We start from the raw sequence: 72,089 nt of genomic DNA, 5'->3' as shown, positions 1-72,089 counted from the left end.
ATCCATATCTTTTAATGAATCCAACACTGCTGAATGGCGGTTGCATCAGGCTTGTTCTGCTGCTGTTACAACTTTTCACTTTCCCCTAGTTTCCTTAAATTGGTGGGCGCCCCAAACTCTTACGGAGATTACACTCACCTTCATTGGCAATCAACGTGATCTCTCGCTCCCGCCATGCCTGTTCCTCACCAATCTCACAGCCACGACTACATGCCTAGGAAGTATTTGCATTAAAATCAAACATCCTTCAGGATGGCAAGCTGGTTTCAGTAAGTGCCTTCACTCCATCCTCCTTACTTTGACTGTTTATCAGTCCACTGCGGATGGGAGCATACTTAACCTCAGGGTTCCCAACAAGACTGCTATCAATTCCTCTTTTACCACCTATTGGACTGAAACCCAACACAATAATTTGTTAGTTTTCAACGGCCAAAAGGCCTACCCCTGGCTGCCTATCTCCTGGACTGGCAGCTGCTATTTAGGATTTGTTGTCCCTTTCCTTTATCACTCCCACACTTCGCCTTTCAAGACTTCAATGCCTCGTGAAAAGAGGGCACTCACAACCTTTCAATGCCTTCTAAATATCTTCTCCCCTCCATATGCCACCCTCCAGCTTGAGGTTGAGGTTCAAAGGATTGCCACCACTATGGAAGAGATTGCCAATGCCACATCTTCAGCTTTTGATCTGCTCAATACAGAGATGGTTGCCATCCACACTGTGGCTCTCCAAAGTCGCATGGCCCTTGACTACTTATTGGCCGTGAAGGAGTCACTTGTGCTCTTAATCAATTCTGACTGTTCTACCTACATCCCTGTTTTCCTGTCTTCAGTAAGAACATTAATAACATTGCCGCCCATATTTGCAAGGCGGCTTCCTCCCTCCATGACACTACCCCCCCCCCATTGGAATCTCTGGACCTGGATGGGTGAGTTGCTTGGCTCTTGGTTTCTACACTCCTCCAAGGCCTTGTGGTTCTCATTGCTGTTTTTGTTTTGCTCTCTTTTATCATAATTTTCCTGAAATAATGCTGCGCCTGCTTCGGCTCCCTATTGATACCGAATAGCCGGGCTTCTTCCCAGCTGGTCCAGCTTCCTGTTTCTGACACTCCCCTACCAGTGGGTGATTTTGTTGACTCTTACTGTCTCAAGCCTGGTGACCCGGGATCTGACAGCTACCTGGACAACTCTAAAACCCACCGCCCGACAACCACCCCCCCCCCACCCCCTCACCCCTACCCTCCGGGTCTGGCTATGCTTTTGCCGATTCCTCTGAACTGCTCTCCTGATTTGGTGAAAAGAAAAAAGGAAGGAATTGTGGGAGATTTGTTAAAACCAAAGCAACCATTTTGTCACATACTAAAGGCCTAGAAACTATTTTGAATCTTATATTAGTGTCTTGTTGCTCATCTCATACTTTCCCAGGCTTAGTGAGGTGATTGAACTTGCAGCTGTACTGCTACCTGATCAGTGAACTCTTTTTCAGCAGGAGAATGTCCTTCTTTTACATGAATCTATTGTATACTAATGCTTTCTTATCAGCTAGAAACCTACCCTGTCCACACACTACATGACTAGGGCTAGTGACTCGGCGAAGTGCCACCTTACTCATTATACTGCAATTAACAGTTTGCTAATTGTTAAATGATTGTAACCTATATAATCACACAACTCTCTGTATCTCACTGGAGTGACTTGTGACCATTCGGTCGACTTGTCTCTTCCTGTGAGCTCATGAATAGACAGCGAATAATTCAAGGTTTGTGTGCAGCGATTCATTGTTCCTTTAAATTGGACCGCTACGAGTGAGTCACCCTCTGCATAACTTTTGCATCCACAACAAGGTTGAAATATTGCATGTTTTCGAGAAGGAGTTAGACATAATTTTTAAGACTAAAGGGATGAAAAGATATGAAGAGAAAGTCGGAACAAAATATTGAGTTGTTTGATCATCATATTGGATGGAGGAGCAGGGTTGAACAGGCAAACGGTCTACTCCAGCTCCTATTTTCTATGTTTCCATAGTTACCTCTCCAAGATTCCATGTTCACCTTTATTCACCAACATCTCAGGGCATGTTCAATAAGCAACAACCTCCTCCACATGCTTGCATGAAGGTCGACATTCATAAAACACAATATGACATCACCACGGCCAGTCTCAGTCTACCTCTAAGGATGCTTCAGAACTTCAATATAGCTTGTTGGAGCTCACTGACACTTCACATTGCAATGATTCTGTCAGGTTGGTCTGCATGCAAAAACACAGAGGACTCTCATGCAACTGAACAGGATGCACCTTGGAGCACTTAGCTTGCTTTCTCAGCACTCACCCACGTTCTGCTTCCTTGGATGCTCATAGCATCACTGGCTTGCTTTGCCTTTTTGGACATTGCCAATTCACTCAGAACTTACATGCTCGCAGTATTTCTGCCTTGTCCTTTAGTACATTGTCACTTCATTAAGAACTTACAGGCTCATGTCGTCTTTCTTCTTCTTAGGGAAACTGAAAGCCAGGAAGTTTGTCATGCTTACCAGCACAGTACAATCAAGTGGGTAGACATGTTGCTGTACAGCACTGTGTAATTTCAATGTCATACCTGTAGCATAGACTATCAGCTTCTGCTGTAAACATGCTGAATGAACATCAACCATAAGACCATGCTTGAAGGTCTAAGAGGACTAATCCTTAGTGTGGTGAAGGAAGACTATGATGAGTTACACAGTACAGCTAATCATTCAAGGGCATGGTCAAATCACAGTCCAGTGGCTTGCTATGGTCAGTCAGATGCTTGATGAGATTAGTGATCAGAGATTTGTATTCTTCTAGTATGAGGTTTTGTGTCACAGTCAGTTCTGGAAGTCAAGTCCAACCAAGCAAGGCAGCACAGGTAAGTCAGCTGGAAAGCTGCACGAAAATCAGCCAGAGGGCTGGTCAATACTTCATTGGGGCTGTCCTCACAAGTCATTCCAGGGTTGGGTGTTGGTGGGGGACACAGTCAGCTCAGGTGTTTGGATAACAAACATCTAGGTAGGATTAACAGGGGCGGTCCACGCTCTTTTGGAGAAAGTGGGAAACTCAAGATTGGAGATTAGAGGCATTAGGCTGAGATGAGGAGGGGATGATAACTGAAGTGGCCAACTGCAACAATGAGGGTAGGATCTGATATTGCATAGGAAGACATGGGGTATTGTGGGATGGGGCTAGTTTCACAACTCACCAGTAGCCTGGATTCAGTGAGGGTCGATGTATAGCAATAATGGACATGGATATGCAGAAGACCAGGGCTGAGGAGGAATATAGGGGATATTGATTGTCTAATAAAAGAGGTGGATGAGAACGTGGGGAGCCTCAAAGCTGAAAGATTTGACAGAGACAGTGACACAAGGAACAAGGGGTAATGCAGGGGCTGGAGGGGGGGGGGGGGGGCGGAGGGTGGAGTGGAGGCGGGGGGATGCTGTGTGATATTGACTTTACGATGGAGCCTGGATCTTACTTTCAAGGCCATGAACTGAGCAATCCAACTTTCACCAAATCTCAACAACAAAGCTGAGATATAGATGCCAGTACACTCACAGAGCACAAAAAGTATATTTTGCTCTGTCTGCAGAGATGAGGTGTGCTTGTGGGTAAAGTGAGGTCCTTCAAGTGGCAATTGCATTAATCAGTCATTTGGAGATTCAACAATGACACACAACTACCATTAAATTATCTTCATCCTTCTCTTCAGCACTGACCAACAGTCTATACCAAAACTCTCGCTCACAGGTAATCATGACCATGTCTTTGATCATGACAAGTTAATCCATATCTTCATTGTTACTTTAAAAGTGTCATCTGCGGTTGCCAACTCCCAAATGCATTCCAAAGGTCCCATAGCTGCACAAGAACTTTGACTTACTTTCCTTTCTTGAAAGTATGTAAGAACATGGCACAGTGGTTAGCACTGCTGCCTCACAACACCAGGGACCTGGGTTCAATTCCCGCCTCGGGCAACTGTCGGTGTGGAGTTTGCACATTCTCCCTGTGTCTGCGTGGGTTTCCTCCGGGTGCTCTGGTTTCCTCCCACAATCACAAAGATGTGCAGGTCAGGTGAATTGGCCATGTTAAATTGCCCGTAGTGTTAGGTGTGGGGGAATGGGTCTAGGTGGGTTGCTCTTCGGAGGGTCAGTGTGGACTTGTTGGGCCGAAGGGCCTACTTCCACACTGTAAGTAATCTAATCTAATCCTATAATCCATATTCTGTTCGGTAAGTGATTCAGAGGTGTGGAGAATGGGGGAGTTGTCAAGATGTGAATACTCCTACACAGTGATAATATTCTAATGTACTGCGTGACATGGCTTGTGATGCATATATCCGTATAAGATTGTACTCCCTCGGTGGTCCTAGCACAGGCATTTCATGGGCCTCTTTCTGGAAGGCTTCAATGTCCTTCTGTATTGCAGCCTACTTTAAAGTCACATTTCTATTTGATACAACTGTTCTGAAATCACATCATTGAGAAAACTACAGTCTTTCAAATGTTCCTGACAGAGATTCATTGCAACTACGCCAAAAGGCTTGAATGGATCCAGTTATGACACATGATATTGTTGCTGCCATAGTCTCCTACAGAGACAATGCAGAATAATTGAGCAGATACAAATGTATCAGCAAGCCCAAAAATAACAGCAACCTTCATTCACTGCCAAAAAGCCTCTTGATGAAGAAGTCCACAGCAGAAGTTCCCCTCAGGAACTAGAAAAAAATGAGGAGAAATAGAATTTTCTATCCTCACTGCCATGTCCTCCTGATGATCAAGGCACAGTGCACACCCACATTGAGAATGTCCCAGCACATCATAACAAAAGTGTCATAGAATCATAGAATCCCTACAGTGTGATTAGAAAAGATTACTTACAGTGTGGAAACAGGCCCTTCGGCCCAACAAGTCCACACCGACCCACGCAGACAAGGGGAGAATGTGCAAACTCCACACAGTCAGTCGCCTGACGCGGGAATTGAACCCAGATCTCTGGCGCTGTGAGGCAGCAGTGCTAACCACTGTGCCACCATGCTGCCCAGAAGCAGGCCATTCAGCCTGTTGAGTGCACACCCACCCAGACATACATCCCGCTACCCTATCCCTGTATTTTCAATATCTAATCCAGCCTAGACATACACCCGCTATTTTATCCCTGTATTTTCAATGTCTAATCCAGCCTAGCACATCCCTGGCCAATTTAACATGGCCAATCCACCTACCTGGAGCATCTTTGTATCATCTGATACAACACAAATTGCTCTTTGAAGGAGTGGGAGGCTACAATAATGTTGGTCTATCCAACCTTTCCTCATAAGACAATCCTCCCATTCCAGGTATCTGTCTGGTAAACCTTCTCTGAAATGTCTCCAATACATTTACATCCTGCTTTGCCTAGCTAGTAATGTCTATTCCTGATGTGATCTCACCTGTGTCCTGGATAACTGAAGCGTAATCTCCCTACCTTGGTATTCACTTCCCCTGGTAATAAATGATTACATTCTATCGGCTTTCCTAAATACTTTCTGCACCTGAATATAAATTTCTGTGATTCATGCACAAGCACATCCAGATCCAGAATTCTGCAATCTCACACAATTTAGATACTGCACGTCTGTTATTTCTCTGGCTAATATGGGCATTTTCATATTTCTCATATTTTATTTAATTTGCCGTATATTTTCCCACTTACTTAACCCATCTATAACTTTCTGTAACATTCTTATGTCCTCTTCATCTTCCTATCAGTCTTGTGCTGTCAGCAGATTTGGCAACTGTATCTTCCACTCTTTCACCTAAGTCATTTACATAAATTGTAAACAGTTGATGCTCCAGCCTGACTGCACTTGCTACATCTTGCCAAACTGAAAAAGGCCTATTACAACTAATTTTTGCCTGCTATCAACCAGTAGTATTCTAGTCATTTCAATATGTTACACCATGCATCATGAGCTTTTATTTTACATTATTCTGGAGTCATATAATCATATTGCATGGAGACAGACCCTTTGGTCTAACTCATCCATGCTGACCAAGTTTCCTAAACTTAAGTATTCACATTTGCCTACATTTTTCCATTATCTCTCTAAACCTTTCTTATCCATTTCCCTGTCCAAATGTCTTTGAAATGTTGTAATTGTACCCACCTCTACCACTGCGTCTGGCAGTTTGTTCCATATATGCAACACCCTCCATGAAAAAGTTGTGCATCAGATCTTTTTTAACTCTTTCCCCTTTCACCTTAAATCTCCCATGCCCTGGGGAAATGACTATGGCTATTCACCTTTAATTATGCCCCTCATAATTTCATAAACCATTCAGTAACCTCTCAGTCTCTTACAATCCAGGGAAAAAGGTCCCAGCCTATCCAGCCTCACCTTATAACTCAAACCTTCCAGTCTTGGTAACATCTTTGTAAACCTTTTTTGCATCCTTTCGATTTAAATGACATTCTTCCTGTAGCAGAGTGACCCAAATTGTATGCAGTACTCCAATTAAGATACAAATAATGATGATAAACGCATTCAGTTGTTTAAATTACTCCAAAATGCACAAATGACATTTTGTCTTCTTAGATTCTCTAATCACTGTTTTAAATGTTTTCAAGCTGGTTATCTGAAACATACAAACTTTCTTTTTAAGAGAATTTAAAACAATGAAAAATAAATTGCTGCATTCTAAAACAACATTGTATGATCATTGCACAACAATGAACAATCAACCTCCATTGAATGTGTAACATGTGATAGTTCGAAGGAGTGCCAGCCTTTTAGAAACTCCTAGTAAAAACCATGGGAATGAAAAGGAATCAGAAACAGAAAAGGCCCCATTTTCACTCGCTTCTCATGTGTAATAATACAACATTCGGAACATCCCATTGCAATTTGCTTTGCTAGCTGTCTATTAGTATTCAGCTTGCCTGGCAGCACGTAGTGTTCCTGGCCAGATCTATCTCTTCTAGACATCCATTCAAAAATAATTGGTGTAGTAAAGTTGTTATAGTCAGTACTGAAGATTGACTTTTTGATCTCACAATTTACGGTTGTCTGGACATTGTTATACAGATTGCCAACTATTCAGCTGGTAAATGTATGCTGTATGAAAATTTCTTTGAGATCATGTTGTTTGCTCCTTTAGCTCTCTCTATTATTTCTCCTGCTGCTCCAAGCATTTAATGGAAAATACAGTCCTTGAAAAATTTAATAGTGCTTTAACTCCCATAGAAAATGAATTGTTTATATATCTTGTTTGTTCCTCTTTCATCTCTTAGCATTCTGTTATTGCTCATGGGACAAGCTAGTTGTATTCTCTGAATAACATTGACAACTCTAAAGGGACAACACAGATTTTAATTGTTATGAGTCCAAAGCATAAAAATATTTAAAGCTTCTCATTAAATTAACAGTGTCACATTACAAGGCCAAAACAACAGCAGGCGTGGGAAATGAAGATGTATCATTTGTACAGTGAGAGGGTATCTTGTGGCCCAGAGGTAGGGCCTGTAGAATCTTAGGATTCCTACAGTGTGGAAGCAGGTCATTCAGCCCACTTAGTCCATGCTGACCCTCCAAAGAGCTTCCCACCCAAACCTACCCCCTTTCCTGTTCTTGTATTTTCTATTACTAATCCACATAGTCTGTATATTCCTGGGCACTATAGGCAGTTTAGCATGGCCAATCTACCCAACTTGCACATCTTTGGATTGTGGAGAAAATTGGAGCAACCAAAGGAAACTCATGCAGACATGGGGAGAACGTGCAAACTCCATACAGACAGTCACCCAATGGTGGAATCGAACCTGGGTCCCCAGTGCTCTGAGGTAGCAGGGCCAACCGCCAAGCCACCTAAGGCCAAAAAGTACCTGCACAGTAAGAGGCACTCACAGTGAGGGTCAGCACACCAGATAATCATAAAATCAACACGGCTAAAACCAACTTTGCTGACATCAGTATGAAAATGGGATGGAATAATTGTCTTTAACTGGTGCAGAGATGATGGACCAAAGGGCTTCTTTAGTGCTATGGATTCCTATGACTTGAAGACCCTATAACCTCTGCATCCATACCCACTTAAAGTCATGGAGATATAGAGCTGTACAGCATAGAAACAGACCCTTTGGTCCAATTCCAACCAGCTATCCTAAGTTAATCTGGTCCCATTTGCCAGCATTTGGCTTATATCCCTCTAAACCCTTCCTATTCACATACCCATCCAGATGGCTATTAAATGCTGCAATTTTACTAGCCTCCACCACATCCTCTGGCAGCTCATTCCATACACGTACCACACTCTGCGTGAAAAGGTTGCCCCTTAGGTCTCTTTTGTATCTTTCCCCTCTCACCCTAAACCTATGCCCTCAAATTCTGGACTCCCAAACTCCAGGGAAAAGACCTTGTCTATTTATGCCCTTCATGATTTTACAAACCTCTATAAGGTCACCCCTCAGCCTCTGATGTTCCAGAGAAAACAGCCCCAGCCTATTCAGCCCTCTCCCTATAGCTCAAATCCTCCACCCTGGAAACATTTTTGTGAATCTTTTTTGAACCCTTTCAGGTGTTGTGGTTCTGTTCGCCGAGCTGGGAATTTGTCTTGCAAACGTTTCGTCCCCTGTCTAGGTGACATCCTCAGTGCTTGGGAGCCTCCTGTGAAGCGCTTCTGTGCTGTTTCCTCCGGCATTTATAGTGGCCTGTCTCTGCCGCTTCCGGTTGTCAGTTCGAGTTTCAGGTTTCAAAACATCCTTCCTATAGCAGTGAGAATAGAATTGCATGCAATATTCCAAAAGTGGCCTCACTAATGTCCTGTTCAGCTGCAACATGACCTCCCAACACCTATACTCAATGGCCTGACCAATGAAGAAACGTATACCAAATCTCTTCATCACTATCCTGTCTACCTACAACTCCACTTTCAAGAAAAAATGAATCTGCACTCCAAGGTCTCTTCAGTAACGTTCTCCACGACCTTACCATTAAGTCTATAAGCCCTGCTCTGATTTGCCTTTCCAAGTTGCAACACATCACATTTATCTAAATTAAACCCCATCTGTCACTCCTCAGCCCTTCGGCTCATCTGACCCTTGCAGTGATCATTGGAAAATAGTTCAGGGCTAGAATCTTGGCTAATTCTGACTCTAAGGAGAGTGTGGGACGACATTTCAGGCATGATTTTGATCAATTTAAAACTACTTTAGGAAAGATGTGGAAGCTTTGGAGAGGGTGCAGAGGAGATTTACCAGGATGTTGCCTGGAATGGAGAATAGGTTGTACAAAGATAGGTTGAGAGTGCCAGGCCTTTTCTCATTGGAACGGCGAAGGATGAGGGGTGACTTGATAGAGGTTTATAAGATGATCAGGGGAATAGATAGAGTAGACAGTCAGTGACTTTTCCCCGGTACAACAGAGTGTTACAAGGGGAAATAAATTTAAGTGAAGGGTGGAAGGTATAGGGGGGATATCAGGGGTAGGTTCTTTACCCAGAGAGAGGTGGGGGCATAGAATGCGCTGCCTGTGGGAGTGGCAGAGTCAGAATCATTGGTGACCTTTAAGCGGCAATTGGATAGGTACATGGCTAGGTGCTTAAGCTAGGACAAATGTTCGGCACAACATCATGGGCCGAAGGGCCTGTTCTGTGCTGTATTGTTCTATGTTCTATGTTCTATAATCCAGTTTCATTGATTTAAAGTTCGGCCTAAATTGGTCTTGATAATGCTCGTCACTTAGTTGCCAAGAAAGAGAAATTTACTTACAATGTTGACAGACTTGGAATCTATTTTGATTTAAGTTAGCTGTGTTTTTCTTCTAAATCCCAGTGAAAAATAAATTCTGACTCATAGTCACTACGTTTGATCACCCTCTTTTACCAAACAGTGAAACAGGACCGGAAGTGGTTTTGCCTGTCAAAGTGCTGGAATTGCAGGATGATCTGCTACCACCAAGTGGACAAAAGAGTGATTATTTAGTAAATGAGTCTGGTGGATTTTCTCAGAAATGAAGCACTCCTGTCTCCTAAAATGCAATGAATCATGTCTTTATTTTAAATTATTTATGTTATTGATTGAGAAAGCTATCTAGATCCTTGCAGGTTTGCTAGTGCTGTTGGGTGGAATTTAAAATAGATGAGCAGATGGAGGGGAAAGAGTGTTAGTACAATAGGGACAAAACATACTTCAATAAAGGACCAAGTCAGAGTGAGTTCAAACATGCTCGGTGTCAAGGGAGTAAGGTGAGGTTGGATGGCCTCTAATTTAAGTATTAGAAGTAAAACAGATTAGTTAACAACATGGATTGACATGAAGATTTGCAATGTTGTTGTTATCACAGAGACATAGTTGATGTCGAGGTAGGACTAGCAACTCAGCATTCTGGGATATGGCATCTTCAAGCAAGAAAAGGGAGTGTGTTAAAGAGGAAGTGCTGTGGCCTTGTCAATTAAGGAATCAGTGACTGCAGTAAGGAGCAATGATATCCTGCAAGGGTCTTCAAATGAGGCTTTAATAGGAGAGCTTAGGTATAAAAAGAGGACAGACACATTGCTGGGAGTGTATTATCGATCCTAAATAGTCAATGGGCAAGAAAGGAGCAGATATGTATAAGAACAATAATAGGGTCATTTTATTCAGGGATTTCAAGTTCCCCAACATAAATTGGGATAGTTATAGTGTAAAAGGTTTAGAGGGGACAGATTTCTTTAAATGTAGAAGAACATGTAGAAGGTCCAACAAGAGATAATGCATTGCTGGACCAAATTCTGGGAAACATAGCTGAATAGATGCTCAAGGTAACAGTGGAAGAGCATTTTAGCGCAACACTGTATGTTTTAAGTTTATTATGGAAAAGGATAAGAGATGGTCTGCCAAAAAGGGTTTTGTGTTTGGGGAAGGCAAATTTAGTTAAATAAGACAGGATCTGGCCAATATACACTGACAACAGCTACATCTGGGTAAATATATAGCAGAATCAAGGTGGGAAGTGGGTGTTCAAAATGAAACTGGAGAGGTTGCAGGCCTAACTTGTTCCCTTTAGGGTCAAACATAGGAACAACAGGCCTGGAGAACCCTGGATGTCAGGAATATTCAGGATTAGATAGGAATAATCAGAGAGGTACAAAGGGAAGACATCTATGGAGGCTCTAGTGTAGAATGTGCAGAGGTCAACTTAAGAAAGCAATTAGGAGAGCAAAGAAGAAGCATATAAAAATATTTGCGGGTAAGATTAGGAAGAATCAGCTTTCTTCGTATTTGAAGACTCAAGATCAAGGGGGCACAGTTTTAAAATGAAAGGAAGGAGGTTTAGAGGGAATGTGAGGAAAATTGTTTTCATCCAGAGGGTAATGGGGTCTGGAATTCACTGGCTGAGGGGATGGTTGGCACGGGAAAACTCACAATCTTTAAAAAGTACTTGGATGAGCTTTGGAATATGGTGATGCCTAAAGGTATTATGGAGCAACCTACAGCCATGGATTGGAGTGGTTCAAGGAGGCACCTTCTGAAGGGCAACTAGAGACAGACAATAATTGCTGGCCATGAAAGGATAAAAATAATGCTTAAGGCTATGGGCTACATGCTAAGAAATTGGACTAGTGCAGATTTTGAATAATTTTATTTTTGTCAGTGCACAATGGTCTCTTTTGTATTGTATGGTTCTATGAGGAAACCTAACAAATTACTGGGCTCTAGTTCAATGAAGGTTTCAGAAAATTAGATATGCTACTTCAGCACAGCAATAGTGAATTAAAATCAGTCACCCTTGTAATGGGCAAACTAAACTTTTCAGTCTCCATAGTTTGTTCACAGATCTGTATTGTATGAAATTAAAAGTTTTGATCTGTGAAATTATAACTTAAACAAGGATTGTTTTGTTTGCAACTCCAACATTTTACATCAAGTTATTTCAGCTCTGATTTCTTCAATTGTTCTCAGAGCTGGGTGTGAACATAAGCATTTTAGAGTACTTGGTCATGCCTTGAAATCAATGTAAGGACTCAGTACAACTCCCAAGGTGTATTAGCCACAATCCCTGTTTAATTATTGATTTTAATGTCATGCCTCATGAGGATAGTGCACTAGAAATCAAGCCCCATTATTCCTGGCTTCATCACAAAAGTTACAGATTTTGGAAAAGTACACAATATGCCCCAATTTACCTGTCTTTTAGACCCAGGTTGACTGAAAAGAGATCATGCTTCTGTACTGATCAGAATTACAAATAAATAGACTTTAGCTATAGTTCAGACATATTGGTCTTGAAGGGAGTACAATGTAGGTTTACACAAATGAGACCTGGACTTCAGGGGTTAGGTTATGAGGAGATATTATACAAATGAGGTTTGTTTGCTCCAGAATTTAGAAGATCAAAGGGTAATCCGAACAAAATCTTCAAGATAATAATTGGAAAAGACATGGTAGATAAAGATAAACTATTTCCACTGTTTGGGAATTCTAGAACAAGGAACATAGTCTAAATGTTAGGATCAAATGGTTCAGGAGAAATGTTGGGAAGCACTTCTACACACAAAGAGCTGGTGTCATAGAGTCATACAGCATGAAAACACACTATAGTGACTGTAATGAGGTCTACAATGTCTCCTTATAGAATATGACTTCCCTGATTGGCCAGATTAACAGCCCCAATCAGGAGGCCTGGCTGACACACAAGAGTATCAGACATCCTTTTCATTCTGAGAGCTGGCTCTGAAGAAGTCAGGTCAGCAACAAGGACTCTCCACGTGTAAAGAAAAGGTGACTTGCTGGTGGGATACCAGCTTGTGTGGGTTTAGTTCACAGACTCTTCAGTTCAACCTGTCCTTATCAACTACATTTCCCAAACTAGTCCTATTTGCATGTATTTGGCCCATAACCCTCTAAACTTTTCTTATTCATATACCTGTCCAAATATCTTTTAAATGTTGTAACTGTAACTGCATCTATCACTTCCTCAGAATGTTCATTCCATAAATGTACTACTCTGTATGAAAAAGTTGCCCCACAGGTCCATTTAAATCTTTCTCCTCTCAGCTTAAACCTATGCCGCCTTCTTTCGAACTCCCCGAACCTAGGGAAAAACCATTTGTTATTCATCTTATCTATGCCTCTCATGTTTTTATAAACCTCCATAAATTACTCTTCAATCTCCTATGCTCCCATGAAAAAAGTCCCAGCCTATTCAGCCTCTTCTCATAACTCAACCTCTCTAGTCCCCGCAACATCCTGGCAAATCTTTTCTGAACCCTGACCAACTTAATAGTATACCTTTGATAGCAGGTTGACCAGAACTGCACTCCAAACGTGGCCTCATCAACACCCTGTAAACTTTAGCATGGTGTCCCAACTCCTATACTCAAAGGTCTGAGGAATGATGGCAAGCGTGCTAAACATCTTCTTAATCACCTTAGTTATCTGTGAAGCAACATTCAAAGAACTATGTACCCAAACCCTTAGGTCTCTCTGTTCAACAACACTAGGAGAAAGTGAGGACTGCACTACCCAGGGCCTTACCATCAATTGCATAAGTTCTGCCTTTGTTTGCTTTACCAAAATGCAATACCTCACAGTGAAGCTGTCTTCCACAAATGGCAGTGAATGCAGGATAAATTGTTAATTTTATATCTGAGATAGATTTATTTTGTTAAGCTAAGGTACTAAGGGATATGGGCCAAAGACTGGTATGTGGAGTTGGGCTACAGATCAGTCATAATCTAATTGATCTAATTGGAGCAGGCTTGATAGATTGAATTGCCTATTCCTGTTTTTTTGTCAATAGGCAAACAATTATGATGCATTAGCACATATTTACACTAGTTAAAACATTAATCCTTTTATAAACATCTTCTTACACAAAGACAGACAGAGAATTAAGAAGAACATGAATGTTCAGGACAAAAGAAAAACTGGGAAAGCAGCTCAGTGACTTCAGTTTGTAAGATAGTGTAAAGTTGGTTCTTGTGCTGATCAAAATGCTGCTTCTCCTTCTTCCTTCTCCAGAAATTTCCAATCACTTGCTGGAGGATCAGGGGCCTTGTAAAAGGTCTCTGACTTACTAATTAAATTTCATTAGGCTAAAAGCTTTTACTGCAAAGAACATTGAGAGCTCCTGAGCTGATGGAGGTCTGAAGGTTTCTCACTTTTCTTTTCACAATTCCAAGCTGTTCAGCTACATGAGAACAAATCACATGTTTGTTGGCAGGCAGAAAGTCATTGTGAACAATAATTAGTCACCAGTCAACAGACAAATCAGCCACCTGTTGCTGACTGAATTTCCATATGTACACAAATCTTCCACTCCAACTCACCTCCAAATTAAACTTCAGCTACTGCAAGACCAGTACCTTTGTAAACAATGCTTACAATGAGTGTCAGTTTACTTGCTGTCGAAACATACAGCAGTCCTTCCTTTTGAAACAATTTTTTTTCTTTTCAGTCTACTATCAAAAATATAGAAAAATAAAAAGATACAGTCTTTACATTAGTTACTGGAATATCTTCATATAAATGACCTCAGTCTATGAAATTATGGGAAAGAGTTCATTGAAAGTATAAAATGTGAAACATATAATAAAAAGGGCAACAGACAATCTAACAGTAACACAAAATTATGTGTTTTTTCTTATTCATTCACACAATGCCGATGTCACTGGTAAAATCAGCTTTTGCACATATCTCTATTTGCCTTCAAGAAGGTGGTACTGAACCACCTTCTTAGACCATTCCTGTCAACACAGAATCATAGAATCCCTACAATGCAGAAAATGGCCATTTGATCCTGAGGGTTTCCAGTATCTGGAAAATGGACTGTATGAGCCATATGTAAACACTGGTCACAAGAACAGGTCAGATGTTGGGAATTTTGTGGCAACTAACCAACCTCCTATCTCCCCAACGCCTATGCCTATCCACTATCTACAAGGACAAGTCAGGAGTGTGATTGAATACTCCCTACTTGCCTGGTTTTGTGCTGCTCTAATATTCAACATCCAGGTTAAAGCAGCAAACTTGGCAGACCTCCTTTGATCAGTTGTTCAATGATGAACAATTCTGTGACCTGTGGCCCTCTAACTGGCAGCTATTTAACCAGTTTTTACCTAGCTATTTAACCAGTTGTTGCCTCGTTGGTGTCTCTTTGAACAAACTTGGCAGAACTAATTGTCTTTTGACCTGCTAGTCTTCTTCTCCCAAGATTGCTATGTCTTTCTTCTGCTTCATGAACCATCTGAATGGCTTTCTTCCAAGCCTACAGGCTACTAGATTAGGTGGGATTGAGGTTCACAAGGAAGAGATATTAGAAATCCTGCAGAGTGTGAAAATAGATAAGTCCCCTTGGCCGGATGGGATTTATCCTAGGATCCTCTGGGAAGCCAGGGAGGAGATTGCCGAGCCTTTGGCATTGATCTTTAAATTGTCATTGTCTATAGGAAAAGTGCCAGGAGACTGGAGGATAGCAAATGTGGTTCCCCTGTTCAAGAAGGGGAGTAGAGTCAACCCTGGTAATTATAGAACAGTGAGCTTTACTTCAGTTGTTGGTAAAGTGTTGGAAAAGGTTATAAGAGATAGGATTTGTAATCATCTAGAAAATAATAATTTGATTAGGGATAGTAAGCACGGTTTTGTGAAGGGTAGGTCATGCCTCACAAACCTTATTGAGTTCTTTGAGAAGGTGACCAAACAGATAGATGAGAGTAAACTGGTTGATGTAGTGTATATGGATTTCAGAAAGGCGTTCGATAAGGTTCCCCACAGTAGGCTATTGTACAAAATGCAAAAGAATAGGATTGTGGGAGATTTAGCAGTTTGGATCAGTAATTGGCTTGTTGAAAGAAGACGGAGGGTGGTGGTTGATGGGAAATGTTCATCCTGGAATCCAGTTACTAGTGGTGCACCGCAAGGGTCGGTGTTGGGTCCACTGCTGTTCATCATTTTTATAAATGACCTGGATGAGGACGTAGAAGGGTGGGTTAGTAAAACTGCAGATGACACTAAGGTCAGTGGAGTTGTGGATAGTGACAATAGTTACAGAGAGACATAGATAAGCTGCAGAGTTGGGTTGAGAGGTGGCAAATGGAGTTTAATGCAGACAAGTGTGAGGTGATTCACTTTGATCGGAGTAACTGGAATGCAAAGTACTGGGCTAATGGTAAGATTCTTGGTAGTGCAGATGAGCAGAAAGATCTCGGTGTCCATGGACACAGATCCTTGAAAGTTGCCACCCAGGTTGACAGGGTTGTTCAGAGGCATACAGTGTTTTAGCTTTTATTAACAGAGGGATCAATTTCCGGAACCATGAGGGTATGCTACAGCTGTACAAAACTCTGATGCGGCCGCACTTGGGAGTATTGTGTACAGTTCTGGTCACCGCATTATAAGAAGGATGTGGAAGCTTTGGAAAGGGTGCAGAGGAGATTTACTAGGATGTTGCCTGGTATGGAGGGAAGGTCTTACGAGGAAAGGCTGGGGGACTTGAGGCTGTTTTTATTGGAGAGAAGAAGGTTGAGAGGTGACTTAATTGAGACATATAAGATAATCAGACGGTTAGATAGGATGGACAGAGAGAGCCTTTTTCCAAGTATGGTGACGGCGAGTACGAGGGACCATAGCTTTAAATTGAGGGGTAATAGATATAGGACAGATGTCAGAGGTAGTTTCTTTACTCAGAGAGTAGTAGGGGTGTGGAATGCACTGCCTCCAATAGTAGTAGATTCGACAACTTTAAGTGCATTTAAGTCGTCATTGGACAAGTATATAGACGTACATGGAATAGTGTAGGTTAGATGGGCTTCAGATTAGTATGACAGGTCGATGCAACATCGAGGGCTGAAGGGCCTGTACTGTGCTGTAATGTTCTATGTTCAAATCTTCTTTGCTTTATAATAAATCAGATAAAATCTCAACTGTAATTCTATCAGCAATTCTATCTCCTGTGAATTCTAATTTCAAAGCTCCATTGTCACACTTCTGCACCAATTTGGAGTGATTATTATCATAGAATCACGACTGTGTGGAAGCAGTCCATTCAGCTCTTCCAGAGAACAGCCACTCAGAACCACCTTGCTACCCTATCCCCTATATTTCTCCATGGTTAATCCATCTAGTCTGCACATTTTTGGATTGTGGGAGGAAACTGGAACACCCAGAGGGGCCCCACACTGACAGGGTAGAGTGTGAAAACTCCATGCAGACAGTCACCTGAGGGTGAAATTGAACCCAGGTCCTTGGCATTGTGAGGCATAATGCTAAGCACTGAACCACCATGCTGCCCATATTGCTTACCAGTGGATTCCCCTGGATGATGAACTCTTCAGTTAAAATTTGCTTTCAAAAATTGTATTTGTTCTAATATTAAATTAATTGTCCAGAGATTGTAGAATTTTATCAAAAGTATATGTGTCATATTTTATGACTTAGAAAGCTAAAATGCCACTAACAATAGTCCTAGTTGAATGTGAAATGTGTTTAATTGTTCAGCAGCAGATTTAGTGTCTTGTTTGGAAACAATTATGATACTAAGATCTATTCTTTCCAAAATTTGCAATCTGCATTTTATTTGGCCCACCAATTCCAAGATAACCAATTCTGTAGGAGCAAATTACTCCAGATGCTGGAATCTATACTGAAACAAAAAATGCTGGAAAACACAGAAGATCAGACAGCTTCAATGTACAGACAGCAAGCTAATGTTTTGCGTTGGATGACTCTTCATCAGATCATATCCAATTCTGTGTTCTATTTCACCCATCTCTGAAATTAAACCTTTGGACAATATTATCTCTGCTACCACACCTTCATAATTTGATTATTATTCTTATCTTAAAGCTTTTCAGTTCTGCACTATTTTAATATGCTTTATTTCTTTGCCCAAGAGACATTTAAATCTGTTGTATAGCAATTCTGCTTTATTCTCCGTTCTTTAACTGCTATTAATTTTGCAGTATAGTACGTTGCTTGTCTGTGCTGTTGTATTAGGTCTGCATTTTTATGGTCATAAATGAGGTTTCTTTCCACAGTCCAAAGCTATGCAAGTTAGGTGGACTGACCATGCTAAATTACCCAGTGTTCAGGGATGCATAGATTAGGTGTGTTAGCCAAGGGAAATGTAGGGATAGGGAGATTGGTCTGGGTAGGATACTCTTTGGAGGATTGCTGTGGACCTTTTGGGCTGAATGGCCTGCTTTCACACTGTAGGGATTCTATTCTATATATAAAAAAGGAAGATTCTGACCTTTTGCAGCTAAGACAGAGGGCTCTTCCCTTTGCATGAAAATGAATGGTCAATTTCGTAGCTTTTCTAGCCTAATAAATTATTCCCATCCTCTTTAATAGATTTATCAAATAAACACTGATCCTTGATGTTTTAAAGATGAATTCCATTTTCTTAAAAGATTTCCCTAGATGAGTCATGCTGCTGGCGCTGCTGCTAATAATGCCATTTCCCTTCCCCAGGCACACACACACTCCTACACTCACACATGCACCCTCTCACAGACTTAGGCCCCTTTACACTCACACATACACACTCTCTCTCACAGGCACTCACAACCCCCCACCCCAGACACACACACACATATACATTTGTGGGGTGAATTTGTACTTGCAGAGTTACACTGTACTTTGCTCAAAAACTGCATGAATCCATTTAAGACTCTGTTAACTCATTTTTTAGATTAGAATCAATCTAAACATTATGGCACAGACAACAGAACACAGGGGGCTAAAACCCTCAACATCTTATCTGGGCTGACACCAACTGATACAGTTAACCTGAGAATGTAACTTTTAAAAAAGGTTTTGTGATTTACATATGAAAGAAGTGAAGCTATCATAGTCATTCTAACAGATGAGAGACTCAACAATCAAGGTATTTTAAAATCTATAATTTCAGTTACATCACACTGTAAACCTTTGCTATAAATTCCGTCTCTTACAACTGTGTACTCCACAACCACCTGATGTAGGAGCAGCGCTTCGAAAGCTAGTGCTTCCAATTAAACCTGTTGGACTAAACCTGGTGTTGTGTGATTTTTAACTTTCCCTTCTAATTTTAGTAAAGTTTCCTATTCGCATTAATGGATCTTCCTACGAATCTTGGTTTCTGTGCCTTTAGTAAACGCTTCCTGCCCTAACCACAGCTTCAATTATTGGTCTTCCACCTGTAGTCCAAAGATGTGCAAGTTAGGTGGACTGGCCATGCTAAATTACCCATTAGTCTCAATAGTCTCCTTATTTCCTTCCTCTGTTGGAATCTGTCTGCTTAGACTCCTAAATCATCCTTTTATCATTTTAATTCTGGCTCTGTGATGTTCCCCATGCTACAACCTCTGTTTAAATTACTTCTATGTACCTGTTGCAACTCTGTAACATGATATCTGTTCATTACGGCAATGTTTGCTTTGATTTGTGAGCACGTTTTTCTTCTGGCCATTTTAGCCTGTAAATGCAACGTTTATTTGAAGATTTTGTATCCTCCACCAGAGATTTTAGGTTGGAGGTAAAGTTAAGCTCATGATGTTTCTGATCACATTTGTTAACTGACGTGGTTCAGACAGCAACACAGCCTAACGAACAAATCATTTTGGCTGATTCAAATTTGATATCATGGTGAGGCAATACAAGTCCAAGAGGAACATTTCATTCGTTTATTTTAGAAGAAACTGATTGAGTTCATAGCAAGCAAGCAAAATTCCTTACCTATAATGTCAGAGCGGGCTCAAATGGCCAAATTGCCTACTCCTAATACCAATAATGACTGTGTAAACAAACTAGCTTTGCCAGTAAAGCAATCACATGTGGTGACAAATGAAAATATCCAACTTAAGCAACAAGTGAAAGTGTGTAATTGACATACTTTAGCACAGATTGGTTAGCAGAATGAGAATAAAGAGTTGTTCATACAAATAAAAGATGGGGTGCTTACAACTGCATGAAAGCTGTTGAGGCTACATTGAGGCTACATGATCACCATCAACAGATTTATGACACAGTCAAGAACAAATTGCCTGCTGCAACAATCTACGATACAGCAAGGACAAGAATATCCTGCTTTAATAGAATAGCCATCTTCCATAAAGGACATTAATAAAATTAAAAGTCCCCTGATGATGTAATGGGGCAACCAACTTTTTCAACAGGAAATAGTTCCTCTGCTAAAACAAAATTCAGGCAATGAAGGAATCTTTAGTTGAGGTAATGGATCAATTGCATAGCTCAGCAGGAATGATTACCTCTGCAAAGGACATCCAAGAATTTTTTTAAAAGTTCACACAGGGAGCATGGAACATCACTGGCTGGACAGTATTTATTGCCCATGAGAAGGTGGCAGTGAGCCTTCTTGAACTGCTGCAGTCCACATGCTCTAGATCAATGCATGATGCCCTAGGGAGGGAATTCTGGGATTCTGACCAGTGACAAGAGAAATAACAGAGATATTTTTCCAAGTCAGAATGGTGAGTGGATTGGACAGGAACTTGCAGGTGGCAATGTTACCATTTACTTCCTGTCTTTATCCTTCTAAGTGGAAGTGGTCGTGGGGTTGTAAAGTGCTGTCTCTAGATCTTTGGTGAATTTCTGCATGTGTATTTTGTACATAATATACACTACTGAGCATTGGTATTGAAGGAAGTGGATGCTTGTGGATGTGGTGCCAGTCAAGCTGCTTTCTCCTGAATGGTGTCAAGCTTCTTCAGTGTTGTTGGAATTGCACTCATCCAGGCAAGTGGGGCATATTCCATCACACCCTTGACTTGTACCTTGTAGATAATGGACAGGCTTTGGGGAGTCAAAGTGAAATAGTCACTGCAGTATTCCTAGTCTCTGACTTGCTGGCCACCACTATCTTCATGTGGCCAGTCCAGTTGAGTTTGGGTCAATGTAACCCTAAGGATGTTTACAGTTAGGGATTCAGTAATGGTAACATTATTGAGTTCAAGGGCTGGTGGTTACATTGTCTCTTCTTAGGATTGGTCATTGCCTGGCATTTGTGTGGTATGAATGTTACTTGCCACTTGTCAGCCCAAGTCTGGATATTGTCCAGCTGTTGTACATTGGAACATGGACTGCTTCAATACCTGAAGAGTCAAAAGTGGTGCTGAACATTGTTCGCTAATGATTGCACATCCTCACTTCTGAGCTTATGGTGGAGGGAAGGTCATTAATGAAGATGGTTGGGCCTCAAACACTACCCGGAGGTCTTTTAGTTCAAAGAGATTTACAGATCTCAAATGATTAAGACCAGAATTAAGGTCAACAGTCCTCAAGCCAAAGATCTGCTATTTTTCCCCAGTGTTAAGAATACACCTCAGTACTGCTTCAATTTGAGAAATCAGAGTTGGTGAGGAACTTCAATCCATTGTCATAACCAAAGTTTTTCATTCCTGGATTATGCTTGTAATTTTTTCTTCACTCTCCAATGGATTCACATCCTTGTGTGGTGGCCAGAACTGTATATAATACTCCAGCTCAGGTCTTACAAGTGTTGTGGGTAACTTCAGAATAATCTTGCTGTGGTGCTCTGTGCCCCTATTATTAACCGTTCTCTCCATTTGCCCAGTCACTTTAATTGACCTATGCACATATGAAACCAAGTTCCTCATTTCCTTCACCCCCTTAAGTTTCGTACCCTTATTTTATGCTGCCTGTCTATGTCTCCATTTCTCACACTTCTTTACACTGAACTTCATTTGTTATCTATTTGTCCATTCCAGCAATTTGTCAGTCATTGTCTAGATTAGAGTGGTGCTGGAATAGCACACCAGTTCAGGCAGCATCCGAGGAGCAGTAAAATCGATGTTTCGGGCAAAAGCCCTTCATCTATTCCTGATGAAGGGCTTTTGCCTGAAATGTCGATTTTACTGCTCCTCGGATGCTGCCTGAACTGTTGTGCTTTACCAGCACCACTCTAATCTAGACCCTGGTTTCCAGCATCTGCAGTCATTGACAAATAGGTAAAAACAGTCATTCTAAAACAATGAAGACAATTTGCTGGAATGGACAAATAGATAACAGATGAAGTTCACAGTTCACAATATTCCAAGTTTCATATCATCTGCAAACTTTGAAACTGTCCCTGCACACTAAGATCCAGATTATTAATCTATCAGGAAAGGCAAGGTCCTAATTCTGACCCCTTGGAAACAAGACACACCTTCCCCAACCAAATATCCAGTAACAACTATTCTCTGTTCCCTACCACTCAGGTAGTTTTGTATCTATTTTGCTACCATCCTTATTATTGCAAAAGGTGTAACTTTGCTCACAAGTCTGTTATGCGTCACTGTATCAAATGTCTTTGAAAGTACAATACATTACATCAACAAAATTCCCCTCATCAATCCTTACTACTTCAAAACACTCCATTAAGTTATTCAAAGACGATATCACCTTTAGCAATCCAGGCACGCTTTTGCTAAGTTTAGTAGTCGTATAAAAATCTCTTTAGGGATTATACTAACTCTTGACTTGAATCCTGGGAGAGAAAAAACTTCTGCATATTTAAGTTTGAAAGTTGACTAACCGAATGTGGCAAAAAATTGTTGAGTAAAACAAACCACAACAATGTCTTCATTCAAAATTTAAACGGGCATAAGATCTGTTAAAACACAGTGACAATTACAATCAGTCTAAAAATTTGGGAAATTAGAGCTTCTCTTGACAGTAAAATAGCCCATTCTCCATAAGCATGTTATATCACGTTGTCTGACAGCCTTCTTTTCATTGAAACCAGGGACAAATCACAAACTCATATTGCAGCATTTACCCCTAAACCTGACAACGACTGGAATGGATTAGTGGGGCTGGAAAAGCACAGCAATTGTTTCCGTTGCTCCCAATGCGGTCTCCTCTGCATTGGGGAGACTGGACGCCTCCTAGCAGAGCGCTTTAGGGAACATCTCCGGGACACCCGCACCAATCAACCACACCACTCTGTGGCCCAACATTTCAACTCCCCCTCCCACTCTGCCGAGGACATGGAGGCCCTGGGCCTCCTTCACCTCCGCTCCCTCACCATCCGACACCTGGAGAAAGAACGCCTCATCTTCCGCCTCGGAACACTTCAACCCCAGGGCATCAATGTGGACTTCAACAGTTTCCTCATTTCCCCTTCCCCCACCTCACCCCAGTTCCAAACTTCCAGCTCAGCACTGTCCCCATGACTTGTCCTACCTGCCTATCTTCCTTTCCACCTATCCACTCCACCCTCCCCCCCCCCCAATCTATCACCTCCATTCCCTCCCTCACTCACCTATTCTACTCTATGTTACTTTCTCCCCACCCCCACCCTCCTCTCACTTATCTCTCCACCCTTCAGGCTCTCTGCCTGTCTTCCTGATGAAGGGCTTTTGCTTGAAACGTTGATTTTACTGCTCCTTGGATGCTGCCTGAATTGCTGTGCTTTTCCAGCCCCACTAATCCAGAATCTGGTTTCCAGCATCTGCAGTCATTGTTTTTAACCAACTACTGGAACGCGTCACCATAAAAACGCGCATGCGCTGTCTTGGCGCCCATTCTCTTGCTGAGCACAAATATTTTAATTTGTAATCTATTATACTATATGGTCGGTTTCAGTTAAGTGACGCTTAAACTCATCAGGTTGACTATATTCATCAACAAGCTCTGCGTAGAGCTTCACTTCACATTCTCCCTCTCCAAACCCTGAAAAAGGAAAGCCCAGCCGCTGCAACACAGTTTCTCAGCGAGCTGGATGTCACGCCTGCGCAATGCGGGCCACCGATGAAGATTCCACTTCCTCTTCCGGTTCATGAGTCCTCGAAGGGTTATAGCTGAAACACCGACTTCACCACCTCCTTGGTGCTGCTGGGCTCGCTGTGTTCCAGTTCCCAGCAGGCCCAGCGCCGGCTCCGTACGCACGCGCACTGCTACTTTCCTGTCGCTGCTGCGCTTGAGCGCCATGGCGAAGAAGCTGGCGGCGGATGATCCGAATCTGATCGCTATGATCGTCGACCACCTCAAGAGCCGCGGCCTTTTCGATGAGTTCCGCAGAGACTGTCTGGCTGATGTTGACACCAAGGTGAGAGAGGGCGACGGCTTCCAGCCCAGCCGTGTACATCGGACCCGGATAGTCTCCTGTCGCCCTGTGAGGACCCGAACAGACTGTGTCCGTCGGAGCAGCCGAGGCTTTTCAAAGGGAATCCAATTCCTAACTACCCCCAAAAATGGTCCCTTGTCCCGTCCTATAGCGATTGAGAAGTGCCGCGTCCCCGACTGTAGTTTTGAAAAGGGAGAGCGAGTGAAAGAGGTAACCCCTCTGGCCCAGGGAGGGCAAAGTGAGAGGGAATTCCTCTGGCCCAGGGAGGGCAAAGTGAGAGGGGATTCTTCTGGCCCAGGGAGGGCAAAGTGAGAGGGGATTCTTCTGGCCCAAGGAGGTACAATGCAGTAGGAGACCTCTCAGGGAAAGAGGCAGGAGGCGCCTGGTCTAGTGAGAGTAAGAGGGATGCACTTTCTCTCTGTGTCCTCCAGGTGCTCTAGTTTGTTTCCACAGTCCACAGATGTGCACATTAGGTGGATTAGCCATGGGAAGTGCAGGGTTTGGGTAGGAGAGGTGGGATGCTTTTTGCAGGGTCAATGTCATTCAATGGGTCAAATGGCCTGCTTCCACACTGTAGGGACTGTTTGGTCCACAGAGAGAGAGAGAGAGCAAGAGAGGCTGGAGGTGTCTTGTCCATCAAGGCACTGAGAGGCCTCTGGTCCAGGGAGTGAAAGGGGATGCACTGGTCCAGAAAAAGAGCGTGCGATGGGAAGCCTGTTGGCAACAGAGAATTGCTGTTGGGTGGATTGCTGTGCACCAGAGAAAGAGAGGAAACGAGGGGATGCTTCCAGTCCAGAGAAAGGGAGTGGGAGAAGCAGGAACTCTCTGGGCCAAGAAGCAAGAGAGACAAAATAAGACAGACAAGAAACTTCAGGTCCATGCAGAGAGGGAGGACGTCCCTGGTCCTGAGACACAGCAGGAAGAGATGTCTTTGGTTTATAGAGAGTACAGGAGGGGCTGCCTCTACTCTAAAGAGAGCGAGAGAGAATGTCTCTACTCCGGACAAGGAGAGAAAGCAAGAAGGGATGCCTCTGATCCAGGGAGAGCGAGAGGGAGTGTCTCTGGTCCAGAGACTGGGAGAGTGAGAGTGCGAGGCGGGATACCTCTGGTCTTGACAGAGAGAATGCAAGTAGGAGAGGGGTTGCCTTTGGTCCATAGACAGTGAGCTATGTAGCATGTTACTGATGCAGGGAGAGGGTGCAGGAATAAGAGGGGATGCAACAGGTTTCCTGCTAGTTTGTCAGATGTAGTGTTTTCTTTTATACAGTTCTTGCATGGTATCTTGTAAATGATGTTAGTTTTGCTGGTGGTATCTAATGGATCGTTTAGGTTCATTAGTTGCTGTTTAAGTGTGTTAGTGGGTTTGTGGCTACCATGATGCTAAGGGGTTGGAGTAGTCATAGAGATGTACAGCACAGAAACAGATCCTTTGGTCTAATTCGTCCTTGCCAACCAGATAACCCAATCTAGTCCCACCTGCTAGCACCCGGACCATATCTCTCCAAACCCTTCCTATTCATATACCCATCCAAATGCGTATTAAATGTTGCAATTGTACCAGCCTCCACCACATCCTCTGGCAGCTCATTCTATGACTCAATGACTCTAAGTCCATAACGACCCTCCGAACAGTAACCCACCCAGACCCATTCCCTTACCCTGTATTTACCCCGAGTAATGCACCTAACACTATATACGTTCAACTATCATGTCTAGAAATGGGAGTCTGTTGTCGTTCTCATCTTTGAATTTTATGCCTGTCAGGATATCGTTGATGGTATATGTTTCCTCTGGTTTGTTCCATTTTGTGATGACGAAGGTGTCGGCTACATAGTGGACCCATTCCTAGACATGACAGTTGAACATACATTTAACGGAGAGCTTCAAACCAGCATCTACAGAAAAATAACACGCACAGACCAAATACTTAACTTCAGAAACAATCACCCTAACACCCACAGATGGAGCTGCATTAAGACATTATTTCAAAGAGCTACGTCATCCAAGAACTCAAAAAGCAGAAGAAAAATATCTATACAATGTTTTCAAGAAAAACGGATACCAATAAGCACAATTCATCGACTCCTCAGAAACAAACTCACAGGCAGACACAACGCAACCAATACTCTAGCCACATTATCTTACATCAAAGGCATATCAGAAACGACTTCTAGACTACTCTGACCCCATGGCATTACTGTAGCCCACAAACCTACCAACACACTTAAGCAGCAAGTAATGAACCTAAAGGATCCATTGGATATCACCAGCAAAACTAACGTTATTTACAAGATACCATGCAAGAACTGTATAAAAGAAAACACTACATCGGACAAACTAGCAGGAAACTTGCCACCAGGATACATTAACACCAACTGGCCACCAAAGGACACAACCCACACTCGCTAGATTTCATACATACATACAGACAAAAAAGGACATCAGTTTGACTGGGACAACACGCACATTCTAAAGCAGACAAAACAAAGATATGCACAAGAATTCTTTGGGGTATTGCATTCTAACCAGAACTCCATCAGTAAACACAATGACTTAGAACCTTACCTTGAAAAATAGAATCGGAAATGACATCGCCCACCTTAAGAAACCAAGACCTAAAAAATAGAAAGGTGGGACATACCACCAGCGCTTCACCAGAGGCTCTCTCTGATTATGTTACCTAGTACGGTGATGAAACGTCTGAAAATAAACCTTCAAGCTCAGCGAGCTAACTTAGATTTATCCTCTATACATGTTAGACATGCTTTTTAAGTATTCAACCTATGTAGATATAGGAATGTAGATAGTGATTTTTCTTTAGCAAATACTACAAATTTTTTTGGTGAACCAAAGTGCTATATTTGGCATATTTTTAACACCAGTAGAAACTGAGAATTTTCAAAGAAAATTGACTTCCCAGACAGCTAACTAATTTTTTTTTGTTTATAACAATAGAATAACTTTAAGTGTAGATTTTAATAAAGAGTATCAAGAATTGTTATCAGGAATGGGGCTGCTGTGTTTACACATAGTCAGTTGTAACAAACAATAATTCAACAGTGTGAACCACTATATAAACTGTTCAAGGAAAGCTGAAGTGTTTTAAGAGTGTCAGCAGAGCCTAAAGATTAAAATATTACCTTTAAATTTAGTGCCAGCTATTCTTCTCAGTTCGTTTTCACATTGTTTACATCAAAGACTTTGTTAAACAATCCAGAAGAATTGATGAACATGGAGATGAAACAGAAGAAAACTAACTCTTAAACCGAAGTTCCCAGTTCCTTTGTTTTTTTTTAGTATTTGGATTGTTGGATATATGGAAGATAATAGTATTTCAGTTGGTAGTACTAAAAATACAACATAAAAACTATAGACCTACGTGTAAGCTTTAATGAGTTATTTGTTTTGCATCCTCTCCTTATAGTGTTTTATTTATCGTTGTTTGGGACAGCTTTTATGTGCGTATATAAAACTGTAAAGTCACTTTTGGACTCGTTGCACAATGATGATGATCTGTCAGATGCGGCCTAATTCTGTCTGTGTTTACCCGTAGTTGAGTTCATTGCCTGGGCTTTCTGTCAAACATTCATAAAAATTACTGGATGGTGACCAGTGCAGTCACCGAGGAGCAGAGCTCCTACCTGGGATCTGCTTTAATATTTGTAAAATAGAATTCTGTAATGCCTTCATTAATTCCAGGAAATGAGTCTGAACTCACCAAATGCATTTAAACCGTTAATTTGCACAAGGAGTGTTCCATAAATATTTTTGTGAAATCTATGCTGTACATCAAAACAACAGTCCATTGTTCTGTTCTTGGGTAGAAGAATTTCTTTAAATATATCAAGACCGTCTAGAACCAGAGTGCTTAATGTCAGAATAAAGGGGTGTTAATTTAAGACTGAGAACAGGAGAAATTTAATCTCTTAGATGACTGACTGTTTTTTTGGAACTCCTGACCACAAAGAGCTGTGAGTCCTTGTGTGTATTTAAGACTGAAATGGATTCTTAAATTGAGGAATCAAAGATTAAGGTAGAAAACACAGGAAAGTGGACATGAGTTTCAGATCAGCCATGATCCTATCGAATAACTGAGCAGGCTCGAGGCCAAACAGCTTAAAACTGTTCCTACTTCCGGTCTTTTAGATTGCAAACAGTCTCTCATGGACATTTTGAATCACTAGTTCAGGCAGTAGCTGAAGTGGATTCCTGGTGCCACCTTGACAGTTTTTGTCTTTTGAAGTATCTTATGGCTAAGGAGCAACCCAAGACAAACTAACCCCACTCTATCACTTACGATGAGGACTGCCTCTGCATCCAGCAAAAAGAGTTTCCCCACAGGCCTGCGTCATAAACTGATCACTGGAGAAGTTGTTATTGGGATGTGAACCCAGTTATTCTGATTCAGGTAAGAATACAACCACTGAAAATGGTAGGAATCTAACCACAGGTTAAGTGGACACTGAGTATATACACAGGAACCTTGATTATTCAAATACCAATTATCCGAAAATCAGATTATCCAAAGGAGATTTCGAGGTTCCGATAGAAACATTACATCAAAGATGTGTTTTCAACAGTCGTCATGTCTTTTGTTTACATTGATTGATTTAAACAGGCACAGTCTCCAAATGACTGACCTCCCACCCCTCTGTCTCTCCCCACACTTGCCCTGGAGTTCTACAGAGGGGTGTACCCTAAACCCCCCCTTCCCCAGATAATGTCTCTGACATTGTCCTGTACAGGGCAAACATGGAACCTGTCAAAAAGTTGCAATAAAAAGGTGTGTGTGTGTGTGTGTGTTAGTTAGTTAGTTATTTGGAGACTTACCCCACAAAGGCGGCAGCAGCAGTCTTGTTGTTAGTGTACAGTCCAGCTGCCCCGGAGAGGAGGCGGGGGAGGGGGGGGTCTCGCGCGCTGTGATGATGCCTTACCTCCAGAACAGGGAGCAGACTTTCAAAACTCCAGGCCTGAGAGGAAAGGCATGTATGAGTCTTCCAGAACTCATTATTCAAATTCATACATGTTTTTCACTGATTAACACCAAGTTCAATGCTATGAAAGGACAATCTTTGGCTGAATTATACAAATAAATAAAGCCCGACCTGCCGTATCTCTGCTCCCATTGATGCCTCCGCTGGAGAGAAAACTCTATCCTATGGGATGTGGGGCATGCAGACATCATAATATACAAGAACAATAGGCTTGCAATAACTCCTGTGATGTAACTCTCCTCTAATATTGGGAAGGCCTGGTTTAGATTCATGCCTGAAAGCACAATGTCGCTTCAAAGCCGGTAAATCACAATAGACTTGATCTTTCATGTCCGCTTCAAAAGAAGTACAGAGTGCAGGAAACAACAATCTGCCTTGTTTTGGTGGATCTCACTAAAGCATTTGTCACTGTGAGTAGGGTAGACTTCTATCAGCTGCTAGAGGGAGTCAGCTGGTCTGTCAAAGTTTTGAGTATTTTTATGTCCTTCTGTGATAACAAGCATGCCACCTCTGGCCGTTTTGAGATAAACAATGGAGTGAACGAGGACTATGCCAGAGTCTCTCTGTTTGGTACCATTTTTGTCTGCTGTCCTGATTTTGCCCATCCTTCTGTGGAGAAGGAAAGCGAGAATGGTAGATTCCTGAATCTTGTGAAGACGGAAAGACAAAAGTGTGGCTTGTCCTGTTCGGAGCATTTTCAAATACTAATAACACTATACTACGTGCCCAGGCAGAAGATCAGCTGTAAAGTTCGTGGATCATCTGTCCTGTGAACATGTCATGTTTGCCCTCTTCATCATCTGTCATGAAAATTGTAGCGATGGAACAGGATGATGTTTCCATTTGTGATCAGACCTGACACACACCACTGGAAGCAGGTAGTAGCTTCTGCTATCTTTGATCTACAATGACACACAGCCTGTGCCTTGACAAAGAGCTTAGCACATAAAAAAGCAGCCATCAACTTTGACAAACACAAAGTGCTGGAGAAGCTCTGCAGATCTGGCATCATCTGATCTGACAAAGAATCACAACTGGAAAGGTCAACTGTTTTTCTCTCTACAGATATTGCCAGGCCTGTTGAGTTTCTCCAGTACTTCCTGTTGTTATTTCAGATCTCCAACAACTGTAGTTCTGTGTTTTTATGAACAGCAACATACTGACCTCCAAGACCAAGATTCTTATGTTAAAGTCTGAAGATCGTCTTGAAGTCTGGACACCTTACAATTTCCAAGAAAAGTCTCAATAACTGTAGTGTCTACAAAACAGCCTTGTTATCCTGTGGAAGACCAAATGAAAAATGAAGCTGTTGTTTTGAGGGGAAGTATGACTGTTTGTGCTCAACACAGAAAGAAGATTCCACTAGTTTGGGCATGTGGATTAAGTATAAGATATTAGAATCATAGAATCCCTAGATCCAAGATGGATCAGCTTGGGCTGATTTAAATGGATTTAACATATTTGTGCCATACAATTGTCAAACTGAGAGCAGTCTCCAACAAGAAAAAATCTCATAATTGCTCCTTGATGTTCAGTGACATCACTGTCATTGATCTAGCAACAATCTTGGTGATTGCTATTGACCAGCAACTGAACTGGACCTAAATAACTCATTATCTGTTTCTCCAGTGCTTGTCCATTATCTAAGTGACACAAGTCAGGAATGTGACTAAGTACTGTCGGTTGGTGGGTGAGTACAGCCCCAAAAAAACTCAAGTATCTTGATTGGTATCCTATTCACCACCTTAAGCATTCACCAGATGGTACACACTGCTGCCACTGACATAACTCGTTCCTTTTAACCTTCTAAACTTGTGAACTCTTAACACCTTGAAGGACAAAGAAAGCAAGTGTATGGGAACACTACCGCCTGCAAGCCACTGCCTCCAAGGCAAGCCATCCTCTTGACTTAAAACTAGATCACTGTACATTTTACTGTTGCTGTGTCAAAGTCCTGGGGCTGTCTCTTCCTAAGAGCAGTGGGTGTCCCTATGCTCCACGGACTGCAAAAGTTCAAGAAGACAGCAGCCCTGCAGGGCACTTTGGGGTGAGCATTAAGTGGCTTAGCTGGTGATGCCCACATTTGTTGAATTTTTTTTAAAAACTGTAAGGAACTACATCATGGATTCGCTATTCTAGAATCAGCATATTCATCCACCAAAAGAAATGTATCAGATGATGTCTGATCTTATCAAATACTGTTGTTCTGAAATCATCTCATAGATTGAAGGATGCCAAATTTGAATTTGTCATTATGTAGGTAGATTTATTTGTAGTAACATTAATAGGCAAGACATCATGAGGAATTTTGACAAATTAAAAATGGTTGCTATCTTTTGATATCTAACCTCCAGTTTTTGTGCATTCCATTTATCCATCACTATTTGAAATTATAATCAGAGGCCTGAGTGCATGTGAGTAGTCCTCATTTGACATTGAAATTTTTCTTTCTGAGAATTGCTACTTTTAAGTGAAAAAAACCAGTGTAAAAGCTGGTAGAATTTCATAGACTATTACAAAAAAAAGACTGTACATTGAAATACCTGACATAGCTGAGTTCCTACATTGCTAAAGAAACAGCTTGAGTGGGAATGGGGCGAGTAAAAATATTTTTAAGGTATTTAGCACACTTGCCTTCATTGCTTAGAGTTTTGAGTATAGGGGTTGGGATGTTATGTTGAGTTGGTACAGGACATTTGATGAGGCCTCTTTTGGAGTACTGTGTCCAGTTCAGGTCCCCCTGTTATAGAAAAGATGTTATTCAGTGAGAGAGGGTTCAGAAGGGATTTACCAGGATATTTCTGTGTTTGAATTATAAGGAGAGGCTGGATAAACTAGGACTTTTTTCATTGGAATGTACGAGGTTGAGACGTGAACTTGTACAGGTTTATAAAATCATGAAGTGGATATCAATAAATGGATATAGATAAGGTGAATGGCAGGTGTCTTTTCCCTAGGATGGGATATGTAAAGAATAGGCAGCATATTTGTAAGGTGAGAGGAGAAAGCTTTAAAAAAGACTTGTTTTGCAGAGTGCTCCAGAGAAATAGTGGTTTTGGACAAGTTACAATATTTAAAAGACACTTGGTAAGTACATTGAATACAAAATGGTTGGAGGGATAAGCAGCCAGGTTGGACAAGTTTAGGATTATGGTCAGAAAGGACTGGTTAGACTGAAGGGGTGGGTTTCCATGTTGTATGACTCTTGACGTAGCTTTCTACTTAAAGATAATTTGTCAAAAATAAAGGGCACCTTTCTCTTTCAATACCATCTCACTACTTCATTGCTTGTTCCACTATGGCTACATCTTCAGCAATTGCAAGGTGCTGTCAATTCCAGGGACTCTTTCCTTCTCTCTTCCACCCCCCCCGCCCAGTGTCTTAAGCTACAGTGTTCCTGGAGTTGTGCTGAAGCTGCTAATAATCAATTATATACTTTTGTTCCCGTTGTTCTTTCCTCTTCGTGGCAGTCCTCATATTTGAACTTCGGCTATGGATTGGGGAGTAGTCGCAACTTAGCACAAGAAGCCGCAAGTAAGGAGTGGCAGTAAGTTGGGGAGTTAGAGAATGGGAGAGGATGTGAGTCAAATATTAGAAGTAGGAGACGACATAATATTAATCTCCTCTTGATGCTCCGACTATAGGTCCATTAACTTTATAGTGTGAAAGCAAAGTTACAGTAAACATGGCAACAAAATGAGGGTTACTGATATTTGGAAATGTTCCAGAGTTGATGGGCTTGTTCAGGAAATTTTGTGATGAAGTTATAATGTTTTGTTCTCTTGGGATGGTTGTAGACTGTTGTCCTTCTGCAGTCATTTATTTTGTAATTTTCACTCCTCTTTTGTGTGGCTGAGGAGATGCCAATTTTACTTGGTTTTAGGCATCTTCCACTTAGTTGTCACAAGAGGTAAGTGAGAAGGTTTGCTGACTTTTGTAAGATTTTGTGACCTATCTGAAGTTCTTAGCTCAAAGGCAAGCACTAACTGTGGGTCAGTGAATTAGTGTCCATGTATAATAGTGTATTGCTCAAAAAAGTGCCATTTGTATAAAGCAAATATAAATTGGATTTTGATTATGTTCAATTTAGGAAAGGTATTGTTCACTACTGTCAAATTGTAAATATTTATTTGCCTTATTTTAATCTTTTGTTAACATTTACAGCCAGCCTATCAGAATCTCAGACAAAGAGTTGATAATTTTGTGTCCAATCACTTGGCTAATCATGAGTGGAATCCAAGCCTTAACAAAAATCAGCTGCGTAATGAACTTCGACAGAGGGTCTGTAAGTGAGTATGCTACTTAAATATTTTTATAGTTTCAATGCTTTTATCCCCTAGTCTGGATATTTTTGTACTATCTGATTTGCATTTCCATCAAATTTTGAAGTGCAACTTTTCTGTTCAGTTTATGACCCAAATTATTTGTTAGGATTTTACTACAGTGTTACTTTTAGTGACAAATGTTCAGCACTAGATTTTAAAAGTAGATGGTTAGATGCTATGTAGATTACTGTTCAGTTTTGGACAAAGTACCTTAGGAGGGATAGGTTTGACTTGATGGCCATGCAGTGCAGATTCACCAGAAGATACTGAGGTTTGTAGAGTTCATCATTAGATTGACAAGCAGGACACTGGAAAAACACACAAGTCAGACAGCATCAGGAGGTGGAAAAGTCAATGTTTTGGTTGTAACCCTTCTTCAGAACTGGGGGTGGGTATAAGGAGATCTGCAGATAAAGGGGAGGGTGGGGAGGGGGTTGCGGGTTGGTGAAGTAGGGATCGGTGAACACAGGTATGACCTGGCTGGTCGATGGGAGGAATGAATCTGGTTGGTAACTGGCAGGGTCGATCAGAGGAATGGAAGTGGGGGGGAGGGACTGGAAAAGGAGTAGGCATATGGGAAGGGAGGTTATTTGAAATTGAAGAACTCAATATTAAACCCTCTGGTCCATTGGCTGCCCAGGCGGAAGATCAGGTGGTGTTCCTCCAATTTGCGATCTAATTTGCTGTGGTATGGAGGAGGCCAAGGATGGTCATGTCGGAAAGGGAGTGGCAAGGGGAAACAAAATGGGCAGTGACTGGAAGGTCAGGTCAGCCCCTGTGGGCCCAGCTGAGATGCTCAGCAAAACGTGCTCTGAATTTACTTTTGATCTCACTGATGTAGAAAAGACCACATTGGGAGCACCCGATACAGTAAATTAGATTGGAAGAGGGGTAGGTGAACCTCTGTCTCACCTCGAAGGACTATTTGGGCCCTGGATGGAGATGACTCGAGTGGAGTGCCGGCAGGTTTCGCATCTTTTCCGCTTGCAGGGGAAGGTGCCAGGGGTTTTGGGGGGGTAGTGGGGGAGGGGTTGGTGGGGAGAGTAGCATAAACCAAGGGTTGGCGAAGGGAATGGTCCTTGCGGAAAGTAGAGGGATGGGGAGGGGAAAGTGTTCTTGGTGGTGGGGCCTAATTGGAGTTGGCAGAAGTGTTTAAGGATTATACATTGATATGGAGACTGGTGACGACAAAGGAAACTCCCTCTTTATTGCATTTAGAGGGGACAGGGTTTAAAGCAGTGAAGCAGGGAACGGAAGAGGTGCAGTGGAGTGCTATCTGGATAACAGGGGGGGAGACAAGCATTTGTTCAAAATAGGTGGACATCTGGGATGCTTGGAAGTGGAATGTCTGCTCGTCTGAGCAGATGTGGCAGAGGCGGAGGAATTGGGAGTCCTTGAAGGATACTGGGTGGGGATAATTATGGGAATCTGTGGGTTTATAGTAAACGTCCATCTGGAAATGGAAATGGAGAGGTCAAGAAAGGGGAGGGAGTTGTCTGAAATGGACCAAGTGAATTTGAAGGGAGGGTGAAAGTTGTGGGTGAAGTCTGTGCGCTGTTCCAGTTCGGCGTGGGTGCAGACCACTACACCGATGTAGTCATCGATGTAATGGTTGCAGAGTACGTACTGATGAGGGACTGACGTAGCTGACAGAGGCAGGTGTAGCTAGGGCCCCTCCCTTGGTCACCCCTGGATTTGGAGGAAATGGAAGGAGTTAAAGGAAAAGTTTTTAAGGTGGAGGAGGGTATCGGTTGAGGGGGACTGGATGGGTTTTGTTGGAAAGAAAGAAGCTGAGGGCCTGAAGGCCTTCCTTGTAGGGTATGGACATATATATGGACTGCACGTATGTAGTGAAGGTAAAGTCTTTGAGGGCTGGGGAACTGGAATTTATTGATGGGGTGGAGGGCATGGTTAGTGTTACGGATATAGGTGGGAAGTGTCTGAACCAAGGGGAAAGAGGGTGAAATCGAGATAGGAGGAGATGAGTTCGGTGGGGCAGGATCATGTGGAGACAATGGGTCACCTACGGTAGTTAGGCTTGTGGATCTTGGGGAGCAGGCACTGTGGGCCTGGGGACCATAAGGTTGGAGCTGGTGATGGGGAGATCACCGTGTCATCCCGTTTCTGCCTCCATCAAAGCAAAATGCTCAGTATAGTTTTACCTCCTTCACCTTTATTCCAGGCCCTAGAGGGAGAGAGAATGATCGCCCATGCACAGAGGAATATAAGTTCTGTCTTTTCTTGAACAGGAGTTTCTTAATTAAATAGCAGTTTGCAGGGAGGGCATCCAGATTAAGCAACATACATATTAATTGGGTAACCGTTACAAATTAGTGAGTTTCAATAGTAAAGATTAAGCCATCTGCTGTTACACAATGGATGTTCTTAACCTTGTTAACTGGCTTCACATAATGAATAATTTTCATCTTAGTTAACAGACTTTACATACTGAATGCTTCTTCATCTTGTTAAATTGCTTTACATAATGAATGATTTTCCACCTTGTTAACCCACAACCCTTGCCTCCAGCACCCCATTGTTTACTCCAAATTCTTATCTGACTGGAGTCATGCTAGCTGAATCTTTCTTGTTTCACAAAACTTAACACTCTCCTTACCTGCTCATACCATATATACTTTCTCATTTCCTCCTTTTATCATTTCATGATAACCACCTAAATGGCGCTACCAGCTTGCATAAGACTCTGACAGCTAGTATTTAAGCCAGTTATTGTCACACAGCGTACAATGATTATAACAACAAAAATTACTAGTCCGTGACAGTAAATAGAATTTGAAGAATCCTCTCATGGAAAAAAAATTCACCAGTAAAGTTCTTAAATCCACAGTCCTTATGACCACTCTGTCCCCTCCAAGTCGAGTGGAAATGAGCCAGTTCTCCAAAATCTCCTTCAGTAAAGTCCAACCTGAAAACAAAATCCAGTCCGGTCCTTCTGCATCACTTGTGGAGAAATCTGAACTCTTAGAAAAGGGCAGTTAAATACTTAAACAAAACTGACGAGACTTCCATCCTTCCGGCGATGCTTCAGATGGAGGAGACCAGCGCATCTAAGTGTGCAGTGCTGCAGCTGCAGGAGCAGGAGCAGGCAAAGTGAATGCAGTATTATTTGCTACGTCTGCTCCTCCTCTGCTGTTAAATGTAACAAACCCAACTAGTTGTTTTGAAGTTAGCTTGGTCAGTGTACCATCATATCCCTTAAATAATCGAAAGACAAGGTAAAGCTCACGTGGGTTTATGTCCGTTAGAAACCTCTTCACTTTTGTTTAGCTTCTCTTTTCATGCTCACAACTGGGGAGCTGATTGGATCAGGTTGTGGAAGGGCAGGCTGTGGTCCAAAGGCACGCTTTACCTGTGAACAGAGAAACTCTAGAGACGGTATCAGCTTCTGAAAGTATCTTTGCATTAAATCTCTATAAGGTCACCCCTCAGCCTCCAACGCTCCAGGGAAAACAGCCCCAGCCTGTTCAGCCTCTCCCTATAGCTCAAATCCTCCAACCCTGGCAACATCCCTTTAAATCTTTTCTGAACCCTTTCAAGTTTCACAACATTTTTCCAATAGAAAGGAGACCAGAATTGCATGCAATATTCCAACAGTGGCCCAACCAATGTCCTGTGCAGCCACAACATGACCTCCCAACTCCTGTACTCAATACTCTGACCAATAAAAGACCGCATACCAAACGCCGCCTTCACTATCCTATCTACCTGCAACCCCACTTTCAAGGAGCTATGAACCTGCACTGCAAGGTCTCTTTGTTCAGCAACACTCACTGGGACCTTACCATTAAGTGTATAAATCCTGCTAAGATTTACTTTCCCAAAATGCAGCACCTCGCATTTATCTGAATTAAGCTCAGATTAAATTTCTCAGCCCATTGGCCCATCTGGTCAAGATCCTGTTGTAACCTTCTTTGTTGTCCACTACACCTCCAATTTTGGTGTAGTGGACTACACCAAACTTACTATCTGTACCTCTTATGCTCACATCCAAATCATTTATGTAAATGACAAAAAGTAGATGACCCAGCACCGATCCTTGTGGCACTCCACTGGCCACAGGCCTCCAGTCTGAAATCCAACCCTCCACCACCACCTTTTGAGCCAGATCTGTATCCAAATGGCTAGTTCTCCCTGTATTCCATGAGATCTAACCTTGCTAATCTGTCTCCCATGGGGAACCTTGTCGAACGCCTTACTGAAGTCCGTATAGATGACATCTACTGCTCTGCCCTTATCAATCCTCTTTGTTATTTCTTCAAAAAAACTCAGTCAAGTTTCTGAGACATTATTTCCCACGCACAAAGCCATTTTGACTATCCCGAATCAGTCCATGCCTTTCCAAATACATGTACATCCTGTCCCTCAGGAATCCCTCCATCAACTTGCCCACCACCGAGGTCAGGCTCACTGGTCTATAGTTCCCTAGTTTGTCCTTATCGCCCTTCTTAAACAGTGGCATCACGTTTGCTAACCTCCAGTCTTCCGGCACCTCTCCTGTGACTATCGATGATGCACATATCTCAGTGAGAGGCCCAGCAATCACTTCTCTAGCTTCCCACAGAGTTCTCGGGTACACCTGATCAGGTCCTGGGGATTTATCCACCTTTAACCGTTTCAAGACATCCAGCACTTCCTCCTCTGTAATCTGGACACTTTGCAAGATGTCACCATCTATTTCCCTACAGTCGATATCTTCCATATTCTTTTCCACAGTAAATACTGATGCAAAATATTCATTTAGTATCTCCCCCATTTTTTGTGGCTCCATACAAAGGCCGCCTTGCTGATCTTTGAGGGGCCCTATTCTCTCCCTCGTTATCCTTTTGTCCTTAATGTATTTGTAAAAACCCTTTAGATTTTCCTTAATTCTATTTGCCAAAGCTATCTCATGTCCCCTTTTTGCCCTTCTGATTTCCCTCTTATGTATACTCCTACTTCCTTTATACTCTTCTAAGGATTCACTTGATCTATTCTGTCTGTACCTTACACATGCTTCCTTTTTTCTTAATCAAACCCTCAATTTCTTTAGTCATCCAGCATTCCCTATACCTATCAGCCTTTTCCTTTCACCCTAACAGGAATATACTTTCTCTGGATTCTTGTCATCCCATTTCTGAAGGCTTCCCATTTTTCCAGCCGTTCCTTTACCTGCGAACATCTGCCCCCAATTAGCTTTTAGAAAGTTCTTGCCTAATACCGTCAAAATTGGCCTTTCTCCAATTTAGAACTTCAATTTTTAGATCTGGTCCAACTTATTCCATCACCAATTTAAATCTAATAGAATTATGGTCGCTGGTCCCAAAGTGCTCTCCTACTGACACCTCAGTCACTTGCCCTGCCTTATTTCCCAAGAGTAGGTCAAGTTTTGCACCTTCTCTAGTAGGGACATCCACATACTGAATCAGAAAATTATCTTGTACGCACTTAACAAATTCCTCTCCATCTAAACCATTCACGCCATGGCAGTCCCAGTCTATGTTTGGAAAGTTAAAATCTCCTGCCATAATCAACCTATTATTCTTACAGATAGCTGAGATCTCCTTACAAGTTTGTTTCTCAATTTCCTTCTGACTATTAGGGGATCTATAATACAATCCCAATAAGGTGATTATCCCTTGCTTATTTCTCAGTTCTACCCAAATAACTCCTCCCAAACACCAGCTCCTCAGCCTTGCATTCATCTGCTCCATCCTTCTATTCCTGCCCTCGTAGCACTGGGAGTAATCTAGGTTATTCTCAAAAATATTTCTTTTTAACAAATTAGCCAAGTATCAATGTGAAAGCTGTCAGGAAAAGTATTTCAAAAGTCTGGGACAGCAAGGAAACAAATGTTTCCTGTGCTTTAGCAATTGAAGAGGCAGTTTTAGTTCAGATTTAAATCTCACATATTCATGGGAAACAAATGCTGAATACTTTAAAATATGTCCTCCAAATGAAACTTTCCCCCAAAAAAATCTGAATGTGGCAACTTTGGTAGAGATTAACATTCTTTGAATTTGCAGTATGAAGGGGGCCAATGAAGTCTTAACAATAATTGAAAGCATTTAAACTGTCAGCCTCAAGTTCTAATATCCTCTTTAAAAAAAACTTAACAAAACATCAAACTAAAAGTGCACTCTTCTTTTTGTGAACATTCTGCATTAAAAACACAGCAGCAGCAAAGATATTTCAGCAGCAAAGATATTTTAATACAATACCCTCATTTTGCTAAAGCATGACTACTGACCCATTTTTTTTTAAACAGGCATTGTAGAATTTCAGATAAATCAGGGGCTCGAGGCTCTCAATCAATTTGTTTTAAGGTTACAAGTTTGATAATTTTAAAAAGACCGTGATGTTGTACAGTTTCAATGGAAAAAACCAAAATCTATCCTATTACATAGTTCACAAAACACATTGAATTGAAATCCTGATTCAAACAAAGCAGCACAGTTATTTAAATGATTTTCTGAACCAGTATTTTAACAAACAAAATATTTAACTATCAAAACACTCACTACATGGCACAACTTATGCTGAAACTGCCTTTTCTGACCGAAGTACGAGTCCAACCTTAATTTCAGCATTTTATTTTGGCATCCTTTCGATGAAATTACACTTACAAAAAGAGAAAGCCCTCCAAGCGGACCACGTGGCACCACAGTTCAAGCCACTCTCTTTCCTCCCCGAACAAAGACTTGCAAAGCCTCAAATTTTGCCACTGGGAGCTTTAACCCCTTCCTCACTTTACTCCTCACGAGGGCTCAAATCCCACTCAAACACAGAAGGTTCAAACCCCAGTACCGTGTGGAGGACTTGAACCTCGACTTAACCCAGTGGACTCAAACTCCAAAATGACACAGCAGACTTGAACCTCAATTAACCCCAGGCGACTCATACTCCAATACAGTGAGGTAGACTTGAACCTCCATTAAATCCCCAGTACAGCGCAGAGGACTTGAACCTCAATTAAACCCTTTCCCCCAAAACAGCTCAGAGGACTTTAACCTGTGTTCTTCAGTGCGCTTACGAAACTGTTTCTCAACTGAAGTAATTATCGTTCAAGGAGTCCGTAGAATAGAGAGAGATTGAACGAGGGGACCATTTCCGACACACAGGAATATCGAAAGTGACCAAGTTTTAAAATCTTACCTTGTGGGCCAGTCCATCTCGAGAAACCAATGTTCCGGGCAATTGCTAACACCGTCTGATCATAACTATTCCTTTGGATACTGCCGACTACGCTAATATTACCATCCTGTTCCTGCCTCTGTGAAAGCAAAATGCTCAGAGACACAGTATAGTTTTACCTTCATCTTTATTTCGGGCCCTGGAGGGAGTGAGAGCGATCGCCTATGTGCAGAGGGACATAAGTCTCCGGTTTTCTCCTGAATGGCAGTTTCTTAATTAATTATATAGTCATTTGCAGGGAGGAGCATCCAGATGAGGCATATTGACTGTGTGACCATTACAATCAGTGAGTGTCAGTAGTAAAGGTTAAGCCATCTGCTGTTATACAGTGAATGTTCTTAACCTTGTTAACTGGCTTCACATAATGAATAATTCTCACCTTGTTAACTGAGTTTACATACTGAATGCTTCTTCATCTTGTTAAATGGCTTTACATAATGAATGCTTTTCCACCTTGTTAACCCACTACCCTTGCCTCCAGTACCCCATTGTTTTAAGCAAGTTCTTACCTGATCCGAGCCATGCTAGCTGAACCTTTTGTTTAACAAAACTCAAAACTCAACTCTTTCCCTACCTGCTCATACCTTTTACATTTTCTCAACCGGAGGTGATGAAGTCATAGATTGTGCGATTGAATTTTGGCCTGATGGGTCATGATGGGGTCGTGGTCAAGGGGGAGGTAGGATGTGTCAGACAGCTGGCATTTGACCTCTGTAGCATTGAGGTCCGACCTCCACACTATCACCTTTTGTCAGTGAGTTTGATGGTGAAACGAGAGTTGGTCCAGAGAGAATGGAGCGCTGTTTATTCGGAGGGGTGAAGTTGGAGTGGGTAAGGGGTGTGGAGAAATTGAGGTGGCCGATGTCACGTTGGCACTCAGCAACGAAATGGTCTAGGGTGGGTACAGGCTGGTGGCGGTGACAGTTGGAGGTGGGAGAAGCCAAGTGGAGGAGGACCCACAGAGGCCAACCTGACATCCCAGTCATCACCCATTTTAGTTCCCCTTCCCACTCCCTTTCCAACATGACCATCCTTGGCCTCCTCCATTGCCACAGCAAAACAGATCGCAAATTGAAGGAACAACGCTTCATCTTCCACCAGGGCAGCCTGCAGCCTGTTGGACTTAACGTTGAGTTCTCAAATTTCAAATTACCTCCCTTTCAAGCAACTCCCCCTCCCTTCCATTCCTCTGATCAACCCTTCCTTCTAGTTACCAACTGGATTCATTCCTCCCATTGACCAACCACTCTACTTATGTTCACCTATCCCTACCTCACCACTCTCCCCTATCCCTTACCCTCGCGTCTCTCCTGCCCCCCCCCCCCCCCCCCCCCCAAAACCATCTGCATCTCCCCTTCTACATACTTATATATACCTCCAGCCCAAGAAGGGTTGACCGGAAACATTGACTTCTGCACCTCCTCATGCTGCCTGACTTGCTGTGTTCCTCCAGGCTCCTGCTTGTCTACCTTGATTCCAGCAACCACAGTTTTTGTTTTGTCTCTGAGTTAACCATGAGCACAGTTGCATAAACATTATATTTTCTCCCTGCTATTCAAGACCCTTCTGTTCTGTTCCTACGTCTTTTTTCATTTCTGCCTTCACAGGTAGTCTTTTCCCAAATCTCTGCGTCAACTGTTCAATACTCCTCAACCTTCATGCTCTTTTGCTGTTGTGCCACAAGGATCGGTGCTGGGTCCACTGCTTTTCATCATTTTATATAGATGATTTGGATGTGAATATAAGAGATATGGTTAGTAACTATGCAGATGACACCAAAATAGGTAGTGTAGTGGATGATGAACAGGATTATCTCAGAGTACAATGGGATCTTTATCAGATAGGCCAATATGCCGAGGAGTGGCAGTTGGAGTTTAACTTAGATATATGTGAGATGTTGCATTTAGTAAGGCAGACCAGGGCAGGACCTGTACAGCTAATAGAGTAATGCAGCATGGCACCATGCCCTTCAGTCCAGACTGGTCCATGCTGTTAATAGTTCCTAGTCAGCTAGTTCTAATTGCCTACGTTTGGTCAATATCCCTCTAAACCCTTCCCATCCATGTGCCTATCCAAATATTTTTTTTAAATTTGCTATTGTACAGCCTCAACCACTTTTCCTAGCAGCCCATTCCATATATGCACCATTCTCTGCATGAAGAAGTTGCCCCTCAGGTCCTCTTAAATCTTTCCCCTCTCACCTTAAACCTATGCCCTCTGGTTTTCAGTTCCCCATCTCTGGGGGAAAAAGACTGTCCATTCAAGCTATCTATGCACACCATGTTTTATACACTTTGAAAGGTCACCCCTCATTCTTCTACGTTCCAAAGAATAAAGTCCTATCCTGGCCAACCGCTTCCAATAACTCAGAGCTACTAGTCCTGGCAACAACCTCGTAAATCTTCTTTGCACTCTTCCAGTTTAACTTTATCTTTCCTATAATAGGATGACCAAAACTGTACACAATACTCCAGGTGCGGTCTCACCAATGAATGATACAACTGTAATCCAACATTCCAACTCTGTACTTAATGCCTTGACTGATGAAGGCCAGAATGCTAAGTGCTGCCTTCACCACCCTGTCTCCCTGTGACACCGCTTTCAAAGAACTATGTACTTGTACTCCTAGACTCCTCTGTTTCACATCACTCTTCAGGGCCTTACCCTTTACTGTATAGGTCCTACCTTGGTTTGACTTTCCAAAGTGCAACACCTCGCATTTGCCTGTATTGAATTTCATTTGCCAATCCTCAGCCCGCTTCCCCATCTGTTCAGGATTTCTTTGTGATTTTTGATAACCTTCCTCATTATCATGATGCCTTCTAATTTTGTATCATCTGCAAACTTAATAATCATGCCTTGTACATTCACATCCAGATCATTTATTTAAATAACACATAACAAAGATCCCAGCACCAACTCCTATGGCACACCACTAGTCACAGTCTTCCAGTCTGAGAAATAACTTTCACCCATCACCCTCTGCTTCTTACCATCAAGCCAATTTTGATGGTAGGGCTCAACAGTATCTTGCCGAACAAAAAGACCTAGGAGTGCATGTGCGTAGTTCCTTGAAAGTGGAGTTGTGGGTGGATAGGATGGTGAAGAGGTCATTTAGCATGCTCGCCTTCATTGGTCAGAACATTGAGTAAAGGAGATTGAGTGTCATGTTGCAGCTGTACAGGGCATTAGTAGACCATTTTTAGAATACTGCATACAACTCTGGTTGCCCTTGAAAAGGAAATACATTGTTAACCTTGAGAAGGTACAAAAAACATTTACAAGCGTGTTGCCAGTACTGCCAGGATTTAAGTTATAGGGAGAGGCTGAATAGGCTGGTGCTTTTTTTCCCCAAAGTGTCAGAGGTTGAAGGATGACCTTTTACAGAGCTGTATAAAATCATGAGGGGCATGGATACAGTGTATAGCCAAAGTCTTTTTTTCCTAGGGTGAGGGAGTCCAAAACTAGAAGTAATTGGTTTAAGGCGAGAGAGGAAAAACTTTAAAAGAATCTGAGGAGTGACTTTTTTCACGCAGAGAGTGATGTGTATATATCTGGAACAAGCTGACAGACAAAGTGGTGGAGGGGAGTGCAATTACAGCATTTAAAAGGCACCTGGATAGATAAATTAATAAGAATGGTTTAGAGAGATCTAGGCCAAATGCTGGCAAATGAGACTAGATCAGATGTCTGGTCAGTATGCATAAAACAGATTGAAGCGTCTGTTTCCATGCTGTATGACTATACAACTTCCTCTTAGGTAAATTTACACCTTCCCTCTATAACTCTACTTTCTCCCAAGCTTTGAAACACTTGCCACTGTCTGTTTTTGGCCAGCAACCCCAACTGCCTTATCGGATTGTCTTATTAATTTTCCCAATCAGTACACTGTTCTAGAGGCTGATTTTTGTCAGTCTCTTCCCTGTCCACTGCTTACTCATTGCTGACCTAGTACACAATCTATCAGTGGCATTTTCGCCTCTTTTTGAATCTTCTTATTCCACACTTCTTGCCTCTCATTTAAAGCAGTCTAACATCAGTGGTGGGTAGTTACTTGGAAGAATTAAGGAACAGACAATATCTCCACCTGGCGAATACTGATTAATCAGGAATAGTTAGTCAGGATGGTTAGGTTCAAGGAAAGTTGTGATTGACCAATTTAATTACAAGTTTGAAGAGGTAACGAGGCATGTTCATGAGGGTAAATGATTTTTTTTAGATTAGATTACTTGCAGTGTGGAAACAGGCCCTTCGGCCCAACAAGTCCACACCGACCCGCCGCATAACCCACCCATTCCCCGACATTTACCCCTTTACCTAACACTATGGGCAATTTAGCATGGCCAATTCACATGACGTGCACATCTTTGGACTGTGGGAGGAAACCGGAGCACCCGGAGGCAGACACGGGGAGAATGTGCAAACTCCACACAGTCAGTCACCTGAGTCGGGAATTGAACCCGGGTCTCTGGCGCTGTGAGGCAGCAGTGCTAACCACTGTGCCACCGTGCCGCCCATTTGATGTGGTTTACATGGACTTTAGAAAGGGATCTAAACATTGTCCGTCGGAGCATACTGGTCCAGCAAGTAAGAGGTCATGGGATCCAAAATTGGCTGAATAGCAGAAGGCAGAGTATGGTAATAGAGGAATGCTTCTGTGACTGGAAGTCTGTTTCTGTTAGAGTTCTGCAAGGCTAGTACTGAGGCACTTGCTGTATGTTACGAATATGACTGATTTGGACTTAAATGGAGGGGGTATGATTGAAAAGTTCATGTGACACAATAATTGAATTAGGAGGATAGCTGTAAACTGCAGAAGGATGTTAACAAACTGACCAGCTGGGCAGAGCAGTAGTGAATGAAATTCAATGCAGTAAAGTGTGAGATAATGTTCTTGGGCAGGCCTAACAAAGCAAGTGATTACACAATGAACAGTAGGACCCTCAAATGTACTGACGATCAGAGGGATCTTGATGTGCATATCCACAGACCCTTAAAGTAGCCAGGGAGGTAGATAAAGTGATTAAGAAAGCATATTGAATTCTTGACTTTAATAGCTGAAAGAGCAAGAATGACTTGGAGGTGCTGGTGTTGGACGAGGGTGGACAAAGTTAAAAATCTCACAATACCATGTCATAGTTCAACAGGTTTATTTGGAAACAGTGGCTTTCACAGCACCTCTCCTTCATCAAACGGTTGTGGAGAAAACAAGCAAGGAGGTTATGCTGGAACCATAGAAAATGCTGATTAAGCTACAAGAGGCACATTACGTGCAATTCTGGTCTATTATAAGAAGGATGTAGTTGCTCCAGAGGGGCTATAGAGGTGACTTATCAGAATGCTGCTTGCATTGGGGTGATCTGAGTATGAAGATAAATTAGATAGCCAAAGGTTGCTTACCTCAGAGCAGTGAAGGTTGAAAGGGGGCCTGACAGAAATGTATAAATCATGATGGACATGGATAGGATGGATAGAAAGGCAGTTTTTCCATTAGTAGGTGATGAAATAGCCAGAGGGCTTAGGTTAAAAGTAAGGAATCAAAGGCTGAGGAGGGTTGAGATCTTTTTCATGGACAGTGGTGAGAGACTGGAACTTCTTTGTCTGAAAGGATGATTGAGTCAGAAACACTTGCAACCTTTTAAGCAATATTTAGATATTCACTTGTGTCGCCACAGCGACCAGGGCTATGGGCCAAAAGCTGGAAAATAGGATTTGTGCAGTTCAATTTCGTTGACTCACATGGACACAATGGACTGAATGGCCGCCTGTGCTGTGAATATCTGACACTATCCATTCTGACACTAAGGTTCCTATTTGTACTTCCTTGACATCGTCCATGTCCACCCTGCCTCAGCTCTTCTGCTGCTAAAATGCTCTTTCATCCTTTTGTTACTTCTAGGCTTAATTAGTCTAAAAGATTTGCGTGTCATATTAAGTGAATCTAAGACTTCTGCCCATGCCCTGCTTGCACTAATCACTCTCAGCCCCAGGGACCCAGGTTCGATTCTGGCCTCGGGTGACTATCTGTGTGGAGTTTGCACATTCTCCCCATATCTCTGTGGGTTTCCTCTGGGTGCTTCTGTTTCCTCCCACAGTCCAAAGATGTGCAGGTCAGGTGGATTGGCCATGCTAAATTGCCCATTGTGTTAGGTGCATTAGTCAGAGGGAAATGGGTCTGGGTGTGTTACTCTTCGGAGGGTTGGTGTGGACTTGTTGGGTTGAAGGGCCTGTTTCCACACTGTAGGGAATCTAATCTAAATTAAACGATTTTCAAAATTTTCATAAGATCATAAGGAGCAAAAGCAGGCCATTCAGCCTTTTGAGTCTGCTGTGCATTCAATGAGAATATTGCTAATCTGATAATCCTTCTCTCCATTTTCTTGCCTTTTTCCCCATAGCCTATTTTTTTTTTAACTGTCTGTCTCATTCTCAAATATACTTAATGAATTATGGTAAAAAAAATTCTACACAGTATTGTTTGAGAGACTAATTCCTCATCTTTGCCTTAAAAGGGCAACCCCTGATTTTGAGATGATGCTCTCTGGTTCTACAGTCTCCCATAAGGGGATACAACCTTTCCACATTGACCTATCGAGTCCCTAAGAATTTTGTATGTTTCAGTGAGTTCATCTCTCATTCCTGTAAACTCCCGTGAATGTGTGCCCAACTTACTCGACATCTCCTTGTAATATAGTCTCTCCACATCTGGGATCAGCCTAGTGAACCTTCTATGGACCACCTCCAATGTATATTTTCCCTTAGGTAAAGGGCTCAACATTGTTCACAATATTACAGTTATAGTTTTAGCAAACCTTCTCTATTTTTATACTCTATTCCCTTTTGAAATAAAGGCCAAGATTCCATTTGCCTTTCCTGTTACCACCTGAACTTGTAAGCTTTTTGAGATTCATGCACAAGGACTCCCAAATCCCTTTGCTGTAAATTTCTGTTGTCATCAATTTAAATACTATTCAACTCCTTTATTCTTTCTGCCAAAATGCAGAACCTCACATTTTCCCACAGTATATTCTATCTGCCAAGTTATTGCCCACTTGCCTTACTTGTCTATATCTTTGTGTCGTCATGTGCACTTGCCTTTCCATCTTGTTTGTTTTGAATACCTTTCAGGACCTTGCTGTTCCTTATCTCTAATTTCCATCAGTTCTAGATATCTGAACTCCTCTAATTCCAGACTCTTGAGAATTCAAAATTTTAAACAGCTGCATCATTGTTTACATAATCAGTCGCCTACACCCTGTGCTCTGAAATTCCTTTCCTCCTTGAAGAGTTCAAATGCTTGGCCAAATCGATAGGTTTTAGTCATCAGTCCTAATATCCCTTTGATTTGGTGCCATTTTTCTGGTTGAATAATACCACAAAGGGGTACCTTAAGTCATTTTATTACATTAAGGTGCTATCCAAATGTTTGTTGTCGTGCTTGAACATAAAAGATTGAGGGGTAATCTGCGCTCTTTAAAATATTGAAAACACTTGCAAAGTCAGATGTAGAGAAGCATTTTCCTCTGATCTAAAATTGACCTCTTTTGCTAAAGAATACAACTTTCAGAACCTTTAGAATTGAAGGAACATACATTTGCTACCATTTTAGAATTTTATGTTTTGATGTCTAAGATTATGATCATTGGAAGTGTTACTGAATGTTAGGCAGCATCTAGGTGCTTCAGTCAATAGCTTCTAGATTGTTTGTTTATAATCTAACCTCTTTCCAAATGTTCTGTCCTTTTTAAGTTGCAAACTAATATGTTTTAATCAGCCTTATACCGAAGGAAATAAAAAGGTTGCCTGCAATAGTATTGAGTTTAACAAGCAAGCTATATGGATAGAATTTGCTTCATTGTAATTCAACAACAGTAGTCTTGGATAAATGAAATAAAGAAGGGTAGAACTTTACACTAATTACCATCAAAATAACTTGGCTGTAATACGTTTAATATCTATTTGGTTATAAATTCTGGTTTTGTAATCATTCCTCAAAAGCAATTTCTCATCCTTTTCCAGAATAGTCAACAATCTCAAATGTCTTTTTCACTCTCTTAAATTTTCACTGTCATTGACAGTTTTTCAGAGTATTACTCACATAACTGTTAGCACATATCTGTAGATTTGTTAGTTCGTCTATACTGCAATCACTGTCTTCATGTTTGTGAACTTCGTAATAATCTTCATTAAACTACATGAGTCTGTGGGGAAAAAAAAAGAGGGTGATGGTAGAGGGTTGTTTTTTGGATTTGGAGACCAGTGACTAGTGGTGATCATTACTGGTTCCACTTCTGTTTGTTACTTATATAAATGATTTGGATTAAAATATAGGAGGCAATGTTTGTAAATTGCAGATTACCCCAAAATTTGCAATACAGTGGATTGTGAGGAAGGTTATCTAAGATTACAAAGAGATCTTGATCAATTGGGTCAATGAGTTGAGCAGTGGTAAATGGAGTTTAATTTGGATAAATGTGAGGCATTGCATTTTGGTAAAACGAACAAGGGCAGGACTTAGGTAGGGCCCTAGGCAGTGTTGTAGAACAGAGACACTTGGGAGTTCAGGTGCATAATTCTTTGAAATTTACATCACGGATAGACAGGGTGGTTAGAAGGCATTTGGTACGCTTGCCTTCATTGCTCAGATCTTTGGGTATAGAAGTTGGGATGTTATGTTGAGGTTGTACAGGATGTTGGTGAGGCCTGTTATGGAGAACTGTGTGCAGTTCTGGTCACCCTTCTATAAGAAGGATATTATTAAATTGGACAGGGTTCAGAAAAGATTGTTACCAGGAATAGAGGGTTTGAGTTTTAAGAACGGACTTGGTGAGTAAGCTGGGATTTTTTTTCGCTGGTGCATAGAAGATTGCAGGGGGACCTTTTTTATAGAGGTTTATAATCTCTTGAGGGATGTAAATAAGGTAAATATAAAGGGTCTTTTCCTTCGGGTGGAGGAGTTCAAAACTAGGGGGCATTAGTGAGTTTTGAGAAGATTTCTAGCTCAGGTTGAGGTTCCGGATGTCGGTTTGCTCACTGAGCTGGAAGGTTCATTTTCAGACATTTCGTCACCATACTAGGTAACATCTTCACTAAGCCTCCGAATGAAGCACCGGTGGTGTAGTCTGCTTTCTGTTTATATTTTTGGGTTTCCTTGGGTTGGTGATATCATATCCTGTGGTGACATCATGTCCTGTTCTTTTTCTCAGGGGATGGTAAATGGGATCCAACTCAATGTGTTTGTTGATAGAGTTCCAGTTGGAATGCCATGCTTCTAGGAATTCTCGTGTGTGTCTCTGTTTGGCTTGTCCTAGGATGGATGTGTTGTCTCCCTAGAAGTGGTGTTCTTCCTCATCTGTATGTAGGGATACTAGTGAGAGTGGGTCATGTTGTTTTGTGGATAGTTGATGTTTATGTATCCTGGTGGCTAGTTTCTGCCTGTTTGTCCAATGTAGTGCTTGTTACAGTTCTTGCACAGTATTTTGTAAATGACATTTAGTTTTGCTTGTTGGCTGTCTAGGGTCTTTCAAGTTCATGAGCTCCTGTTTTAGTTGTTAGATTTGTGGGCTGCCATGATGCCGAGGGGTCTGAGTAGTCTGGCAGTCATTTCCGACATGTCTTTGTAGGGGAGAGTGGCTAAGGTTTCTGGATGTGTTTTGTTTGTTGCTCAGAAATTGGCGGACTGTATTCATTGGGTAATTTTTTTTAGGGGCATATTTTTAAAGTGAGAGCAGAACGTTCCTTTTTTAAAAGGGCTTGAAGGACAACTTTTTTTTTAAGAGTGATTTGTGTGTGGAATTAATTATGAGAAACAGTGGTGGATGCAGATACAGTTACAACATTTAAAAGACATTTGGATAAGTAGATGAATAGGAAAGGTTCAGAGGGATGTAGACCAAATGCCAGCGAGACTAGTTTAGTTGGGAACATGGCTGGAGTTGACTAGTTGGACCGAAGGGTCTGTTTCCATGCTGTATGACTATAAATAGTATTTCTAAATTAATGTGTAAAACATACTTTTGACCTGAGTAATAAACTCAATATTTTTACCTGCATCTTCTGTCTGATTCAGATAGGAAAGGATTCATTTGTGCATACTATAAATTTTCTTGTTGATCCTTCTTGTGATCTTTCTTAACTTGAATATTTATTAATAATCTAACTAAGTATTTTTATTAATTGTTTACCAAATTAATTTTTCCTTCCTCAATGTTCCTTCAATATTAATAACACAGCTTCTGTTTCCTTGAAATGTTTTGCTGTTTGATTGTATGAAGGAATAAATAGAATTGTCACAAGAATTCAAACCTCAGGTGCAGTTGTGCAAGTACTTTGTGTCATTTCTAATACAAGATTCACTGAAGTAAGTTGGATTTATATAGCACCTTTTGACATTGGTAAAACCTTGTCAGTGGTAACAAACAACCACATGCCACTTAAAGATTGTTTTTAGTTTACAAAAATGCCTACTGTCTTGTGATCACTAAAATTTATTTCTGTAGTTTCTGTATATAACTGTAATCACAGGAACATACTTACAACTATTGATCTCAACTTTACTTTTAGAATGAGGTGTTAAAGTTAGGAATCATCATTCAATGCATGCAAATTATATTTATAACCTCTTTAACGCAGTGTGAAAAATTAATATAATATTGATCTAAACAACTGATGCAACAGAAAAGCTTACCTGTGAGGGCACTAAATTAATTTTTTATCTTAATTTATAACCCAGATCAGGCATGTTGGAATCAGGCGTTGACAGAATTATCTCTCAGGTTGTCGATCCAAAGCTGTATCACATTTTCAAACCACAGATAGAGAAGGCAGTCCATGAATTTATGGCTACAGAAATGAAAGAGGACGTTGTGCCAAATCCACCTCCAGAGCCTGAAAAACAAGAGCTCTCTGCTTCAGCTTCAGGTACACCCTGAGGTCTTGTATCATCTTTTTATTTTTCTCTTTTTACATTCATTTGTCATGTTTATTTTTTTGGTCCATCAGTTTCTCACTGGGAAACAAAGTCATTTAAAGATCGTCCTGCAGAATGTGCAAAACTGTAGGTTTATATTTTCTTCAAGTTGCTCATAAATTCATATAGAGTCATGTGATTCACAGAATAAAACTGAGCACACGTAATCAGATGCAAAAAGAAAATTGTCAAGTCTATAAAATGCCAATTTTGAGCAGGAGAAAATATTTGGCCACTTATCAACAGGGTATCTATTTTGTGTATAATCTACTAAACTGTGAAGTGATTGCATGGTAGTACAGAAATTGAGCATTCATGAGAAAAGATGTGTGATGTTGAAGTGTTTTATCTTGTACTCGGACTAAAATTACAAGAATACCAGGGGGAGGTGATGACCTAGTGGTGTTATAGCTAGACTATTAATCCAGAGACCCAGGTAAAGTTCTGGACACTCTGGTTTGAATTCCAACATTATAGATGATGAAATTTGGATTCAATAACGTCTGGAATTGACAGTCTAATGATGACCCGTGAAACTGAGGTGACTGTACACTTAATCCTAATTGTCCCTTTTAATGGTACATCTGCCGTTTCTTTTTATTTATGCATTAGCAGTAGTTTGTTTAATTCTTCAAGTTTTCAGTTCTCTAGGTCAAGTTAGTATCAACAGTAGAAAGTTGTTCTGTTTGCATACATACTGCCTCACACTTTTCAATTATGAGGAAAACTGCTGATCATGTCTTTAGCAGCTTGGGTTTAATAATGTGGGACTAATATTTCTTGTGTTTTCAACATAGTAATTTCTAGATTGTTTGATGTACAGTTGTTTACACTTTGCCATTTCAATACATTTTAAATAATGATGAAGTTTTATCAGCATGTATTTGCAAAATCTCTAAGCATGAATGTGGATCTTGAAAGATTTATTCAATATGTATCTTGAATGTGTTGTCTCTTTATCATGAAATATTTTCCAGCATGCTTGCAATGAAAAGGTGGAGAAGCAATAAATTGAATAAAACAGAAAATGGATTGATCTTGGTGGAGAAATAAAAATGAGGATGTTTTTAGAGTAAGAAATGGCATGGTAAATGAATTTGAATTGTGTTTTTCAGATAGAACATAGGTAGATCAAGGTTCTGGATGTAGGTTTGCTCACTGAGCTGGAAGGTTCCAGACCCTCAACCTGAGGTACAAATCTTCTCAGAACTTGCTAATAGGCAGTTAAAGTTCAATAAAGTGAACGGGGAATACATAAAGGCCTAAGTCTGAGAACTGAGGAACGTAGAGCAAATGTAATTCTGGACTAGGTTGGAGCGATAGAATGAGCAAAGTCATAGATGTATTTGATGATCAGGAAATAGATTCTTTAACATGCTATAGAGCATAAGATGCCAATATCAGTCCATGAGAATGGAGTGATGGATGAGTAAGACTTGTGTGAGCCATCTGTAGCTGTTTTTGACAAATTTGAAACAATTAGTGTGTAATTATCCAAATTGTTAGAAAACACGAGGATCTGTTGGGACGTGTAAAGTTCACATTAAAGGTCTGTTCGTATTAGAGTTTTAAAAAAAAACATCATTTTTCTTTCAGGTAGCACTTCAAATGCCCTAGCACCAGCATAATATTTTCTGCCCTGAGCAGCAGCATCTTCAACTGTAATTGCACGATCAGTTAAGAATAAATTTCATTCTGAGGCAAAGTCCTTTTCTAGGATAAACCAAGTTGGATGCTGTCAACTGTTTACAGCAGCATTGCTGCATCATTATGTTAAATAGAGGAAGTCATGGGAAATGGACACTGAAGAAAACATGAAAGTTGTTGGATCGTAATTGCAGACAGAATTTGGGGACTTCGGGAACCAATGTGAACAGACGCACTGATGCTTTGGGCAACATTTCAAACTTTGAAGAAATATTAAGTGATTAGAATAAATGAGGAAAATGTTATATTATAAATGGACAAATTGTGACTTCCATTGAAGAAGAACGTGTACTGAGGAGATGAAGTTTTTAATTTCCAATTTCCTATTTCATGCAAGATAGCCTACCTATCCAAAAGGTAACTCCCTTTTCTAAAAGTGCATTGATTCTTTGAATTTTTTTTGCACCAAAATATAACATTTACTTTCTTGGGAGTGCTTCAGAGAATACAGCGTAGAAAGAAGATCTGTGCTTATGTTGGCATCTTTAGAACATTTAACGCTCAATTATTTATGGAGTAATGATTTGAATACCCTGTATGTCAGTAATTCAAGATTGGCTACATAAATCCACTAGTGAATGGGTTAAATAATTTTCCAAAAATTCTTTTGTTAAAATGTTACTTTAAAAATATTGTATTGAAAGCTTCTATTTGTTCTAAATAATTTATACTGCTGAATTTACATATTTACTCATTACAATTAAATCAGATCATCGTTCATTGAAAATCCTGGTAATTAGTCAGCTGCATATTTGTCTTGTTTTACAATTGCTGTTTTGTTCTGTCTCTCATATTCTTGCAAAAGCCTTATGTTGGGGAACAAGAGATGCTATCTTAGGCGGCACGGTGGCACAGTGGTTAGCACTGCTGCCTCACAGCGCCAGAGACCTGGGTTCAATTCCTGCCTCAGGCGACTGACTGTGTGGAGTTTACATGTTCTCCCCGTGTCTGCATGGGTTTCCTCCGGGTGCTCCGGTTTCCTCCCACAGTCCAAAGATGTGCAGGTCAGGTGAATTGCCATTCTAAATTGCCCATAGTGTTAGGTAAGGGGTAAATGTAGGGGTATGGGTGGGTTGCGCTTCGGCGGGGCGGTGTGGACTTGTTGGGCCGAAGGGCCTGTTTCCACACTGTAAGTAATCTAATCTAATCTAAAAATCTAATCTTAGCGTACTGACTCCTAGATTTTCTTTTCTTTTTGGCACTGACATAGCCACATATTACACATTCATTAAAACTTTAAGAAAATTGGACTAACAGAAGCTTAATTGCCATATAATTGAGTACTAAAGTGTCACTTGCATGGAACTGATTTGATGCTGTAAAGCAATGCTGGATATTTCTCCATCTTTTGTTCTGTGTCTTGGCAGAAGTGCTGTCTTCTAATTACCAGCTATGTATATGAACATTTGGAATTTTGTTGGTGTGACCTGAGCAGAAGAAGTTCTAAACAAAAAAAAAGGACTGCCTTGTGAATTTATTCTTTGATTTTTTTTGTTAACTTCTTTCAAAAGTAGTGCACCAAACCCCTGCCCCCTCCCCCCACCCCAGTGCAGATCAGTTTACAGAATTGCATTTGTAATAATATAAATTGCAAAATGGCTTTGCATCTGCCACGTTAAACAAGTAATATATTTCAACACTCAGCTCCATAGTTTGAATGTAGCTCCACTTGTGCAAGAAATGATGGATGAGATCCATGAAGAAATCTTGCACTTAAACCTTAAGAAATAGGAGTAGAATTTAGTCATTCACCCCATCGAGTCAGATCTGCCACTCAATCATAGCCTATATGTTTCTCAACTCCATTCTCCTGCCTTCTCCTCCATAACTCTTGATCCTGTTGCTAATCAAGAACCTATCTCTGTCTTGAACACACCCAATGACTTGGATGCCACTGTGCTATGCAGAAATTGCACATTACTACACAATTTCACGGATTACAGAGTTACACAGATAACCACCCTCTGGCTGAAGCCATTCCTCCTCATCACAGTTGTAAAGGGTTACCCCTTCACTCTGAGACTGTGCCCTTTGAACCTAGTCTCTCCTATGAGTGTAAATATCTTCTCCACGTCCACTCTGTTCAGACCCCTCTGTATTCTGTAAGTTTCAATCAGATACCCTTATCTTTCTAAACTCCATCCAGTACAGACCCAGAGTTCACAACCTTCACCATATGACAAACCCTCCATCCTTGGGGTCACCCTTGTAAGCTTTCTGTAGAGCCCCTCGAAGGCCACCTTGCCCTTGCTTCGTTAAGGAGTCCAAGAATCTCATTATTCCAAATATGTTCTGAAAAGAGTCTCATACAGCCTCTCCAATATATCTCTGCTATTGTATTCAGTGGCCTGCTTAAAATGAATGCTAACATTGCACTTGCCTTCATAACTGTGTCATGAAAATCTACTGTGAAGCTTACATGTGCACAACTGTATTGGGTAAGAATTATGGGAGACAGAATTCTATCTCTGTCATTTTTATATTGTCCCTAACCTTGAGCTCCAATTCTTTTATCCTGGCATTTGGGTCAGCTCCCTGTATTTGCATTATTAAATTCAGTTTCCTTTATCCCAGTGAAAAACAACAGACATTGCTTTCTAATAGAATTCTAGATCTACAAGGATAAGGCAACTTGAAGGCTTCAGATTCGGTCTGAAGTCAGTGCTAACTTGGGAAATCTTCAACAGGATGGGACACCTTCTCTCTCTTCAGAGCCTTTAGTTTTAGTAGGTCAGGGGTGCTGCAACTATTTGTCACAACAATTATAACTGGACTTTTCCATGATGGATGAGGACAAAACTCAGTAGTGATAGTTCCCACAATTGAATGTGCAGCCTCATTGGCTCAGACTATTCAAGTTGGTTTTGATTTGGTAGTCGCTGGATTTCCGTACAGCTCTATGAATTGCCTTAAAGCAAGGGGATGGAAGAAGATCTAAATTCAGACAAGTTAAAAGTTCAAGAGGCTTTTTGTTTTTTTTTAAGCTAATTTTGATTTGGTTTCTTTTCCAGCATAGTTTTTATTAAACTTCTCTAGCAAGAAGTGTTTTTTTTTGCCCCATCCCCTTCCCGCAGGTAATGAATTATGTAACTTTGCACGTTTGCTAAATGATTCTGCATTTTCATTTTACTATAATATCTGGGTTCTCCTTCAGAAAATGTCACTGAAATGGGCTGGGAATGACAGTACCTCATGGCCCTTGTGCCTATTCTCCCCTGATCATTTGGTTTGGATTTCAAAGCATACAACCAAGCATAAATTTCAGTAATTTTACTGCATGTTCATCTAAAATTGCACAGATTATGTTCTGGTAGTTTAGACCAGGGAAGTGAAGTATCTGAAGTTAGGATTTTTGCCTTAATTTTTGAAATCCAAGTGACTCTAATCTAAAGCTAAAGTTTGGATCACTGGACATGTACAATAATTAAGCATTGAGCATCAGCAGCAAAAACCCGAATGCTTGGCCCAGTTATTTAAAAGCCTCCTTGGTACCTTGAAGTGGCAAGACTTAGTCTGCTATGTAGGATCATATCTGCCTCCAGAGCCAAGTACCCTACAAGTAGGCTGGACTGTACAATGGTCAGTTGAGAAATCCGTTATTTCAGGAGAGAAGGGAAAGAGAACTATTTCATAAATGAAAATGAATTAGAGACTCAGCTTGACCCAGCAGGGTATGGTTTCGCCAATAGCATAGAACATGGGGAGAACCCAAATATATGTTTCATTCTGGATGTGTGTTTTCCCTTGGATCAACCCCACATTTTATCAACCATATAATTTCAGGAGTTAATTTAGTACTGTTCATCTCAATTTGTCCTTCTGCTGGAATCTTTAATATGAAGTAAAATCTGGGACAGTAAAATCCCAAATGCTCAGGGTTGTGTTTTCTTTTTTTCTCCCCTGTTTATTTTGTGGCCAATTTAAGTTGCATAGAGCCATTTATGTTGCATAGAGATCCTTTTAAAGACAGGTATTTTCCACCTTAAAAACCAATTAGGTTAAATAAAAAGGTTATACTTTGCCAAGTATCAAGTTAGAAATCTTTTAGTGCTTCCAATGGTTTTGCACTGCCCCCAAGTTTTAGTTGAATCACTGGATTACCAAGACTGATTTCAGAGCACTCTGCACAAAGTAGACCTTTTGTTTTAAATTACTGAAAGCCATAAGTATCTTTCTGTCTAGACTAAGAGTCAACAGGGTACCATTTATAAAATTAACAATGATGTAGAATTGTTGGTTCTGTGAACTAATTGCAGGGCTGGTTCCTTGCAAATGTATGGTTACATGTCTTTAGTCCTGTAGAAGGTGCACAGAAGCACCCATTGTACTAGCATTCAGTACCTAAGGTTAAATTTATGGTGGAATCCTAAATTGAGTTGCTCACTAGGTCTGATTGACCTATATGATTTTTATTGACACTTAATGTATATGCTAGCTCCTAGATGCCTTGAATATCTTAACCTTGGTGGAACACCTTTCTTTGTTATTTTTCTAAATTAAATTCTAACATTTCCAAGGGCCATATTTCTGGATTGAGTTCACTTCATTTTTGTATGCTTGTGTAATCTATTTAAAAATTAATTGGTTGCAACTGATAGTAAAATTCAATGGTCTCACTTTTGATAGTTGTGAATTAGTTCTACTGCAATTCCAGAAGTTACACACACTTTTCTTTACAAAATCTTTCCTGTTATACGCTTTCAGTAAAACTCAAGATATCAGGTGATGTTAAAATAATTTTTTTAAAAACCTGTTTTGGCTCTGAAGTGGAAGACTTGCAAAATTTAAGTGCACTGTATATGTCTTATTTTGTAAGATGGAATTGAAACTACATCAGAGATATCTAATCAACATTTCATGAGTAGTGCAAACGATATCCATTTTGGATTAATGTTATACTTGAAGTGCAATTTGCAAGTTTTAGGCAAGTTTAATAAAATTGATCACTGTAGCTTCTTCCTTTTCTAATGTTTACTGCAACATGTGAAAATTGATATGATTATTTTTTAAATGTAGACCAGAACTAATGAGTTATATATTTATAGAAATGCCATTAGTATAGATCATTTAGTATTGTAATTTAGGAAGTATCCTTGTGACAGAAATTTATAATTGGCCAAAATATCTCCATGAATAAGTTTAAAATTTAATGGATTTCCACCTCATTCTTAAAAACTGAGTTGCATCATGGGATTGGGGTCGTCATTCTCTGAAATGACAATCACCAGAATATGCACAAATAAAAGAATTGAACAGAAAATCTGCAAATTGTGATCAACGTGGGCAGCAGATAAAGAAGCAACAAAATTGAAGAACATTTTCTAGCATTTTACAATTTGATTTATAGATAAATTCTGAACTAATTGAAATCTTTCAGTCACAACAGTTTATTTTTGATAACTTGTGGACCTTTTTTAAAAAAAAACCTCACCTAAATAAATGTTATCTTCATGTCTGTCAGTTTCTAACTTGAAGAAAAATCAAACACTGTACTGATGTCTTGATGTTGATGAATAAAATAAATTTACTCAGGTAGATTATGCTATATTATTGTTAATAAAGATATGGTAATAAACCCAAAGATGAAGCATCAATCCTGTAAATTCTGCTCCCGCATATCTACTTAGCTGGTCAGAACTCAAATAATAACATTGTCACTTTTTATTTCAACAGAGCAAATAAAAGTATGGAAATTAGGCCCAAGAAAATTATTGGTTGTAATTTAAAAGGAGTCTGATTCTGTAAGCATTATAAATGTATTTAATTAACTTTACTGTTTAAAAATAGTTAATTTATAAATCTGGAGGGTCTTCTAGAAAGTTAACATTCAATGTATTCTGTATGATGTATAAAAAATCCATTATTCTTGTGTTTAGGTTTGATGTCCAAATGCTGTATTTTTAAGAAGGTGACTTCATTGATCACCAAATTCTGGGAAAAAAAAACTTTACAATTCCCTCCTTTGAAATGTATGTTCACCATTTGTGACAGCTGCACTATGACAATGTAAAAATGCATCATGTTTAAATAAATATGCCAATTGTTTGGCTTCAAATTAATGTGTTGAGGCACTATGTGGTTCTTTGAATATGTTGCATTAGACGTTGACTGGATGTTATTCACACCTGTAGTTTCTCAGACAGAATAGGAAGGGTGTAGAGGGATATGGGCCAAATACTGGCAAATGGGGCTAGATTAATTTAGGTTGAGTTGGACCTAAGGTTGTATTTCTGTTCATCTGTGACACTGTAGGAAGAGCTAGTGTTGAAACGGTGCCCCCTTGGGGCTTCCGCAAGAAATAATCCTCTACACTGGAGAGAAGGAAAATTCATTAACCACTGCTGTTTCCTATTACCCAGGCAATTTTATATCTGTGTTTCTATTGAAGCTTTTTATTCCATGAGTTATAGCTTATTCCAGAAGTCTGTTGTATAACACCATATTAATTTTTTTTTTGAAAGTTGTCCTACATCAAAACATTGCCCTCATTAACATTATCTCTTATCTCTTCTAAAAACATGGTTTTCCCTTGAGGAATTCATGCTTTTGTTAATTAACAGTATTTGTCCAAACTATTAATTTTGGCCCACGTTATCATATTTAGAAATTTCCCCACCATCATAATTAAACTGACTGGCCTTGTAGTTGCTGTGCTTATCTTTATATCTTTGTTTTTAAGCAAGGGAATAACATTTGCAACTGTCCAGTCCTCTGAGAGCTTAAGTTAGATTGAAAATAACAATTAAGTTTTGCCTCCAAATGTTCACTTTCAACTCTCAATGCATCTCATCCAGTCCAAGTGCCTCAAAAACTTGAAATATGGTCAGCCTGTCCAATACCACCACCCCACAAATTTTAAATCTTTATAAAAACAGAAGATGCTGAAAAAACACAGCAGATCTTGCAACATCTGCAGAGTGAAGCAATTAATGTTTCAAATGTGAAGTGGAAAAAATGGCTTGTGTTCCACACTCTCCATGTTTGCTAACAGACCTGCTGAATTTCTACTGCTGATCCTATTTTTATTTTAATTTCCGGTTTCTATCATCAGCAGTATTTTGCTTTTGTTTAAATCTGTTGACTGAATTAACTCCCTTTTTTTTACTGTGATAGTGAAGAGGATCGCATCTGTTCATTGCTAAAGGCAGGTAAGACCTATCAATGCCCCCTCCTTTTAGATGTATATCCCTTTTTTTTGTCTCTAAGTGCTATCATTCCTGAAACGTACTATTTATATGCATATCAAAATCTTTATGATGTCCCTTTTATGTTGGCTGCCAATTTCTTGACTTTGCTTCTGATGCTTGCTTTTACAATCCCCTCTGAATATTTCAATATTTCTACTTGGGTTTTCAGCCTGGTTGTCCATTGCATTATCTACCTAACAACACTTGTCATAAGCATAATTTTTTTCTTCTATCTTAACTCAATCTTTTTCATAATCCAACAAGCTCTAGATTTGTTTTTCCTACCTTTTTCCCTTTTATCTGATTTTGCTGAATTTCATCAGAATATATATTCTGTTCTGGTAGTTTCTACCTGCATTTTGACTGTCAATTTTTCTATTGAACCTCCTGTTACAAGTGAGCACTCGTCTCAAAATATGTTGCCAGATATGCTGAACATAATACATCACAAAATTATTTTCCAGATTACCAACGAAAGTAAAAATATAATAGAAGCTCTTACTAATCTGCAAATAATTGAATGTATTTCTAAATACAGAGGTGTTTCTGTGACTGCACATGAATCCAGAATAGTGTGTTGTCAAAGTTAAAATGTTACTGAACAGATGCAAAGCGCCCTGCCGGGGGGAGGGTGTACAGCCGTGTTCTAACCATTTCTCCTTTTAAAGTAGCCCATTTGTTCAGGTCCTCATTTTGCCTGCTTTTAAATCCAATTATCTGGCTCTAATGCAGTCTTACGCCCCTCAGTTTAAAATCACACAACACCAGGTTATAGTCCAACAGGTTTAATTGGAAGCACTAGCTTTTGGAGCGCCACTCCTTCTTTACCTGATGAAGGAGCGACGCTCCGAAAGCTAGTGCTTGTTGGACTATAACCTGGTGTTGTGATGTTTAACTTTGTACACCCCAGTCCAACACCAGCATCTCCAAATCAGGACTCCGCTCATTTTGGCTTTCCTCTGGTTAATTATTCTTACTCCAGGTAATTCTTTGTCCTATTCCATTGACCATCTAAGTCATTATAATACAATGGAAATTAGCACCAAAATGTTATAATAGTGATACTTTGATGCATCTGACTAACGCCATTCTGAAGAACCAGGTCGAGCAATGCCTGCTTTCTCATTAAACTAGAAGGGTAGAACAGTAGGATATTTTCCTGAACACACTTGCTGCTTCTGCTTTTTGCACTACTGCTATCATAGTCTCTGTTCAGATATTTTGAGAAGCCCTTTATAACCTTTATAAAACAATTATACAGTTTTTTTTTGTTTAGCTCGAGTTAAATAGATTCTGTCTTTCTGCCTGCCATTCGTGCCAGTATGCGCCATGATTGCTGGTTGTGCACCCTCCCCCAGCAGGGTGTTTTACAACTGTTCAGAAATATTTTAACCTTGGAAACACACTATTCTGTATTCGCGTGCAGTCATAAAACCACCTCTATTTAGAAATATATTTAATTATTTGCAGATTAGTAAGAAGTTTTATTGTATTGTTACTTTAGCTGGTAATCTGGAAAATAATTTTGTGGTGTATTATGTTTACCAAGTCTAGCAACATTTGAGATGTAACTGGAGGTTCAATAGGGAAATTAACAGTCAAAATGCAGGTAGAAACTACCAGAACAGATGATGAAATTCAGCAAAGAGATGGAAGTAAAAAGAAAAATTGTTTATTTTGAACAAGGATAGGACTGTTGATTGTAAATTAACCCTAAGTCTGTATTTGCTTGAACTCTTCCATGAAATGTGTTGAAATTCCTAATGTATTTATAACAGTTTTAATGTTGCACCATGAGCTAAACTTTATATTTAGATGGTTAACATAAATGCCCTTGTTTTGTGCTAAGAGAATCTCCATCTTAATAAAACAAAAGCACTAATCCTCCAGTTCTGCCACTGAACTAATCCCTGCCATTTTGCTGATGACTGATGGGTTTCAATTTTCTCATCTATCATTCCTGAAGGGGACTACAAATGTTAAACATGTCTGAGTCAAACATGATTTTTGCTAGTAGGATGTCCAAAATATGACTTGGGCTTTCGACCTGATAGAGAAGATCAAAAGCTGTCAGAGTCCTTTGGGGAAGTAGAAGTAATTTGAATATGGTTGTAAGTCACAACTTGAAAACGTAAGGTACCCTTTGAGAATATGAACAGTAAACATGATTTTGTTTACATACATAAACTCAAACTGTCCGGGTAATTGGCATGGTCAAAAAGAGCTGTCAAGGCTTTTAAAACTCCTGCTCTTTAAATACATGAAAAGTGAAATTGCTACATAAAACAGCTATTTGTTATTTAAGTGTTTGCTGAAATAAACCTCTGGGTTATCATTGCAGGATTGGTGCTGCAAATGATTTCCACAGCTTATTTCATTGGGGTGTTTGTCAATTCAATAGTATTTATAGGTCCAAAAGGCTTTTAAGTGGAACTATGAACACAGGTGCTTGTTTTCATAAGAGAGTAAAGGAAGTTAAAAGTATTCAACTTTTTGTTGAGAATGAATCTTGGAGTCATAGAGAGTTATACTAATATGCAACATGGAAACACTACCTTAGATGCAACTCATCCATGTTGACCAGATATCCATTTGGCTCATATCCCTCTAAAACCTTCCTATTCTTATAGCCATCCAGATGCCTTTTAAATGTTGTAATCGTACTAGCCTCCATCACTTCCTCAAGCAGCTCATTCCATACATGTAGCACCCTCCACAGGAAGAAGTTGCCCCTTAAGTGCCTTTTAAATCTTTCCCCTCTCACCTTGAACCTAAGCCCTCTAGTTTTGGACTCTCCCACCCCAGGAAAAATTTTTTGTCTATTTACCCTATCCGTGCACCTCATGATTTTATAAACCTCTATACGGTCACCCCTCAATCTCCCGACACTCCAGGGAAAACAGACCCAGTCTAATTGGCCTCTCCCTATTGCACAAACACTCCTAACCTGGCAACATCCTTGTAAATCTTTTCTGAAACCTTTTCAAGTTTCACAACATCCTAAAGCAGGAAGACCAGAATTGCATTGCAACCAATGGCCTGTACAGCTGCAACATGACCTCCTAACTCTTCTACTCAATGCACTGACCAATAAAAGCATTTCCATTATAGAGATAGGGGCTGGAAGAGGGTCAGAATATATTACCGTTCCACCGTACTGTGGAGAGCAGACAAGACAATGTAGAGATGGTCTTAATCTATATTCTTGTGGTCTGAACACTGTTGTAACTGTTCCGGGTTGTTGTGGACATTGGTTAGGCCATTTTTGGAATCCTTCATTCAAATCTGGTCGTCCCGCTATAAGAAAGATGTTGTTAAACTTGAAAGGGTTCAGAAAAGATTTGCAAGGATGTTGCTGGCGTTGGAGAATTTGAGCTATAAGGAGAGGCTGAATAGGCTGGGGCTATTTTCCCTGGAGCTTTGATTGTTGATGGGTGACGTCGTTGGCTGTTTCAGGATTATGATGTCACGATACAAGGACACCTCAGTATCTATCATGTTGCAACTGTACAGGTCAATGGTTAGGCCACTTTTGAAATGCTGCATTCAATTCTGGTCTCCCTGCCATAAGAAAGATGTAGAATCATAGAATCCCTGCAGTGTGGAAAAAGGTCCTTCGGCTCAACAGGTCCAGATTGATCCTCCGAAGAGTAACTGACCCAGACCCATTCCCCTTACCTATTATCCTACATTTACCCCTGACTAATGCATTTAACCTACATATCCCTGAACACTAGGAGCAATTTAGCATAGCCAACCAACCTAACCTGCACATCTTTGGATGGTGGGAGGAAACTAGAGCATCCGGAAGAAACCCACAGAGACACTGAGAATGTGGAAGCTCCACACAGTCATAGTCATGGAGATGCACAGCATGGAAACAGACTCTTTGGTCCAACCCATCCACGCCGACCAGATATCCCAACCCAATCTAGTCACACCTGCCAGCACCCTGTCCATATCCCTCCAAACCCTTCCTATTCATATACCTATCCAAATACCGTTTTAAATGTTGCAATTGTAATCCACCACTTCCTCTGGCAGCTCATTCCATTCAGGTACTACCCTCTACGTGAAGAGGTTGCCCCTTAGGTCTCTCTTATATCTTTTCCCTCTCACCCTAACCCTATACCCTCTAGTTCTGGACTCCCCCACCCCAGGGAAAAGACTTTTACCTACTTATTCTATCCATGCCCCTCACAATTTTGGAAACCTCTAAGGTCACCCTTCAGCCTCCACGACGCTCTAGGGGAAACAGCCACAGCCTGTTCAGTCTCTCCCTGTAGCTCAAATCCTCCAACCTTGGCAACATCCTTGTAAATCTTTTCTGAACCCTTTCAAGTTTCACAACATCTTTCCGATACGAAGAAGACCAGCATTGCACACAGAGTTCCAACAGTGGCCTAACCAATGTCCTGTACAGCTGCAACATGACCTCCCAACTCCTATACTCAATACTCTGACCAGTAAAGGAAAGCATACCAAATGCCTTCTTCACTATCCTATCTACTTGCGATTCCACTTCCTAGGAGCTCCAAGGCTGGAATTGAACCCGGGTTCCTGGTGCTGTGAGGCAGCAGTGCTAGCCAACGTGCCACCATCAAACGTTCATGCTCTCCCTGGCAGAGAATTAAATCCTGGTCTCCCGCATGACAGGTGGGGATACTAACCAATACGTTATTAAGGTCGCAAATAGTTAAACTTGAAGGGGTGCAGAAAAAATTTACAAGGATGTTGGAGTGTTTGAACTATAGAGAGAGGCTGAATAGGCTGGGGCTATTTTCCCTGGATCGTTGGAGACTGAGGGGTGACTTTATAGAGGTTTATAAAATCATGAGGGCATGGATAAGGTGTTTTTCCCAGGGTAGAGAAGTCCAAAACTAGGAGGCATAGGTTTAAGGTGAGAGGAAAAAGATTCAGAAGGAACCTAAGAGGCAACCTTTTCACACAGAGGATGATGCATGTATGGAATGAGCTGCCAGAGGAAGTGGTAGAGGCTGATACATTAACAACATTTAAAAGACATCTGGATGGGTATATGAATAGGAGGGATATGTGTCAAAAGCTTGCAAATGAGACTAGATTAATTTAGGATCTCTGGTCGGCATGGACGAGTTGGACCAAAGGGTCTGTTTCCATGCTGTTCAACTCTGTGACTCTAAACCACATGCCTTTTTTTACTATCCTACCTACCTATGACTCCATTTTCAAGGAACTATGAACTTGCACTCTAAGGTCTCACTTTTCAGCAAACTTCTGTAAATTCATCAATAGATTCTTACATTTTTTATTTATTTTTAGTATGAGTCCTGCCAAAGGAATGATAATGGTTAGGTTGGTGTGAGTTCTTATACAGAAAAAGGGAAGGGTTGGGGCAAAGAGTAAAGAGTCAGCTTGAGTTAACATAGGGTGATAAGTAGTTAAGAGAAGATGGGAGGATATGGTGTAAATACAGTATTTTTTTTTAATATAGATTTGATCTTGGGCTGAAATAGGAAAAGAACACAGTGGCATGGTGGTTAGCACTGTTGCTTCAGGGCGCCAGGGACCTGGGTTTGATTCCACCCTTGGGTGACCGTCTGTGTGGAGTTTGCACATTTTCCCTGGACCTGCGTGGGTTTCGTCCCACAGTCCAAATATGTGTATTGGTTATGCTAAATTACCCATAGAATCCAAGGATGTGCAGGCCAGGTGGATTAGCCATGGGAACTCAGGATTATAGTGAAACGTTAGTGTACTGGAAGAATGCTGTTTGGAGTGTTGGTGTGGACTCGATGGGCTAATGGCCTGCTTCCACACTGGGGATTCTATGCAGTGCCAAGAATTGATATACTTTTTAAAAGCAAGGTACCTTGTACTCATTCTAAGTACTGTTGACACAGCTGTTGGTTCATGCAGTGGAAAAAGCCCGAGTTACAAATGAGCTGAAGCCAAGAGTCTGGGTACAAATGGAAATTTGGCTGGCACAAGTACCTGTCAATTGGTGAGCAGTTATCAATGACTAAAGTCTTCTGCCTCCCAATGACTATGTGAGAGGCTCCCACCTAATGGAACAGCATGGAAGTGTAAAAGTTTGGGGAAGAGGCCATTCAAACTTCTGGAAGGGAGGAAATTGTTTAACCCTACAGTAGAAAGCACCTCCAACCTGAAAATACCCAATTTATTTCTCCTCATTGCTATAAGCTGTGTCTTTTAACTAATAATTTAGAGACATTTAAGTGTGAACGAGTCACCTTATGCTACCTGCTAAAAAGTAAAGGCACTTGGAGAAGGAAGATCAAGAAACAGCATTCTGTTAGCAATCTTTGTAGACAGGGATGTTTATCTTCCTGTTTCATTCCACACATTTCAACTGTGTGCATGTAAGTGGGGGGAATTTAAAAGTGTATTGGAGTTTTAACTAATAGTGTTGTAGTGGTGGTTATTATTAACTGTTTATTCGTAGATGGAATTTATTTATAATGAATAACTATTATTGTTAAGTAAAGAAACCTGGTGTATGCTTTCTGTGAACTTAGGTTTAAAAGATAGGAAAATTGGGGAATTCTGTGTACTTTTCAAAATCTTACACCTTATTGATAATTCCAGGAAGAGTGGGGCTTGATTTCCAGTGTGTTACCCAGTAAGGAATAACAAAGTTTTAGGGGTTTGCCTGTGATTATTTCAAAACAGAAGCAGAGGCAATGAGGATTTCGTTGTTTTATTAGTAAATGGTACGGATGAGGGAAAATGCCAAATTCTGTACTACCTTTGAGACAAGGTGTGGGAGATGGCTAAGAACTTCCTGCCAGTGGTAGAGTTGTCCCTGGCAGTCTGAACAGAACTGGGCGGCATGGCTCAGTGGTTAGCACTGCTGCCTCACAGCACCAGGATCCCAGGTTTGATTCCAGCCTCGGGCGACTGTCTGTTTGGAGTTTGCACATTCTCCCTGTGTCTGCATGGGTTTCCTCCGGGTGCTCAGTCCAAAGATGTACAAGTCAGGTGAATTGGCCATGCTAAATTGCCCATAGTGTTAGGTGCATTAGTCAGGGGGAAATGGGTCTGGGTGTGTTCCTCTTCAGAGGGTCGGTTGGGCCAAAGGGCCTGTTTCCACACTGTAGGGAATCTAATCTGTAAAAGAACAGTGGAAAACTTTCAAAGCCAGGTTGATTTAAGTGATGGGTAAACTGTAGGTAACATTGCCTTGCAGAGCTAGAACGGCAGAGACAATTGAAGCACTAACATATGTCGTGGATAAATTACCACAAGCTACTTTTAATTCAACTACTTTTTAAAAATTCACACAAACAGGTAGTGAAACAATGCTTTATACTTTATTGCATATTGCAGCCAAAATAGACTCGTCAAGTAAGCAAGTTTAAGTCTCACATCTCAATCTAGTTATCACCCAATGAATGGTAGAATCTGGCCAGAATTCCAACCAGCGATGTCTTTGGAAGTCTCTAGGGTTCAGTCCTGATGCAAAGTTACTAGCCGAAATGCTGTCCCTGAATTGTTCCAATGTTGAATTATTATGCAATTTTCTCTCTTCCATGTTTGTAGTGTGACATTGATGATTCAATTGATTCTTTCATTCCCAAATTGATCATACTTCTGGAGACCTCAATTCAGTAGCTTGCCTTCTTATTGGAAGTAACTCCTCTATTCCTTGTTACATTTAGCATTAGCTGTCTGTTTAAAATACAGCTTCTCCTGCAATTAACACCTTTTATAGAATATTAAGCCTGTCTGCAGAAGTAATTGCCCATTTGTCACAAAGCAGCATGTTATCAAGCAATAGTTATCTTCTCTCGCCCAGGAAACAGCTTGTTTTTCATGTTTCTTCCTGGAGATGGTTAATTCACATGGTGTTTTAAATTCCTTTATAACAGTTTCTCCTTGTCCCTTTCATCTCAAGAAACAGTTTATTCCAGAAAGAATTATTGTTGATTCTTTTTTCAATGTGTAACAGTATCTTTGTTGATTTTTTTTCAATCCATGGACTGTTTGTTAATGTTAGACATTTACATTGTCATACCCAACACTTGGAGTTAGAATAAATACAAGAGTGACCAGATATTCATCAAAGCATTAGAATCGGGTGATATTCAATTAAAGTTAAAGCAGCTTGAGCATGGGCAGAGAATGAATAAACTAAATAAGACAGAAAAAGAGCAGACGATAAGGACAGGAAAAATCAACTTAAGAAGGAAATGGTAATTAAAAATACAGGAAATGTAAATTTGCTAAAGGAGAAGAGAAAGCCATAGAATATGGATATCAGCTTAAAAGGCTACAGTTGGTAGGGAGACATCAAATGTTGATGCAGGTTTTAGTGAGGAAAATCTGTGCCATAATTTGAAGCCTACTAAGGAAATGTTTAAGTTTGCATAGAACCTACAAAAAAAGAGAAAGGATGCAAACTTCCCTTGATAAAGCAGCTACAAAAGTGGTAAAAGAGGACTCAACATTGCTAATGCAGTGTAAGTTGACAACTGAAGCACACGCTATTTAGGCTTCATTATCAAAGGAGGTTTCTTGGAATTTCACACTTAAAAAAAGTATATCACCTGCAGTTGGGGCCTGAGGCATATAGGCAAAAGTTCCAAAGTTCAAGAAAAAAGTTGCGGTAAAGTTAAAGTAATGAGCAGAGTTAATCTACTCTGCTTCTAATGAAGCTGAAACTGCATATAAAGCGCCTAGATAAATTATTTTCCTATAGGAATTTAAAAGCATTCTACCTTCCACAATAGGAACCCATGTTGAAGACCAGAGTGTTGCAGCTGCTGGACAGTCAGCAGCAATGACTGACAATGATGAGCTAATCCAGAAAAATGAACCTTCTTTCCATTACCTCAAATTCAAAAGAGATAGAAAATGTGGGGAGTAGGAGAAATGCAAGTAGCCAGATTCTGAGCTGGGAATTTCCCCCTCAGATCCGAAGGGAAAGAGATGGAGGTTAAACATCAGAAACAAAGAGGTTTCTATTGTAACAAGTTGGGACGTGTGCTTTCAGAATGTTGGACATTATGAGGGAAACCCACAAGAATTATTGATAGTTATAATCAGTAAACATTTGAAAGAAAATTCCATAGATTGGATTTTAATTTTAATTACAACAAAAGGTTTGATATGAGTGCAAGAGAAGTATATGGTGTAGGTGAGAGAAATATGAAGGCTTTCTTTTATCTAAGGGGATGATAACCTAATCTTTTCTGCAGAGGAAGCAGCCAAGCTCATAACTATACCAAGGCACACAGAGGCTATGTAAACACTGGAAGGAATTCCAAATCCTCCATCAAGAGAATTCAGTGAAAGCCTGAATATTGGTAGATTGGATGGGTAGAGAGGATATGAAGACCAGTTGGAGTGTCACTTGTTATCTGAACTAGTAGCAGTTGTTGTAGTTAGGAAATTACCTGTGGATAGAGTGGATCTAATTCTAGGAAATAATTGATCAGGAGCAAAAGTTACAGCTTTGCCCATAATCATGGAAAGTCCAGTTGAGGGAAAACGGATGCAACAGTTGCAAAATAAAAGAAACAACCAGACTAATGACTAAACAAAATCCATCACCGTAAGTTAGTGATATTTCAAGCACATCTTAGGGTAGTTAACTACTCTATTTAAGAATAAAGATAGTTCAAAAGTGTTTGAAATGCATTTGTCAATTGAGGTTCAGGAAGCAGATACAGATTTAAGTAAGTTAGCTGAAGGAGTTCCAGAGTGGTGTTATTATATAAGAGCAGAGTGTTAATGAATATGTGGAGACAACCTCACAGACCTGCAGTTGAAGAATGGACAAGTGGTATTGCCCAGCTAGCACAAGGAGAAATTGTTGGAGAAACGTAACAGGTCTAGCATCATCTGTAGGGAGAAAACGGTTAATGTTCAGGTCTGAATGTTAATGTTCTGAAAAAGGATCACCAGACTCAAAACATTAACGGTTATCCCTCCACAGATGCTGCAAAACTTTGTAAGTTTCCCCAGCAATGTGTGTTATTTGTTTCATTATTGCCAGCATCTGCAACTCTTTATTGTATCATAAAGAGATATTGTGAGTAGCATGTGAAGTTCCACTGATATGACAATAGGAATAACACATAGAAAACAAGGCAAAGAAGCAAGCAATTTACCTAACCAAGACTTCATAGGAATGTGGTACAGTTCTGTAAACCAGGTCATACATATCAGATGATAGATAAACCTCAGCATATAATTCAAATCAATACCTTTGGTACTACAGGAGCTTTTGAAGAATCATTGAATAAAGTGTTAGTGAATTGCATTGGATCATTATTGAAAGTGAAAGCAGGATCTTAGCATATTCTTGCAAATGTGGATATGACAACCTGATTCCCTGGGGCTATTTCTTTAAGGACAGTTAATATGATTGTGGCTGATCTTTGTACACAGCATGCTACTCCCACTTTTATTACAAACCCTTTGATCCTTTTAGTCCTCAGAACTATATCTAACTTCTTCTTGAAAACAAACAGGCTGAGGCCAAAATGTTCTGTGACAGAAAATTCCACAGGCTCATCACTCTCAATGAAGGAATTTCTCCTCATCTCAGTCCTAAGTGGTCGGTTTCTATCCTTAGACTGACCCCTGGTCTGGACGACTCAGTCATCAGGAATATTCTTGTGTTTACCCTGTCTAGTCTTGTTCGAATTTTATAGGTTTCTATGAGCTCTCCCCCTTATTCTTTTAAACTCTAGTGAATATAGTTGTAACCTATCCAATCTCACTTCATATATCAGTCCTGCCATCCCTGGAATCTGTCTGGTAAATTTTCATTTCAACCCTTCCATAGCCAGAACGTCATTCTTCAGATGAGACAAAAACTACACATAATACTCCAGGTATAGTCTCACCAAGGCCCTGTACAATTGCAGCAAGACATACCTACTTCTGTACTCAAATCCCCTTGTGATGAAGACCAATGTACCAGCTGCCTTCTTCATCCCTTATGCACGCTCATGCTGATTTTCAGTGACCAGTGTACGAGGACACCTAGGGGTCATTATACGTCCCCTTTCCCAGTTTCTCGCCATTCAGAAAATAATCTGTTTTGCTGTTTTAGCTACCAAAGTGGATAGCCTCACATTTACACACATTATACTCCAACTGCATTTCCCCAGTCAGTCAACTTGTACAAATCACACAGTAACATCTCTGCATTCTCCTCCCACCCAGCTTGCTGTTGTCTGCAAAATATGGAGAATTACACTTCATGTACTCATCATCATAGGGTGGATAGAGAGACATATAGGGTGTGAAAGAAGCCATAGTGGTTGTGTAGCGGTACATTTTTTAGCCTGGTTGGGGAAGTGAGTGGTAGAGTGCAGGAGGCCATGTTTACATTTATACTGATTTTCTCATAGCTGCAAGAAAGTGCTCAACACCGAGGCTGTCTTTTTTTTTCCATTCTGCCTTCACATCTGGCCATCCCCAAACTCTTTCCATGGTCTGTGGTTCTGACTCCCACCTCACCCCAGGAAAACAGAAATTGGAACTTTTGGACGTGTTTTCCCATGTTTGGTTTTGCAGAGCTGGGAATTCTTCCAATTCTGTACTTCATAGAATAATAAAATCCTTACAGCATGGAAGCAGGCCATTCAGCCCGTTCAGTCCATACCAATCTTCTGACGAGCATCTCCCATAGACCCACATACCTATCTTATAACC

The 72,089-nt window shown here is 40.7% G+C and overlaps 1 protein-coding gene across 2 annotated transcripts; it reads left to right on the top strand.

The window, feature by feature from the left end:
* The first annotated feature begins 23,822 nt into the window (after positions 1-23,822).
* bod1 (biorientation of chromosomes in cell division 1) lies at positions 23,823-59,291 on the top strand. Of its 2 annotated transcripts, none has more exons than XM_072591015.1 (5): positions 23,823-24,028; positions 33,205-33,329; positions 51,289-51,488; positions 53,122-54,070; positions 54,399-59,291. In XM_072591015.1, the coding sequence occupies exons 1-3, from the start codon at positions 23,909-23,911 to the stop codon at positions 51,485-51,487; spliced, it is 444 nt and encodes a 147-aa protein (XP_072447116.1). In that variant the 5' UTR covers positions 23,823-23,908; the 3' UTR covers position 51,488; positions 53,122-54,070; positions 54,399-59,291. The 2 variants fall into 2 exon arrangements, with proteins under 2 accessions (XP_072447116.1, XP_072447115.1); XM_072591014.1 differs by having other exon boundaries at positions 23,824-24,028; positions 51,289-51,476.
* Positions 59,292-72,089: the final 12,798 nt, after the last annotated feature.

This window comes from Chiloscyllium punctatum, chromosome 20, assembly GCF_047496795.1.
Source record: "Chiloscyllium punctatum isolate Juve2018m chromosome 20, sChiPun1.3, whole genome shotgun sequence".
Lineage (NCBI taxonomy): Eukaryota > Metazoa > Chordata > Chondrichthyes > Orectolobiformes > Hemiscylliidae > Chiloscyllium > Chiloscyllium punctatum.
This window is presented reverse-complemented; position numbering and strand designations above follow the sequence as displayed.

Excerpts from the sequence above, each read along its gene's own strand:
- bod1 (XM_072591014.1), top strand. The coding sequence starts at position 23,909 with ATGGCGAAGAAGCTGGCGGCGGATGATCCGAATCTGATCGCTATGATC. Across the intron at positions 24,029-33,204 it reads TGGCTGATGTTGACACCAAG|CCAGCCTATCAGAATCTCAG; the intron begins GTGAGAGAGGGC and ends TAACATTTACAG. Across the intron at positions 51,477-53,121 it reads GCTCTCTGCTTCAGCTTCAG|GTAGCACTTCAAATGCCCTA; the intron begins GTACACCCTGAG and ends TTTTTCTTTCAG.